Below are 72,089 nucleotides of genomic sequence, written 5' to 3'. Positions count from 1 at the left end.
CAAGAGCTCAGATGGGAACCCAGTTCTAAGCAAAGAAGGGAAAGCAGAAATGTGGAAGAGGGTCTATACATGGGCGATACACTTGAGGGCAATGTTATAGAAATGAGGATGTAGATGAAGATGAAACGGAAGATATGATACTGTGTAAGTAGCGTGAATAAAAGGACGCTATGTGCCAGAAGCATGAAGCGCCCTTTGAATGTATCCTGATAGCTAAAAGAGCCACGCGCACTTTGAATAAGAAAATGCTACTTGACACTGAAATCAATATAAAAGATAGGGTCGCCACCAACTCTAGCCACACGACAAAGAAGAAGTAGCACTGAGTCGGAAAATTACTTAATTTATTAATAAGAGAAACTCACAAAAGAACATTCATTGTAAAGTCATTGATAAAGAATGGGATGTAGTTATTAGTATGATCCAGGCATTCTTCCCGTGAATCAAATATTGAGTAAAGTAAATAGGACGTGAACACCATGCGTAAGTGCAGCCTGCAGCAAGATTCGTGAAAACACGATCTCTTCCAGAGCGTTTGTTTCAGATAAAAAAAAGGACACTAATCACTACACCTGTGCACATGGAAACGCTATAGGTGGGCCAACAAGGAAAACTACGAGGTAAATGGCGAAGGTAACGGCGACGTAACATCGGTACACAAGATAAGATTGAAGGCAAAATTATTTATTCTTTAAAACATTGATGTAGTGCATCTATAGACTGCTGTTGCATTCTAACTATGTACAATTGCTTGTGAAATACTACACGTTTCATAACAGACTCGCGCGCCCACTCGGTCCGCGGAGACAATTTCTATGGACCGTGGCCAAATTTTAATCACATGAAACAAAGAAAATTCACAAATACACAAAAATTACCAAGATCCGGAAAAGATTAGAAGCATACACACACAATTGTAGGCACATAAACATTCACACTGAACCGAGGGCAATTCAACATATGCAACTCCTTTGTGCTGCGTTCCTCTCACGGATCAAAGTCAAGACTGCATTGGGAATCAAACTGAAAGTCTACAAAAGCCTTGCATTCCCTGCTGCAACCCAGCAAGTAAATCTTTATAAGACGAAATTCGAGACCAAAAGCTAAAAGCTCCCCTCTCTATGTGACAACGCGCCACGCGGTCAGTCCAACTCACCCTTCTTCGTCTGGAGCACAGCTGTGTACGCTTCCCGTACCGGCGGCAGACTGCCTCCCGCTTCTCCAGCCTCTTCCACGCTCCGCGTGGACCGGAAAACCCCAGGATGCCATTTCCGCCACCAACCTAACGCAGGTGGATTTCTTACAAGTAGCGGAAACCTCTTTGCCGACTTGACCACTACGAGAGTTGGCAATGAAAGGTGGCTACAGGACCCTTTCATCACCCCAAACGTCCCGGAGAAGACTGTGCCGCGAATTTTCTCGCCATGCTAGGAGATTCGCCAACAGTCTTCGAAACAAACATACCCTAACGAGTAACAATTGCAACAGTAAACAGCAGCACAAAAGAGTTGATTAATCTCTTATATCCAAGTGAGCTTTATCTGACCTTAGTCAATAATTGTGACCTCATGCGGTCCGCAAAGCAAACAGAACAAATTAAATTAAGCGTGATATCCTACGCTGACATCATGTCATCTGACCTACTACGACCACAACCATGAGATATTATTTTAAAATTGCCTTAACCAACTATCAAAAGTTAACATAGAGACATAGGTGAACAGGTACATAATATATATAAATATATAAACAAATACAATGATGCAAAATCATTGTCACGAACCGAAGCAGTATCATCTGGTGCTGACATATATAAAAACATGCAAGTGAAAGTGCAAAATACAATATTCACAACAAATACAGTGATACAAAATCATTAATGAACCCAATGGTATGACAGCTGGTAAATAATCACCTATGGAAAATAAGACATGAGTACAAAAACACATCCAGAAATCAACTCGTTGACACGCTGTGATTTTTCAGTTTCGCCACATGGTTGTTTCACTGGGTATTCTCTTTAGGTGCTGGGGTGGGCGTCTCTTCTAAAGGCGACTTGGAGGATAAGCTACTAGGGGACCACAACACTGAACTGGGGAGTTCGCAGCGGCGTTGATTGTAACATCCGTTGTAACCCAGGTTGATCATCCTAGACAGCACCCCGCGACGTTGCCTCGTGCCCGTTTCCACCCTCTGCGTCCATACTGTGGGATGGTTCGGCGTTGCAGATTTGCAGGACATCGCCACTTGTGGGCCCTGCCTCATCATCGAGAAGGCGGCTTGGCGGTTGTCGTCCGTGTGTTGTGGAGGAATGTGTTTTACCGACACACGCGCCCGTCTCCTGTCGTGTCAATGGGGAGACACGCGCTCTTCTGCGTCGCATCGAGGTCGACGTAAACTCGTGCGGGTGTCGGGCTTGAGACCCGCTTATCACCTCTTTGCACCGTCTCAGCTGATGCGTCAGTGGTGGGACCCGTGTCCCTCCGGGCAGTGGGCGTTACCTCACCGCAGCAGCCGTCTGGACTAGCGGCGCTCAGGAATCGGCGGCCTCGCCTGGTGTGCGTCATACTTTCCCTTTCGCTTGTCAGATGACTAGCGCATGGGGTGGAACGCCGGCCATCAGCTGGCGCTGCCGTGGTGACACGCCTGCGGGCTCCGGTGTGAGCCTGCGCCTGGGGGAAGACCAGCATCCCCTCGCCTCTGACGGGGAAACAGCTGTGACCGCTCGCCGCACCACTGCTTCGCCGTTGATACCAGGGTTCGGCAACGCCTGCCGGTGGACCAAGCCCTGTGCTTTCTGAGGCGGAGGCTCCCTAGGCGGCCTTGCACCCACTTAAGAACTGCGCTCACAGGGATCGTTACAAAATATCATGTGTACAGATTACCACAAAATCTTCGGAGTTTATCACTCCTGATCAATACATGGAATAGTGCCCAAAATTAACTTGACAAAAAGGGCCTTCTTAACATTACTAATAAGAAGAACAACGAAGAAAATTAAATAACCAATATTCAAACAAACAAAAAATCCTTTTTATAAAATATAGTTCCAGCATTACATCTGCTGTCAATCATTCAGGGTAGATCTTGTACAAGGTTTGGTCAGGATTTGGATAGGATTTGGCGCCGCTGCTAGCTACAGACACAAAACTCTACCTACTCCTAACTACGCTCTCACGCACAATCTACACAGCTCGTACTAGTCACCATCACCATATAGCCCGACTACAATTCCCACATATAAACAAAATATTCCTTTCAACACCAATACCCATATCGTTGTTCATTGACTGCTCCTCCAAGGTTTGCAGAACATGTTTGCTGATCTGTGAAAAATTTCCGAGACTTCTTTTCTATGGACATTGCATAATAAAAGTTATGATTAATGAGACACAGAAGGTTCATTCAAGTCACATCTGGAATGGTAAATGTTTCAACATCTATTCATCAGCCTAATGCAAAAGGTCAGTGGGCATAAAAATGGAAATAAAAATCATCCTATCCTATTAGCAAACACATAAACACTTCGTCCTATAAGTACATAAAAAAATACTGTCAAAAGAAATCCATTGTCCAGGGCCATGAGTACTCAACTTACTGCTACCATAAGATACTCATAATGATTACACACTTACTCACCACATGACCCCAGGGGTCCTCACCTACCGTCATGTTATTTTAGCTTGGAGGTAGTCGCATTGATTCTCTATTAAATATCAAGCTGCTTGAGGTTATAAGCTGTTTCCATATACATCTTCTGGGGTTTCACACCCTGGTGTCCTCAACCGTACCTAGTAGTATGTGGCGGCAAGTTACACTTTCCAAATATCTTATAAGGTGGCAACTCTGAAAATCAAACACTATTAGTCTCCCTTCATACACAAGTCCTTCACCTACAAGTCACCAAGTTGCTTCATTAACATCGCAGTACATTTGAAAAATCTCACTGAATCATGCTCACCTAAGGGGAATAAGAACACTAAAACTGTAATTTACCATCAAGAATTACCTTACGTCCAATGACTCGCCACGTCAATACGCCCGATACCTTTTTAGTCATCAAAAAACAAAAGCCATCTTACTGTAATAGGAAACGTTTCATCTGAGCCTCATAATAATTCACATTCATATGTTATGAAGCTGCACAACACTACTCTTTTCTGCTCAGAAGAAGAAATAACTAGGCATATATTGGGGGACCCTTTACAATTCACAGAAAATATACACTTTAATTTTAAACACACCAGAGTGAATCAGAACATTGGAAAATATACACTGTAAATGTACTAAACAGACACGACTGGGTTTACCGCAGGCACACCAATACTGTGGCCCTCCCTCAACAAATCTTCCATAATAACGTCTTCCTTTATCAAATGCACGTCAGAATCATCAATAGCACCGGTCCTCATTAAGTTGACGCCAACCGAGTCAGCCAATAGTCATTGATTCCTTTGATTAGAGGTACTTGGCTGATTGTGCAGCGGGTTTGCGGAACGAATTTCAACACCCACTGGCGGACCACCCGTACTGTTTAGAGCACCCCTGTTGTCGCTTGTTCGATGATTATTTTGTGGTCGGTTGCGGCTACCGTTCCTAGGTCCGCTATAATTACTCCAATATCTCTGCTCATTACCGTATCTTCTAAACTCCCAGGGGTGTCTTTGATTTCCTCTCGGCGAATGATGACGATTGGCATCGTTCGTTCTGCCCGCGTTCCGTGAGGAGTCGCGACGCTGCCAATGCTCGCGCATTCTGTAACTCTCAGACGACCCATTACGTCTGTATTGCCACCTGTCTCTACGGCTGCGGCTTCGCTTGCGTGGCCGCTGCTCGTAGGCGCTCTGACCGTAATTCTGCGTGGTGCCATTCGCATCACACTGAAGCTCTAAAAGAAGATTGCGAAAACTCTCTACGTCATCCTTACATCGTCCTGCAAGGATAACGTGCCGCAACTGCACTGGAAACTTTCCCAGGCAAACACGAATAATTTCCGCAGGTCCATAAGGGTCGTCAAGATGTTCATTCGCCTGCAGCATGTGCTCGAACATCTGCACAGGGCTGGAGAATTTCGACCTGTTTAACTCTGGTAGCTTAATGAGTCCGTGTTTTACACGACTCTGCGCTGCCACTGACCAATAGATCGACAGGAAGTGTAGACGAAACTCCCCGACAGTGTAGCAATTGCGTGCAATTGACCTCATCCGCGCCGCTGGCTCACCTTCGAGGTAGCCGCACATATACTCTATTTTGTGCGCACTGGGCCATGTAGGAGGGAGGGAGAACTCGAACTGCTGTAACCAGGCCCGCGGGTGAATCCCCGTAGCCGAGTTACGGAAGACTTCAAACTTCCTCACGGTCAGAAAATGTTTAAAGTCAAATTCGTGAGTTTCCCTTGGCGAACGTTCCTGAGGGGATCCGCGCCGTTCCCACCTGGTACGAGATCCGAGATCATGACGATGATCAAATTCGCCATCGTTCCCGGAATCATCGTCGGAATAATGGCCCTTTCGTTCATTTCTGTCAACTTCATGGGCCTTTAACCCTTTTAGATGAAGTTCTAAACGGGCCATGCGCTCACATATTCCCTCGGTAACCCCTCTTTGTTGTATTTTTATTTCACACTGTCCACGCGGACATTTCGTTATCGACCGTATTTCGTCTGCATCCGCTGATGATGAGGTAATCGTTTCCCTGTTATTGTCAGACTTACGCGCCACTGCGTCTGAGATCCTGGCTATTTCTTCTCGCATCTCTCGGTGGGCCGTGTCTTGTTGTGTTTGCTTAATCCCTTGCTCTCGCTCGAGAGCTATTATCGCCTGGCTGAGGGTTTCTACCTGCGCGCTAATATGGACCGGGCACTTAGCCGCAGTGTCCTCTATTCGGCACACAAGAGCCGCGTGGTCACTCTGGCATTGTTCTGCTAACGCGCGGAGATCCCTGGAGGAATTTTGTCCTACTCGGGACTCAAGAGCCGCTCGATCACTCTGGCATTGTTCTGCTAGTATACGTATATTCCCAGCGAACCTTTCTTCTTGCTCCATCACCTGCTTGCTAATGACTTGCTGCCCCTCTTCTAAGGCGGAGATGCGTTGGTCAATGATCGCCAGTTTCTCCCCAACACCCTGTACTATTTCACTAGTCAATCTTTTATTTGCTTCCTCGATATGCCTCCTATTTTCTTCTGCTTGTTTTTTATTCACTTCCTCGCTATGTCTCCTATTTTCATCTGCTTGTTTTTTATTCACTTCCTCGATATGTCTCCTATTACTGTCTAGTAATTGTCGTAGCATAGCCTGTAATGTATTTGCATCTATCGAATGATTCGAAATCACTACAGCGGGCTCAGGATGGACAACACTTGTACTTGCGTTTTCCGCGTTTCGTTCCTGGTCGGACTCGACGTTTTGACCTCGTCCTTGTTCAGGGTTATTTTCTGGCAGGTTTTTCCGATCGCGGCTCCCTGAACAGCTACGCGTCTCCATCATAAGGATAGTTACTCCGTGCTCCAAAATACAACAAGAATAACGCCAAAGTCTCCTAATGGACTCACAGTCCCCAAAAAACACCCAAGATTTACTATATGACACTGGTACACGCCACAGGACAAGAATCAACCCAAGCTTGTAACACAATTGAATACTAAATCACAATATTTATACAGTAATACATATACAAGATAAAACATGTAAGAAAATGCACACCTATATCATAAATTCACGTAAATTCAGTATCGCAGAAAGACAATATACCAATTAGCACATCCAACCGAAAATAACTAATCCTCACTGCGCATCAGAAGATCTCTGGTTTACCGAAATCCGTGAGCAGGGTAAGCCATGTGTAAGTAGCGTGAATAAAAGGACGCTATGTGCCAGAAGCATGAAGCGCCCTTTGAATGTATCCTGATAGCTAAAAGAGCCACGCGCACTTTGAATAAGAAAATGCTACTTGACACTGAAATCAATATAAAAGATAGGGTCGCCACCAACTCTAGCCACACGACAAAGAAGAAGTAGCACTGAGTCGGAAAATTACTTAATTTATTAATAAGAGAAACTCACAAAAGAACATTCATTGTAAAGTCATTGATAAAGAATGGGATGTAGTTATTAATATGATCCAGGCATTCTTCCCGTGAATCAAATATTGAGTAAAGTAAATAGGACGTGAACACCATGCGTAAGTGCAGCCTGCAGCAAGATTCGTGAAAACACGATCTCTTCCAGAGCGTTTGTTTCAGATAAAAAAAAGGACACTAATCACTACACCTGTGCACATGGAAACGCTATAGGTGGGCCAACAAGGAAAACTACGAGGTAAATGGCGAAGGTAACGGCGACGTAACATCGGTACACAAGATAAGATTGAAGGCAAAATTATTTATTCTTTAAAACATTGATGTAGTGCATCTATAGACTGCTGTTGCATTCTAACTATGTAAAATTGCTTGTGAAATACTACACGTTTCATAACAGACTCGCGCGCCCACTCGGTCCGCGGAGACAATTTCTATGGACCGTGGCCAAATTTTAATCACATGAAACAAAGAAAATTCACAAATACACAAAAATTACCAAGATCCGGAAAAGATTAGAAGCATACACACACAATTGTAGGCACATAAACATTCACACTGAACCGAGGGCAATTCAACATATGCAACCCCTTTGTGCTGCGTTCCTCTCACGGATCAAAGTCAAGACTGCATTGGGAATCAAACTGAAAGTCTACAAAAGCCTTGCATTCCCTGCTGCAACCCAGCAAGTAAATCTTTATAAGACGAAATTCGAGACCAAAAGCTAAAAGCTCCCCTCTCTATGTGACAACGCGCCACGCGGTCAGTCCAACTCACCCTTCTTCGTCTGGAGCACAGCTGTGTACGCTTCCCGTACCGGCGGCAGACTGCCTCCCGCTTCTCCAGCCTCTTCCACGCTCCGCGTGGACCGGAAAACCCCAGGATGCCATTTCCGCCACCAACCTAACGCAGGTGGATTTCTTACAAGTAGCGGAAACCTCTTTGCCGACTTGACCACTACGAGAGTTGGCAATGAAAGGTGGCTACAGGACCCTTTCAACTGCGTGAAGAGTTAGATAGAGCATTGAAAGACCTAAGTCGAAACAAGGCTCCGGGAGTAGACAACATTCCAGTAGAACTACTGACATCCTTAGGAGAGCTAGTCCTGACAAAACTCTACCACCTGGTGAGCAAAATGTATGAGACAGGCGAAATACTCTCAGACTTCAAGAAGAATATAATAATTCCAATCCCAAAGAAAGCAGGCGTCGACAGATCTGAAAATTACCGAAGTATCAGTTTAATAAGTCACGGCTGCAAAATACTAACACGAATTCATTACAGATGAATGGAAAAACTGGTCTAAGCCGACCTCGGGGAAGATCAATTTGGATTCCGTAGAAATATGGGAACACGTGAGGCAATACTGACCCTAAGACTTATTTTAGAAGCTAGATTAAGAAAAGGCAAAACTACGTTTATAGCATTTGTAGACTTAGAGAAAGTTTTTGACAATGTTGACTGGAATACTCTCTTTCAAATTCTGAAGGTGGCAAGGGTAAAATACAGGGAGCGAAAGGCTATTTACAATTTGTACAGAAACCAGATGGCAGTTACAAGAGTCGAAGGGCATGAAAGGGTAGCAGTGTTGGGTAAGGGAGTGAGACAGGGTTGTAGCCTCTCCCCGATGTTATTCAATTTGTATATTGAGCAAGCCGTAAAAGAAACAAAAGAAAAATTCGGAGTAGGTATTAAATCCATAGAGAAGAAATAAAAACTTTGAGGTTCGCCGATGACATTGTAATTTTATCAGATACAGCAAAGGACTTGGAAGAGCAGTTAAACGGAATGGACAGTGTCTTGAAAGGAGGGTATAAGATGAACATCAACAAATTCAAAATTATGCTAATGGAATGTAGTTGAATTAAATCAGGCAATGCTGAGGGAATTAGGTTAGGAAATGAGACACTTGAAGTAGTAAAAGAGTTTTGCTATTTGGGGAGCAAAATAACTGATGATGGTCGAAGTAGAGAGGATATAAAATGTAGACTGGCAATGGCAAGGAAACCGTTTCTGAAGAAGAGGAATTTGTTAACATCGAGTATAGATTTAAGTGCCAGGAAGTCGTTTCTGAAAGTATTTGTATGGAGTGTAGCCATGTATGGAAGTGAAACAGGGACGATAAATAAGTGAGACAAGAAGAGAATAGAAGCTTTCGAAATGTGGTGCTACAGAAGATTGCTGAAAATGGGCAGATCACATAACTAATGAGGAGGTACTGAATACTATTGGAGATAAGAGGAGTTTGTGGCACAACTTGACTAGAAGAAGGGATCGGTTGGTAGGACATGTTCTGAGACATCAAGGGATTCCCAATTTCGTACTGGAGGGCAGCGTGGAGGGTAAAAATCGTAGAGGGAGACCAAGAGATGAATACACTAAGCAGATTCAGAAGGATGTAGGCTGCAGTACGTACTGGGAGATGAAGAAGCTTGCACAGGATGGGGTAGCATGCAGAACTGCATCAAACCAGTCTCAGGACTGAAGAGCACAACAACAGTGTAAGATTGGGATATTTAAAGCCCACAGCCAGAGAACGTACATGGCGCGGTAGAGTAGTGTACAGTATTAGCGATATAGACAATTATAGATGACTTAAAAATACGTCTTAATTTGTGAAACATTTTCTGGCAAGGTATTGAGCACATACCTACTGTGCTAATGTAGACATTTTTCTCTGGGCCCATGCACTGTAGGACACTTGGCGTGAATGTGGAGAGGTAATGGTGGCATATGTTTGAGCATGAATTCCTTGCGCTGTCGCAAGCGGCAGCATGAGGCTCAAAGGAGCCGCCAAAATTTCCTAGCAAGAGACTTACTGTTACGAGGTATTATCATGCAACTCACACAAGCACATTGCCATTTCCATGTACGCTATTTTTTGTTTGTTTATTGTGCATACTTAAATGAAATAAGCTGGGGAGGGTCCATGTTTTAGTGTATTATTGTGGGAGGTGTTCAACGGAATGACGCTAGCATTCATGGCGAAAACAACATACGCAACAATATCTGATGAGATTTCCACTCCAGCACAAAAGAACACACCACAGCGTACACAGATGAACCACTAGTACCTCAGTGTCACAAAGAAGACATTTTATATTTGCAAAGTAGTACGTGAAACGTTGACTGAGGCTTTTTAGAGTTATTTTGCATGTTTAGAATTTAATGATGGGTTAAGATCACTAGCGTGTGCAAATTTAGGCGCAAACACGGATGTGGCTGGCTTTCTAGATTGTTCCATGGCTCTCACAGCTGACACTATTTAAGTTAATAAATAAGCTTGTTAGAAGTTTAGGGTTGGATACAATCATTTAAGTGTACAAAGTTAGGTATATCCATGATTTGTTTTTATATTGCTGACATTAGAGTTTGTTCACAAGGCTCACACAGCTGACAGTATTGAACTTAGTAAACAAAATTATTGGGCATGTTATAAGTTAAGGGCATTCAAAGTTAAGTGCAATCTCAATAGTTGTCTTTTGTTGACATTTGAGTCTGTTCATGTGGCTTGCTCAGCTGACACTATGCAAACTAGTAAGTAAAGAGGCCTCCCAAGGATCGGTGATGCATACATAACGATTCTATGTTTTGTGGTAAAGTTGTTTTGTGTGTGTTTTAAGGTAGGAGACAAACTCACTGAGAAGGAACGTAGTGCACTGTTGGTGAAAACGTTAATGTACTATCCATCCTATACTATCTGGCTTGGCCCATGGCAGTCCCACGATGTACATCATCGAAAGGTTTATTGTCTTACATGACCAAATGTTTGAACTGACACCCATTACCTATCCACTTGATAGAGCTCTTTGGTGAATGTTACTACTTTGTAATGATAACATTGTGTCACATGCTTTAATTCTAAGAGTCTTGTGTGTTCTCAATGTTGGCATTTCTGACAAATAACTCTTTCACAAACGTTATTGCTGTGTAAAGTCTCTCTCTCTCTCTCCCCCCCCCCCCCTCCCACACACACACACACAGTTATAACATGTGAAACAATGATGGATCTTGCAGTGCAATTATGTTTTCCAAAGCATTAAAAAATTATAGGTCACAAATTCCATTGTGCCATATATATATTTGTGTATGGTTCATATTTTATTCAACTGGGTTTGATACACCAGGGCACAACTGAAAATGTAATACCTCCACAAAATCCCAAATTAATGGTTGAAGTGTTTTTGTTACTATTTGTACGTGGAGGTTTTTGTCCTCTGGCCACTTTCGTCAACTCACAACGCTAGAAGCCCAGGACGAGGAGATAGCTGGATCCCATGCGGCAAGCGACCAAGACGTCGGTACTGTAGCTATTCTGCAATCACACAGGGTAGGCGGGCGGATGCTCTAGCCTCACTTAAGAATATTCATCTTGTGAAAAGCCTGATGGACAAAGGAGAGAGTGGTGAAAACCAATGGATCCGTGCAGCCACTGGGACAGAGTGTCAAGTATTTTTGTGTAAAAGTTACTGAAGTAAATACAGTCATTTCATGTTTTGTCCATCTAAACAATCTGTTCCATTCGCAAATCAGTTACTTAATCTTATAATATTTAGATTTTTGATTTCACTTTATCACTAATATCACTTAATTATTGGCTCCAAATGTGGGGTGACTTTATTGCTAATTTGTATGCCAAATGATAACACTAAGAATTATAGATTCACTGCAACAACTAGTGCATGCACGGGACGTGTTGTTTCGTAAGGGGAATGAATAGTCTAAAAGTTAGAGGAATCATAATCAGACCGAGACAGAAGTGGTTATCGAACAGCTATGTTTGAAGTCATAAGTATAAAAGTTTAAATAAGGATTAAAGTGAAATTATTGCAAAGGTTTTCTTTAAATGAATAAACTAGCTAGCTACTATGCTGTCATAGTAGGATGAGAGGTGATACTCCTACGTGGCACGTCGCAGGTGGCGGATTGGGTAGTCCTCACCGGTTTACTGGCGGACTTGAGTGAAATAAAATAGCTCTCGCGGACCAAACACACCCTCTGTGGTTAAACCCGTAGTTGTAAATCGGAGCTTGCTCCAACTAAGGTTGACAACCTTCGAAAGACAAAAATGGAAAGGTCTTTTAGGAAAAAAAATCCCCCGTCCTGCTTAAAAAGACAGGGAAAGGCTACATCGGATTCGGTGGGTAGTCAATTAGAAGACAGCAACGCATCGGAGCGTTTTCAACCATCAAAATGCACACTAAAACACAAAAAGAAGATGAAACATGAGCAGATAAATTATGTAGCAGCACACTACACAAACTCACTACTTCAGACCGGAAAACTCAAGGAGCTCACAGATGAACTAAATAAACAAAATATTTTAATAACAGGGATCCAAGAGAAACACCACAGAGGACCCATTCGAATCGCGAGGATACAGAATTTATAATGGGAAACCAGGACCGAGGGCAATGAAACAATGTCCCCATTTTGGAACAAGGTTTTTAGTAAACATAAAAATAATAGATTCAGTAACGGATTTCCAAGCAGTATCACCAAGAATTGTGACTCTAAGCTTTAAAACAATGAATAAGACCTATACAATTATAAATGCTCGTGCCCCAACAAATGAAAAAAGTTGTCTAACAGCCGGCCAGGGTGGCCGAGCGGTTCTAGGCGCTACTGTCTGGAACCGCGCGACCGCTACGGTCGCAGGTTCGAATCCTGCCTCAGGCGTGGATGTGTGTGACGTCCTTAGGTTTGTTAGGTTTAAGTAGTTCTAAGTTCTAGGGGACTGATGACCTCAGATGTTAAGTCCCATAGTGCTCAGAGCCATTTTTGAACCAATTGTCTAACAAAAACCAAAGAAGAGGCAGATAAATTTTGGGACCTTCTGGAACAAACTGTGAACAGAGTAAATACAAAGAATGTAAAAAATCTTATTGGGAGATTTCAATGCTCAGTTGGGAAAAGAGAGGAAATATAAATATGTAATTGGAAAATGGAGTCCACATAAATTTACGACTTGTAGAACTCTGCAGAGAACACAACCTTATGTGTAAATCAAGATACTTTAAGATGAAGCCAAGTAAACTTAAAACATGGAAACATCCAGACTGGAGGAAGGGGGAGTGGCAGCTAGACCATGTCTGCATGGACAAAAATTTTCATAAGGAGATCCACAATGTTAAAGTACTGAGCGGAGTAGACACAGGCTCAGACCATTATATAGTTAAAACTAAAATCAAATTCACTCCGTTAAAGAAGAGGACCGGAAAAACTAATAAAATAAAAAGGAGGTTTGACCCAAATCAGCTAATTAAAAATAATAAATACCAACAAATAACACAAACCATCAAATTAACAGATGATCTAGAACAACTAGTGCAAAATCTTTTTAAAAAAAGCAGAGAATCTAGCTCCCTTGACCCCACAAAGGAAACATGCATGGCAGATATCAGAATGTGACAAATTCCATGAAGGTAGACACCAAGCATGGTTAAAGTTTCAAACAAATAAAACTGAAGAAAATGCCATCAACCTAAAAAATTAAAGAAAAGAATTTACACAAAATATTAGAAGAATCGAGAGAGAATTCCATAATGATATTATAAACTCTGTAGAAGGTAATTATCATAAAACCAACTCCAGGAACTACTATAAATTCTTTGGGAAACACCTAGAACAATATGAGGCCCCTACACTTATACTGAAAGATGAAGATGGAAGAATGACACACAGTAACAAGGCAAATGCAGAAAACATGCAAAAGCATTTAACAAACTTCTGAATTGCGAGGAACCCAAAGAAGCCTTACAGATCAACATAAATACCCCAATAAAAACCAAACCTAACAAACTAGAACCTCCAACTTTGCAAGAAGTAGAAAAAATTCTTAAAAAACAAAAAAAAAATTTATAAGGCATTTAGAGAAGATCAGGTTTTTGTTGAAATGTGGAAATATGCAAGTGACACAGTCAAGACCCCCTTACACAAGGCTCTAACAAAAATTTTTGTAACATAACTATTCCCCGAACATTGGACCACAGCTATCATCCACCCACTACACAAAAAGGGAGATAAGAGCAACCCAGACAACTACAGAGAAATCTCCCTCCTAGATTGCACATACAAAATTCTATCCAAGATCCTATATGAAAGAATCAAGGAGCAATTGGAACAGGAGTTAGGGGAATATCATGGAGGTTTCAGACCATGGAGAATCTGTGCAGAGCAGATAATTAGTTTAAAATTGATTATGGCATACTACAAGAAACCGAACAAACCTCTGGCAATAACATTTGTAGATTTTAAGAAGGCATATGACTGTCTCCACAGACCTTCAGTATTAAAACTCCATCCAAAACTAATTAAAATAATACAACTCACTCTAAACAACACCAAAACAAAAGTGAAGTTTGGAGGAGAAATTTCGGAACCATTCCTCATAAAAACAGGCTTAAGACAAGGTGACTGCCTATCACCATTACTGTTCAACTGTGCACTGGAATACATAATGAGAGAATGGTAGAAGGACAATCTAACGATGATAAGAATTGGAAGTGCAAAAGATGATATTATCTTAAACTGCTTGGGATTCGCTGATGATCTTGCTCTCTTAGCCAACACCGTTCAAGAAGCCAGGCAACAAGTGAAATCACTATAAGAAATAGCAGAGAAAGTAGGCCTTAGAATATCATTTGAAAAAACGGAGATTATGCTAACTGATCCACCACTTGCAAACAAAATTACAATAGGAGAACAGGAAATCAAAATTGTTGACAAATTTAAAAATTTATGCGAAATAATGACATACAATCTAAATGAGAAGCCATCATGGCAGAATAGGAATAAAAAACTGAACTAAGCAAATTACATTACCAAAACTACATACAACAAAAAAAGCCTATTTATAGATGCAAAATTAAAACACTATAAAACAGTTACACAACCAGAAATAACGTATGCAACTGAAATTATCTTTAAAACAATTAATACAGCAGAAATTGACAGGATACTAAAAATAGAAAGAAGAAGAATTAGGACATGTATAAATAAACAGTATAAAATAAATGGACGTTGGAGAATAGTATCAAATGAAACAGAATAGAAAAAATAGAACCCATCATGAGTACGATCAGGAAGAAACATCTCATTCTTTGGACATCTGGTGAGAACTCCAGAAAACAGAATTAGTAAAAAAAAAAAATAATACAAAAATTGTGGAATGGCAGGAGCGACATTAAATGGATCACAGAAATTAAGGTTCAAAATGGTTCAAATGGCTCTGAGCACTATGGGACTCAACTGCTGTGGTTATCAGTCCCCTAGAACTTAGAACTACTTAAACCTAACTAACCTAAGGACATCACACACATCCATGCCCGAGGCAGGATTCGAACCTGCGACCGTAGCAGTCGCACGGTTCCGGACTGCGCGCCTAGAACCGCGAGACCACCGCGGCCGGCAGAAATTAAGGAAGATATAAAAGAACTCCAAATTACAGTAGATGACCTAAAAAACAAGAGAGAGAAAACCAGAAGACTGCAAGACCCGAAACCAGACTACAAATGAAAATCAATAAAAGGAGTGCAGGAAGAGTGTTCTCAGATGAAAAAAGAAAGAAAATGTCTGAAAAAATGAAGAAATATTGGGCAGACAGAAGAGCAAAACACCTTTCATATAAGAATAGACTCTAATAATTATATTACCTAAATATCATATTAAGTTATTGTTGAGCCAAATTGTATCCCTGTGTAACAACTTGTTTACAACTTTGTATATTTGACTAGAGTGGTCCAATGAAGGCCATAAAATAAATTGATGGCTGTAGAGTTAAGTGAATGGAAATTAAGCTAAGCAAAGGTTCTCTTGGTGAAGACTCACTTCCCCACTTCGTAGCCATCCTTTTATATTTTGGTAGGGAGGTCCACTAAATAAAAAAATTTTCTGGGTGATGTCACACTATGATCCTACTTAGTGCAAAAACCTTCCACAATTTTTACTCTAGCATCAGATGTGATGAAACATATCAGTCAAGTTGAGGACTGACACGTTCTGTAAATCCTTGCCTCTGATTTACTTGTCCAAATCCATGTCGCGTTTCTATCAGTTGATGAACATCTGATGCTGATAATATCGGTGAAATCAGTGATAGCGAAGGCTGAGCAGCTAACACGACACTCAATTTCTATCTAGCTCTGCAGTTAATTTCATTCCGTGTATGTTGTGCTGTACGGGTTTGATGGAGTCTTATGTGTGCTCCCATACAAGGAGGGGGCAGAGGCCCCTGTCAGCCAGTCCCTGGAGCGCCTTAGGAAGATTAGGCAGCTTCTTGGAACCAGGCTGCTGGGAGTACGTGCAGTGACCCGGACACTGGACGTAAGACAGAAAGAACACTGTACTCTTCGGACTGGCACTGCCATAATCCGAGCAGTCAAGATTACACCACACCCAGCCAAGCACTGTGGGATCTTTGAGTCACTTTAAAAAGAACCGATATAATCAACAGGGTCGCGTACACTCTCAGTGCACAATAAATTATGTTTACAAAACAGCCTGTCTGCTCAAAGAACGCCTTGGTAGTGTATTGTTTTTCGCCGGCAATGCCTTTCCTTGGAAAACGAATGGTCCCACGGCATATTCATCCCTGATTTCTATGGGATAATCTCGGCAGCCATTTATTGTTAACATTCTTTCTTCTTCCTTTGTGGGGGAGGAAGTGCGACGGCCGGACACGATCTATGTGCTGTAAAGTATTCTCTCTTGTAGGGCAGGAAGGAAGCCTATTGGCTATTCTGAAATTATATGTGTAAGTGGGAGTTGAAGTGGCTCCATTCATATAAACTTGTTAAGTTTCCTGTTATTATATATCATAACATCAAAAAAAAAAAAAAAAAGAAAGAAAGAAAAAGAAAGGATCAGTTTTAAAAGCAATAAAATAGGGTGTGGCAGACTTATTCGCATTTTCAATTGAAATCATTTTAAATACTGATTAACTTTTTAGTCTGAATAAAATCAAGTTCGTTAGCTTTTCTAGCTTAAATGAAAATTAAATTGAGGCCAAGATGGTCACTGTTGGTTAATGGCATACTCGATGACGAATAGTCATGTATTTAGTCAATTTTCATGCAAAAGAAATTGTTCTGCAGAAAGCTAGTCGGACTTGGAACTGCGATGCAGGATCAATTTTCAAAAAGTAAAATAACTAAGTATAGAGCACTTATGGCATTCGATTATTCCATCACCAGTAAAGTCGCTTAGAACGTAATTCAAACAGTCAGAAACTATTTGTACTATATAATTGAAAAAGGAACACTGGCGGTCGGAGCCTTTACAAAAGAAAACGAAGTTAAATATAATGGTCTATTTGTGGTGTCACCGCCAGACACCACACTTGCTAGGTGGTAGCCTTTAAATCGGCCGCGGTCCGCTAGTATACGTCGGACCCATGTGTCGCCACTGTGTGAGTGTAGACCGAGCGCCGCCACACGGCAGGTCTAGTCTAGAGAGACTCCCTAGTACTCGCCCCAGTTGTACAGCCGACTTTGCTAGCGATGGTTCACTGTCTACATACGCTCTCATCTGCTGAGACGACAGTTTAGCAAATCCTTCAGCTACGTCATTTGCTACGACCTAGCAAGGCGCCATATTCAGTAACTATGAATGTATTCTGAACAGATAATATTGTGAATCATGTACCGTCAAGAGCGAAGATCATCATTAATGGATTAAAGTTAAGTATCAAACTAATTACGTCCGCTTTCTGAATTCTCATTCCTTGTCATGTTCCAGACCTGACGTCAGTATAGTCCCTCCCTCCTCACGCCAGCCTGCGTGAGCTAAAACGCGTGCATTTCGGCCTCCTTCAGTAACACGGTGTTGGCTCTTCTGCCAACACAACACTATTTATTTTTGGCAAAATGTTACAATGTGTACACTTACTGCCGGGAGGACAGGACAAGAAAGGAAGAATCTAAAGCTTCATTTTTCATAGATATATTAATTACAATTTTCCTGAACAAAGATATAAATTTCTATTATTCTTGCAGAATCAAGTTAGCCAACATCTCTAGCAAGTCTTTTTATTACTAGGATCGGTTGCGTAGATCTACGTTGTCATGGTAGATCCAATGAAGACAGTGTAGGTCTATCGCAATCGGTCATAGTAATAAAAAGAATAGCTAGAGATCTTGGCTAAAGTGATTCTTCAAGAATAATATAATTTTCGTGCAGCCACAAAAACTGACACTATACCAAATATATAGAAGTTATAAAGGATTTAAGGATGTGAATTTTCCAAAAGACTTCACCATTATATACTACAGATAAAAGAAATAGTTACTACAATTTTTCAAATCTTTCAACTGAAAAAAGGTCAAAGATTTTTACATAGGACTCCATAATCAGAAATATTACTTTGCAGTTTTATAAACAAAATGTCATATCGTTCAGGTTGCCGTTTTCTAGAAATTTCAGACGTGGGGAAAAATCGTATCAGTCGACACAGAAAGATATATGAAAAGTATGAGTGTAGACCTCAGTTTTCTCAAAATTTAAGATGTCAGAAAGAAGCCCATTGGATAGGTTATAGAACATTTGCTGGGCAAAACGTTGTATTGCTGTTAAAAAATTGAAGAAATGTCATTCTCCTGTGTTCAACGAAGCCATGTCACTGCTGATGTATTCTTTTGTGCGTGTTTTGTGCTGAGCAGAGAGGAAAGACACAATATTTTGGATACTCTAGAGGAGAACGCAGGAGTGAATATTCTCCATGAAGAAGCAGAAAAGAAACACTTGAGGTTTCGAGAACGGAGAAAGTGGTTGTTGTGGCTTAGGAGGTGTGACGAAGGCAGCTCTTGTATTTCTTGCGCTCAGTCGATCACATATCTGCTAAACGATCAGCGGTTGGTTGGAGATTCCATTTTATGAAGGACTCCATGTTCTTACACAACAGCTATCGTAAGGCTATAAGAAGACCTCAGATGTAACGAATGACAAGGGACATTTTTATTGTTTCGAGGAATGATGCAGCAAAATTTCGATAAATCCCCATAAGTAATAAATGGCATGTACACTGAATGTGATTTATTATAAATCTAGATAAGCCTTTGTTTTCACATATATCTAATGTAGCGACATATTTTTAAAATGGCAAATTCTACCCACAATTCTACTCTTAAAACTTCGTCGTTATGTAACTAACGTAGTGTAGTTGCAGACCGATTACACTTATCAGTTACAACTGACTTACCATTCTGTCCTTCCTGGACGAGTTAGAGAAACATTGCTGTGAAATACCTCCAAAATACAAATTTAAAATATCGTTTTCCGAATAACAAGTTTTACAGTATAAGGAGCGTTTTGCGTATCATAGAAATTCAGCTGCCGGAAATATGAATATGCATTGCTTGTCTTCTTCACTTATACGCTCGAAACACTTTTTAGTGAATTCATATGGACGGCCAGTATGTTTTCATACAACAACGCCCCCTCCTTTTGCCACTGCGTGTTCTATACGCCTTTCCTTCATTTCCCGTTTTCTTTATTTGTTCCTGGATACCTCCGTGTTTTACTCTCTTCCGTCCTTTCTGTCGGCGCCGCTGATCATTTGCACCTACCGGATCTGCTCTCAGAACAGCAGGACGTGAAACATGTCCTGGACGATACATTTCTCTGATGTTTCTGTCAACATATATATATTTAGAGCTATTGTCTTAACATCCTCCACATATATGTCTCAACGTACATCAGCTGAGAGCTAGTATCTTAACATGTATATTAAAATCATCCACATATATCAGAAAAATTTCAGGCGCAAAAGTAAAAGGCATCCTAAAATATCTCCCCCCCTCGGCGGATTCTAGTACGTATTCTTTAAAACTCTCGTACATACGCCAGAGATATAGATGCCTCTCTTACTGTCTGGGTGACAAAGCACGCGGCTGCGTTCCCCGTACGCGGTTCTGTATAGGTTGGAGAAGCGGACCCATCCACTAATTGGAATCTGGTTATTTTTACTCTATGACATACCGTCTGTTACCGCTGTTTTATTTTGATGGACAACGAGTGTTGGGTAAAAATATTCCGAGTTTTTTACGCTCTAATGTTTTAGTCATATGTTCACCTGAAGATGTAGCCCTTAGTGATCGAATTATAGAGGACTAAATACAGCTGAAGCGGTTAATAATACTCAAAATACACAAGATTTCTTCGTATACTTTCCAAGATATGGATACAGCTATAGATAATGCTAAGAAACCAGTGCAAAAACTTTACTACAGCAAGTCAACAATATTAAGGATACCCCTTAACATGCATCGATCGACTTGTCACGAAAACGCACGTAAAGTATTGTAAGCCACGCGACAGAACATTGTTTACTTGGTTAACAAAATAGTCACAAATACCTAATTGGTAACACCTTTTGATGCACGTTTCCGTTCAGTAATAAATGCAGGATCTTTGTCGGTGACCTATGTATCGACAGCATCCTCCGATTCGGACATCTCGTTCCTGCAAACTATTTTCTTGTGGCAACCACAGCACACGTACGTCTTCATGGCACTTATTGCTGTTTACAAGCTCACATCTTGCCAATGTCGTCACTAGGTAAAATTTGCAAATCGAAAAATTAAAATTCAAATGGCTCCAAGCACCATGGGACTTAACATCTGAGATCGTCAGTCCCCTAGACTTAGAACTACTAAACGTAACTAATCTAAGGACAACATACACATCCATACCAGCGACCGTAGCAGCAGCGCGGTTTCGGACTGAACGGTCTAGAACAGCTCGGCCACAGCGGTCAGCTGCAAACCGTGATAGAGCTGTTATCTTCTGTATTACTGTGCAACTTTCAACTAATAAGACTACAAAACATCAAATGCAGTAGTGGAAATATGTGTGAAGACATGAATATCCTAGGAAAATTAACATTATGGCTTGGTAACGCTATGCACAGTGTGTATACAGCAGTACAAGATCCAGTATACAGTCAAATGGCGTATTTGATGTCAGTAGAACATTATACACTACTGGCCATTAAAATTGCTACACCAAGAAGAAATGCAGGTGATAAACGGGTATTCATTGGACAAATATATTATACTAGAACTGACATGTGATTACATTTTAACGCAATTTGGGTGCATGGATCCTGAGGAATCAGAACCCAAAACAACGACATCTGGCAGTAATAAAGGCCTTCATACGCCTGGCCATTGAGTCAAACAGAGCTTGGATGGCGTCTACAGGTACAGCTGCCCATGCAGCTTCGATACGATACCACAGTTCATCAAGAGTAGTGACTGGCGTATTGTGGCTAACCAGTTGCTCCGCCACCACTGACCAGACGTTTTCAATTGGAGAGAGATCTGGACAATGTGCTGGCCAGGGCAGCAGTCGAACATTTTCCGTATCCAGAAAGGCCCGTACAAGACCTGCAACATGCTGTCGTGCATTATCCTGCTGAAATTTAGGGTCTCGCAGGGATCGAATGAAGTGTAGAGGCACGGGTCGTAACACATCTGAAATGCTACGTCCACTGTTCAAAGTGCCGTCAACGCGAACAAGAGGTGACCGAGACGTGTAACCAATGGCACCCCATACCATCACGCCGGGTGATACGCCAGTATGGCGATGACGAATACACGCTTCCAATGTGCGTTCACCGCGATGTCACCAAACACGGATGCAACCATCATGATGCTGTAAACAGAACCTGGATTCATACGAAAAAATGACGTTTTGCCATTCGTGCACCCAGGTTCGTCGTTGAGTACATCATCGCAGACACTCCTGCCTGTGATGCAGCGTCGAGGGTAACCGCAGCCATGGTCTCCGAGCTGATAGTCCATGCTGCTGCGAACTTCGTCGAACTGTTCGAGGAGATGGTTGTTGTCTTGTGGTTGTTGTCTTGCAAACGTCCCCATCTGTTGACTCAGGGATCGAGACGTGGCTGCACGATCCGTTACAGCCATGCGGATAAGATGCCTGTCATCTCGACTGCTAGTGATACGAGGCCGTTGGGATCCAGCATGGCGTTCCGTATTACCCACCTGAAACCATAGATTCCATATTCTGCTAACAGTCATTGGATCTCGACCAACGCGAGCAGCAATGTCGCGATACGATAAACCGCAATCGCGATAGGCTACAATCCGACCTTTATCAAAGTCGGAAACGAGATGGCGCGCATATCTCCTCCTGACACTAGGCTTCACAACAACGTTTCACCAAGCGACACCGGTCAACTGCTGTTTGTGTATGAGAAATCGGTGAAAACTTTCGTCATGTCAGCACGTTGTAGGTGTCGCCACCGGCGCCAGCCTTGTGTGAATGCTCTGAAAAGGTAATCATTTGAATATCACAGCATCTTCTTCCTGTCGGTTAAATTTCACGTCTGTAGCACGTCATCTTCGTGGTGTAGCAATTTTAATGGCCAGTAGTGTATAACAAGACAACGATCCAGGTGATAGAGCGTGGAACTCAGTATAGAGCCCGCCTGTCAGGTGCAATGTTACTGCGTACGTACGCGCCTTTACTGCAGATAGGAAACAGACACCATTAGTAACAGTAAGTGTGATGTGCATAAATCTTTGTTGTGACAATGTCACATGGAAAACAGTTATAATGTGAGGAAAATACAAAAATCGGTTAATACAAGAAAATGGAACTTTCTGTTCGTCAAATCGCTAAGAAATTGAACCATTTAAGTACAGTGACTGATAATTTGGTTAGATTGAGCACTCGATATGGACTGAATGGGAAATATGAGCAAAGCAGAAAACTAGGTGAGGCATCGGAACAGTTACTTTTGCGCAAAGCAAGGGCCTAAAAGCGTTATTATCCTCTGCTTGTTGCTAATTTACTATTGCCAGTAACTGTCAGACGTGTACGACAAATTTTGTCTTGCATTCAAGAAGTGACTACGAAAACTTCCTTTCACATCAAAAAATGGACAGGCTGGATTGGAGTTTGCTGAAAAACATATGACATGGACTTAAGTGTGGGATGAACTGATCTTCAGTGATGAGAAGACGTAATGTAGATGGGTCTGACGGATTTCACTGTTATTGGAATGATGTGAGAACAGGGTAGTTCGTAAGATTGAGCAGACATTTTTGTGGTGGAGATGTTACGCTTTAGACAGCCTTCTGTGATAAAGGTATCATGCATGGCTTTGCTGAACGATACAATGAATTCTAACAAGTACACTGAGAGGCTAGAGACTAAACTGACTAAAATGAATGAGGACCTAGGTAACGAAAGTCTAATGTTTCAACAAGATAATGCATTTGTGCATGTTCTGCTACAACCAAAATAAGTATACGATGTCTTCCGCTGGCCTGAACGTAGCCCGGATTTGAACCCTTTGGAAAACTTTTGGGAAATACTTGTAAAGCGTTTTTATCGCAATGGAAGGCAATTTGAGGCCGTACGTGAGCTGAAAACAGTGATACGAGAAGAGTGGGCGATATTTAACCCCAATAATTACAGCTCGTGACAAAACCAGTGCTGAAAAGGATTTTTAAGGTAATGAGGAAGAACGGAGGTTGAAGAAAGTACTAACAATGCCTTCATACCAATTTCCATCCAGGAAATGCAGACGCCCTATTTTGTTACTCGTGCTAAAAAAGAAACTATGTAATCCCGTTCTCAATGTTTGTGTCTTATTTGTATGTACTACTTTTATAATAATTTCGATATCTTATGCTTCAAATTTTGTACTTTTAGTTCCTTAGGAATTCTGTCTTTATACGGGATTTTCACTATTCTACAGTATTTTGCTTTCAGTGAGTCAGTTTCCAATCGTGGTTTGCTATTGTTTACAACCTAGGTCTTCATATGGCAGGTAGATTAACTTGGAAGGAAAGCAGTTAGGCATTTTTTTTCTCGGTCCGTTGCATATGCATTATAGAACGAACGATCAGATGTTCGAGGGCTCATCCATGACAGAGGTAGCTATCTGTCTTTTGCTTGTGGATTTTATGTGAATTTCTGGCATGATCGGGTTAATCACTGCACACCCCGTGATTATGTATTCTCGAGAACAGGTGAGTCTGCAGTGTTCATCGTCTTAATATGTCACATAAAGACAATGAACACTCCAGACTAACCTGTTCCTCATAGCCTTTCCGAAACTAATCTACTTCCGGTTGAAATGCGTCCAGAAATGGTAGTTCCTCTCACCTTGTAATTTATTGCTGACGTCAATCAGCGGTTATCACTTTCTTGGCTACATATATGTGCTTACGAACAATGATTGTAATAAATTGAGTTTAAATTGGGAAAGGCATTTAGTTCAGTAATTAGCTGAAATATCTTTTTAGTTAATTAACTCTTAATACTTTTTGTAGCAACCAAAACCTGGGACTCATTAACGAGAGCCGTTCTATTCATATCGTTCAATGCACTGTCTGACAGTTGTTTACGTATGCGAGTTCGTGGGGAGCGATCTGTGTCTCTACTGGAGTCAAGCCGGAGCAGGATTACTGCCTCGATTGGCCTCTTACAACGTTCCTTATACATGTACTTGCTCACCGTCTCTCTTTTAGAGACGGCAGTATCGCGTCTACTGAACTGCCTGCTGTAGTGTCCAAATCACAGTTCTTACTCGCCAGAGAACTTCGAATTGACTTTATCCATGTTCAAAGGTTCAGTATCCCGTTTTCTCTACTTTTATATTTCCCGAGGATTCTCTTAAATTTGAGGCTATCGGTAAAATTTCTTAAGATTTAATTTGAGTCTGAAGCCATATTTGGCTACGCCTTAGAAACCAATACATACTGAAATTATTTCCTAAAATGTTTTAGTCACATTAAATACCTTTGAAAGAACAATCTCTACAAATCTGATCTGATAAAAGTAAACATGTTGATGTGGAGTGCCTATCATTATGCTCACAAGCTAGTCCCTAGTGCAAACGACGTGCCCCTCTAAAGTCAAGATTCCAAAAGATTTCACCATGCGAAACAGGAACAAAACTGCGTCTCTGTGATTTAATGTTGTAAACTCCACAAATATGCCACGAGTCTTGTAACATGGTGGTGGTCAAGGGAAGGCAGGATTCGATTACAATTGTGGATGAGGCCGTAATCAGTTACTATTAGTTGCCTTTTACAATTACACACAATTTATTTTAAACCAGTAATTCCAGACTCAAGAATAAATAAAAAATATCACTACTTATTAAGGAAGGATAAACAAAAGTGTAAATAGAGTTTTCAGTGAGTTACAATTTAGAAAATCACCATTAACTACAGATACAACAGATAATGGTTTTAAAGCAAGCCACTGTGGTCTGGGCAGAAGGCCTTACACGCCAGAAATGGCAATAAATTAAGAATTGTTTAAAACTCGCAGCAACTTACAGGTTACAGGTATTGAAATATAACTAAACGCAAGTCACCACAGACACTGCAGATGCCATCAAACGTTAGGAATGGTTAAGGCAAGCGACCACAATCATGGCTGAAGGCCTATACACCAAGAATGGTAATAAATTAAGAATTGTGGATTGCAATTTACAACTTACAGGTATTGAAATATTAAAGTAAGTCTCCACAAACACAGCAGAAGGCATCAGACGCTAGGAATGGCTGTAAATAAGGTTTTAAGGCATACTGCTAAAATACAAATACCGTATTAGAACTTTAAGGCAAATGACCACAATCACTGTTGAAGGCCTTAAACGTCAAGAACGGCAGTAATATAAAAAATAAATTTGAAACCTGCTGTAAAACAGCAAAGACAATAGCAAAAATTTATTAAAAAAACAAGGAACTGATCCAGACGGTGCTCCAGGAATCGACCTCTGAGAAGGTCCGGCAACAAACACATTCGCGAGCGATGAGATACGCAGCCACGAGTTTCATTCACTTCACAAGATGGTAACTCAGACTAGTGGCACTCTAACGAATGACTAATGATAGTCTTGCTGAAGGTATCTGATGTCCGATAAACCAAAGGCAACGATGGAAAAATACGCCAAAGCCGGAAGCAGTGCTCTCCACTACATCCCCAGACTACTGTGTTTAGAGCGCCCACAATGAGAAAGGAATCACTACCACCAGAGTAGAAGAATCACGAGCCGGCCACTGGTTGAACTTAGCAAATTGTAACAAGTTGAATGCGGTAAATAGTGATAAGAAGTCGAGGAGGGCTAATCTGACCCGCCTTCACCAAGCACTCCACTCTCTGCTCTTCGCCTTGGCGACACTTCGAGCAGCAACAGGCATCCAAGTCACTGGAAAATCGCGAGATATCACAATGGTGGAGATTTCTCTACGTGTATTGAAATGCACTCAACTTAGAGCTTACTGGATCCGGTTTACGACATACTCGTGCACCCTCCTGACTACAGCCCTTCCATCAGGCAGTCCATGTGTGTCGCCAGCGGTCCCAGCGTGTTACCGCACTGCGCGGACCTGGCTCCTCCTGAGTCCCCAACCGAACTGGCCTAATCACACGACCTGGAAAAACAGCGATTTCGCTCGAAAGATAGGGCAACAATATACACATCGATAACCGCCGCTGCTGGCGCTATTGGACAGGCAATACTTACGAAACCGAGTGGTGCCAATCAACACGAGAAAAGGACAACCAACCAACCATGCCAACTAAATGATTCTGGCCTCGAACAGAGGGCGGAAACATACAAACCGCACCAACGCGAGCCACAGCACGGCTCAAATCGTTCACAAAGAATACGTTAACACGAGTGAGACAGTTTTCTGTCTGATGCACTGCCTTTCATTACACACAAGGTATTTCAATGTCTTTGCGTCAAATGCATAGTGATGATAAATCATGTTACGGGGAACAACTTTTATTAGGGACAAAATATACGCTGATGCTCCCCGCAGCACTATGTGTCGTTTAGTGTTCACCGCCCCTGGTACGACGAGATTTCCGTGAACTATCGCGTTCAACGATGTGTGCACCATACTATCCATCCCAGTAAAATGATAAGTGTTTTTCAAGAAGAAAACCATAACTGTGGTTGTGTGTAAACGGATGTTGGAACCGAGCAACGAAATTTCATAGTCACCTGCCTACTGTTTTTTACGTATAGTAGATGGCGGGATGATGGGGAACACACATTGAATATGAACGCCGGATACTGCCAATGCCCTGCCGCCTCTCAGGTACATGATCAATCTTAAATAATAAACAAAGAAGGGTCGAACATTTTGTCTCTAACAGAAGTTGTTCCCTTGAAGTGATTCTATGACTCTTAGACATTTGCTGCGGAAAGTCTTAAAAGCCGCGTATCGAGGGCATGACTGTTGGAAGTCTGTTCGGAAGACTGTTCTTCTTACACAGATGGCATAATCCCAGTTTCTGGAAAAATATTCGCATTTTTTAAAGTGAATGTGGTTAATTTTTTCAATTTATGAAATTTCCCGATTATACTAAACAAGTATACTGACCGAAACCATAGGAAAGGAGGTTACACGATCAAGAGAGGACACACACTCTGTTGGCATGACGTAAGACGACGACGTACTATTTGAATTTTAAGAGAAAAAATGGTTCAAATGGCTCTGAGCACTATGGGACTAAACATCTAAGGTCATCAGTCCCCTAGAACTTAGAACTACTTAAACCTAACTAACCTAAGGACATCACACAACACCCAGTCATCACGAAGCAGAGAAAATCCCTGACCCCACCGGGAATCGAACCCGGGAACCCGGGCGTGGGAAGCGAGAACGCTACCGCACGACCACGAGCTGCGGACGAATTTTAAGAGAACTAACAGCAAATAAAAGTACAAGTTTGCGTGTATGAGGAGACACTGTTATTCAAGCAGTACTGAAGATATCCAGCCCAGTTGTGAATCGAGTGATTATTGCCACAACATATTTCGTGACAACATTATCTCATTTTCAAATTCTAAAAATAAGGTAACCATATAAAACAATCTTCCTGATACCGACAGGCATAGAAGGATTACAGACGTCCTCAGTTATAAACTCCCTTAAATTCTTTTTTAAAATCATTACGCCTCGTCACAACCTAAAAACAATATGCACACATGCATTGTCCATTCAAACCATAAAACATAACAAGTCGGTGCATCCGCCGTTCCAGAGATACAGTTGTAAACCGGAAGCCACTGCCATCACCTACCAACGATGACATTACTTAATCCTAACGCTAAGCACCGACGATACTGCCGTCTGTCATAAAATCGTTGAGAAAAGCCTATCTGACCCCAGCTCATTCTAATTTAAAACTACCACTACGCTGTAATGTGAACGGAAATTGCACGCGTAAATCCTATATCACTAAGTAAAATATGTTGGTGTCTGCTTCTTAAGGAGGATATCGCTAATGTGTGCCCATAAATGCCCTTCCTCTCTTTTAAAAGGCCGACGCACGCCTCTTTCAAGGCAAAATAAATCTCTACCTCCTCTAAATTTGATAGCCACCACCCTTTTTCTACAGCGTGTTATACACTCATGCTTTCCGTTATATCCCCGTTGTATGATGGTTTTCTATCAGTTATCGTAGACTATTATTTCTCTCTATGAGTGCAGTCATTGACTGGTCGTTAAAACTATACATTCTTCCTGTAGAAGCCGGAAATATTAGTATCTCTGACGTCTAGAAAAACTGAGAGGAGCATACTGCTTATTGAGATATACTAAATAGAGTGTAGCCGTCCACTGAAGAGAACCGAGTACTTATCTATCTATGTGCAGTAGAGAAATGTGTAAAGTGTTAACGGCAACCTGTTATTGTCCACATTTCCAGAATAGTGACCAAGTTTTATTTTCCGTGTTGAAAGTTGTCTAACGTTCTGTTGCGATTCCAGCGGATATATTTCTTACATACTGACCGTGTTTCATCTAGCTATTGACGTGACTTGTTATTCTAATATGCTGTCAGCTTCTGTGAGCTCTCTATTCGATGCTGGCTGCATGGTGTGTTCATGAAACTGTTCGGGAAAAAACTGTAGAATTTTGTGTGACGCATCGCCTGTTGTACTGATCAGACATATCGTCTAGCGGCGTCAACAAGGTGGCTGCGCCACGGGTTGTGGCTACGGTTGCAGAAGCCATACCGTGGGGGGGAGTCGTGATTAAGCGGCCGTGGAGTACAGGCGGAGACGAACGCTTCTAGTTACAAGATAGCGTGCGGGGCGAAATTTACAGTCACCGGGTAGCAAGAGGACTATTAGTAAACCACTGCCTCAAAGGACACACTTGAATACGTTAGAAAATTGCTACTTCCAAAAGTCAAGACGGTTTGTGAAGTCACACGGGCGGAAGTGCAGATACTAAAGAATTCGTAATTTCGTGATATTGTATCAGGTAATACAAACCAACATGACATCAGTAATAAATATCTTCAACATTTCGCGGCCCTGTCAGCAGCATCGTTTACCTAGAATTTACCTAGGTTTCAGTCGGGATAACCCAACCTTCTTCAAAATAACAGTAACTAGCGTTTGTCCATAGTGGACATCGTCAAGCTAAAACTACAAATCCATAAATCATTGTCAGACTATAAAACTTACCTGGAACTGCCTCGGCCCCAGTAGTGCAGCCACTAGTGCTGTACTGGAACAGCACTCGTGGCTGCCGCATCGCGGTCGCGAAGTGGGGTCGAGGCAGTTCCAGATAAGTTTCATAGTCTGACGATGATTTATGGATTTGTAGTTTTAGCTTGACGATGTCCACTATGGGCCAACGCTTGTTACTGTTATTTTGAAGAAGGTTGGGTTATCCCGACTGAAACCTAGGTAAATTCTAGGTAAACGGCGCAACTGAGGCTGCTAATTATCAAAATAAAAAATTAACATCAGTAATACTTTCGATGTACGAGGTGTGGCTAGAAAAAAACCGGACTAGTACTGGTGAAACAATAAAACGAATGCAATAAGGCTGAAAGTCACGTGGCCTGTCACGTGACTCTCGCTCCGCCTACTGTTCGAGTTTCATCTGCCTCCTGCACTCAGTCTGCCCGTGGCATCTGTTTTAAGTAGTTGACGTTTTGTCTGTGCGTCGGAAAATGTTGAGTGTACAGAAAGAACAGCGTGTTAACATCAAATTTTGTTTCAAACTAGGAAAATCTGCAAGTGAAACGTTTGTAATGTTACAACAAGTGTACGGCGATGAATGTTTATCGCGAACACAAGTGTTTAAGTGGTTTAAACGATTTAAAGATGGCCGCGAAGACACCAGTGATGACACTCGCACTGGCAGACCACTGTCAGCAAAAACTGATGCACACATTGAAAAAATCGGTAAACTTGTTCGACAAGATCGCCGTTTAACAATCAGAGCAGTGTCTGAGTTAACAGGAGTTGACAAGAAAAGTGTTAGGCAGATTCTTCATGAAAGTTTCAACATGAACAAAGTGTGTTCAAAAATGGTTCCAAAGTGTCTCACAATTGAACAGAAGGAACGCCGAAGAATGATTTGTTCTGACATCCTGGAAAACATTGAAAGTGATCCCACCTTCTTACAAAATGTTATTACTTGCGATGAATCGTGGTTTTTTACTTACGATCCCGAAACTAAACGCCAGTCGATGCATTGGAAAACTCCTGGTTCTCCACGACAAAAAAAAGCACGAATGTCAAAATCGAAATTCAAGGCAATGATGATTGTTTTTTTTTTTTTTTTTTTTTGACATCAAAGGGATTGTGCACATTGATTGGGTACCAGAGGGACAAACAGTGAATCAGCATTACTACATTAGCGTCCTGGCTACCCTACGTGAGCGAGTACGGAGAAAACGGAACGATCTGTGGAGAAAAAAGTCATGGATCCTTCACCAAGACAATGCCCCAGCTCACAGTGCGTTGTCAGTGAAGACGTTTTTGGCAAAACACAACATTCCCATCTTAGATCATCCACCCTACTCACCTGATTTGGCCCCCTGTGACTTTTTTCTTTTCCCTAAAGTCAAGTCAGCTTTGAAAGGAACTAGATTTGAGAGTGTTGAAGCAGTAAAAGAAAAAGCGACGGAAGTAATGTATGGACTTACCGAAAATGATCTGCAGCATGTCTATGAACAGTGGAAAATTCGTATGGAGCGGTGTAGAGACCGAGGAGGAGAGTACATTGAAGGAGATAACATGAAATTGTAAATAATTGTAAATAAATGTTTTTTCCAGCATCAGTCCGGTTTTTTTCTAGCCGCACCTCGTATGAGACGCGTCAACATAAAATTTCTGTTACCAGCTGTGACCTTTTAAGCTATGATCGTCATGCTGAACACGTGACTTGAACTGATACTTTACTATCATAAACAAGTAAAATAAATTAAAAGATTTTTAGGTAAAAATACTCCAGGATGGCCTGCAAGTTGTTAAAATTTTATATTTATTAATCTGGTGATAGATTTCAATCGTGGTACTTTCATATTCAGACCATTAACACCCTGTGAAAAGAGTACTACAAACTTTCAGAGGACAAGGGTTAGTTATAAACTAATTGAAGTAATGCAGCTAATTTAAAGTACGCTTCCGTATGTAACCATGATGGCTGGAGAGAGGTTGGCAGGGAGCTAGTCGCTACGTAGCGGAGTTTACCGTCGCTACTTAGTGACCTGCTCCCAGTCATATTTCATAGCGGCAAGCATGTCTGCTCCACTGGATCATCGGAACTTCCTATGACAGCAATGCCTGCAGTTGACGCGAGCATTTTTTTTTTTTTTATTAGCAGTGCCACCATTCTTAGTGACACATGACGCCTGGAGCTCGACGCCAAACTGTGTAGCACACGCTGCCAGAGATCGCGCCTCAAAAACAACCGTGGAACTGCCGTTAACATTCCCTTGCGGCAAGCGTTATTGCGAACCCTACCGTACTCGGTCGGCAATGGTGCAATATTAATAAGGGCTGCGTAGCCTAAATGCATGTGGAGACACACACACAGACACAGACTCAACACACACACAAACACTAACACGCAACGCAACCTCACGCTTCTGTAGATAAATAAAAAGCAAATGTGAATGCAGCATCACAGTAGAAGGTAAGATCTTTAATCAAAGTATAGTAAGACCGTTCGAAGAACGTAATAGTGAAATTTGTTAACAAGCCTGACAGCTATACATGTACTACGAGGACTATTCGGAAAGTAAGGTACGACAGGTCGCAAAATGTAAACCACAGTGAAAATCAAAACTGTTTTATTTGCAACAGTTAGCTATAACTGCCAGCTACTTATCTCGATAGGCGCCGATCTGACTTAGACGTTTGTCGGAGCGTTGTACCAACTTCTCCGAGCACGGGGTCCCGGGTTCGATTCCCGGCGGGGTCAGGGATTTTCTCTGCCTCGTGATGACTGGGTGTTGTGTGTTGTCCTTAGGTTGGTTAGGTTTAAGTAGTTCTAAGTTCTAGGGGACTGATGACCATAGCTGTTAAGTCCCATAGTGCTCAGAGCCATTTGAACCATTTTTTTGTACCAACTTCTCAATACCCCCGTTAATTAAGGCAGCCGCCAGTGGTTTACGCCAATTCTCTACCTCCGTTGTCTGTGCCAAAATGTTGTCTTCATAGCCAGCGGTTCATGTGAGCAGAGATGAAACTCAGAGGGAGACAATTACAGGCTGTATTGTGGGTAATCAAACATTTCCAATTGAAAACGATGCAGGAGCATCTTCGTTGCCCCTGCAAAATGCGGCTGAGAATTGTCTTGAAGAAGAAACCGCACAACAGTTATGTAATGTTGGCGGTATCGCTTCAGGCGAAATTTCTCACCAGGCCCTCGAACTTGACGAGAGACACTATTGTTCTAGGTATCTATGTGCCCCCTGTGTGCTCAGAACTAAAAAGAACGACGTAGCGCGATCGACGGGCATACTAGAGACACCTGTGCAAAACTTCATCGGAATTTCATTGTGGTTTCCATTCCGCGACCGATCGTTCCTTACTTTCCAAATACCCCTCGTAAAATGAAGTATGATCAACATGTCGAAAATAAAATTCTACAACTTTATCCATCTTTGTATTCTGAGAATTTGAAAAGAACGAGTGCAGAGACAGGACAGGCGTGCAAAAATGGGCCGCAATCGTTTTGGTAAGACAGATTAAATTTTTTTTCCGAAACCAAGCCCCTGATGCGTCTGAAACGGAATACTTATGCCCATAATTTGCCGTCTAGTGTAACTTATGGTACTGAAGAAAGGACTTTAAAAATTATTCATCTCTCACACTTACTGTGTGTGAGAGATGGAACACCGTTTACCACTGCCACTTCCCACTTTTCTGCTCCAGTCGCGAAAGGTTTGTGGGAAGAACTGTTAACGGAAACGCTTCGCGTGTGCTCGAACCTTTTACTTTACGATCATGGCATTTACGCAAGATATACGAGGTGTGGCTAGAAAAAAACCGGACTAGTACTGGTGAAACAATAAAACGAATGCAATAAAGCTGAAAGTCGCGTGGCCTGTCACGTGACTCTCGCTCCGCCTACTGCTCGAGTTTCATCTGCCTCCTGCACTCAGTCTGCCCGTGGCGTCTGTTTTAAGTAGTTGACGTTTTGTCTGTGCGTCGGAAAATGTTGAGTGTACAGAAAGAACAGCGTGTTAACATCAAATTTTGTTTCAAACTAGGAAAATCTGCAAGTGAAACGTTTGTAAGGTTACAACAAGTGTACGGCGATGATTGTTTATCGCGAACACAAGTGTTTGAGTGGTTTAAACGATTTAAAGATGGCCGCGAAGACACCAGTGATGACACTCGCACTGGCAGACCATTGTCAGCAAAAACTGATGCAAACATTGAAAAAATCGGTAAACTTGTTCGACAAGATCGCCGTTTAACAATCAGAGCAGTGTATGAGTTAACAGGAGTTGACAAGGAAAGTGTCGAACAAGTTTACCGATTTTTTCAATGTTTGCATCAGTTTTTGCTGACAATGGACTGCCAGTGCGAGTGTCAGCACTGGTGTCTTCGCGGCCATCTTTAAATCGTTTAAACCACTCAAACACTTGTGTTCGCGATAAACAATCATCGCCGTACACTTGTTGTAACATTACAAACGTTTCACTTGCAGATTTTCCTAGTTTGAAACAAAATTTGATGTTAACACGCTGTTCTTTCTGTACACTCAACATTTTCCGACGCACAGACAAAACGTCAACTACTTAAAACAGACGCCACGGGCAGACTGAGTGCAGGAGGCAGATGAAACTCGAGCAGTAGGCGGAGCGAGAGTCACGTGACAGGCCACGCGACTTTCAGCCTTATTGCATTCGTTTTATTGTTTCACCAGTACTAGTCCGGTTTTTTTCTAGCCACACCTCGTACAGGGTGGTCATAATTAAACTTTCGCTGCTTAAGGGGGGCCCCATAAGAAGAGAATGATTGTAGGAAACTGAAACATTGTGGAAACATTTATAAGGCCATCGGAAGAGAAATAACGAATAAATCATTGAAAGAGACACATTTAATTTTCACGTGAGAGGGTAAGAATTGTTAATTGGAGTACCACTTTTATGTTTCAGGCTGCAAATGTTGCTCAATCGGACACATATCTGCATCCAAGACAGGCTGGACCGTACTAGAGATACCATTCCACAACTGTTCGCAGCATTTTTCTAATCGTTAACCGTGAAATATTCAACTGCTTGCTGTAATGACACAGCTCGTGCTCTGCTTGAAGATCGCACACTGCGTCCAGCATTGTCAGCCATGAGAACCGTAGATTCTTTAACAATTTTTGGAGCAATTAGCTGTGGCCTCTCTCAGAAGCAAATTATAATTCTCAAGAACATTCGAACTTCCGAATCATGTTCTTCAACCCCGGTGCGGAAAGAGGATTTCTCCATACTCCTTTAACACTTCGATTCTCGCGAAGTGCAGCATCACTATTGCTGTTGCTTTCATAAGAAAGCCTTACGAGTAAAGTCGTGCTCACATTGTCCAGACTAATATTGACAGTCTGCAAGCGTAATGGACACTGACGCTTGAATTGGATTCATACGTCCGCGTAACAGCACCGATGCCTAACTGAAAGTCATGACACTTGACAGGAAAGGGGGGCTGGCCGAGACTGATGAAGGTAAATGGAATAACTTTGGAAGTAACGACCCTTTTAAAACCTTTAGAGCGGAAGAGCTCCGTGATACTTGAGTGGAAAGCCACTGGACGGTAGATTTAGAAAACATTTATTAACATCATTTAAAGAACATACATTGGTACTTACAGCTTTCAACCAGATTACTTGTACCGTGAATCTAAACCATGAACATTTTACTCAAACACAAATAAACAACAGTCAGCATTACTGATTAGTGGCACTAAGACCCTTAGAAGGTTCTTAACAAAACCAGCCAGATTTCTTTAATTACTTCGAGGCACTAGCCACACAGGTTCCAAAATAAGGTAATAATAACATAAAATGGTATCTTGACTGAAGCCAATGGATACAGCTTCAGATTTACAAAGTGGCCACCAGCTGTATTATCTTTGACGTAAGAAAGAAACCAACAGCCATTAGTGGATGCGATTAGATAATAAGTTTGCACTACAATGGTTGCACAACGCCAAACCGTAGCCCCTTTAAAATGTATTTTTTAACTGAGCAAAATCTGTGGACCACAAAACTTGCGTACTAGCCCCTTGCTCAGGGCAAAGGACGTTTAAAGACAGTTTGCTTATGACAAATAAAATGTTTAGCCCTAACCCGTATTAGTCCTTGGGAAGTAACGACCTAAAATTTAAATCCCAAATTTAGCAAGTTTTCCAAAATGACCTGGGATCCAGCCCTTTTAAAATTACAAGGTACATGACCGACTTCAACACACACTTTTAGGTACGTACTATAATTGAGTTACTATAGGTTAATAAGCAATTTTTCCTTAACTGCTATTACATAAGTAACAAGACCAAAGATAATTTCAGTTTGAAATTAACACCCACATTCAGCAATATGACAACTGTCGGTTCTCTTCAAATTTAACATTTACTGGTGCTTTGAGATTTGGCGTAACGAGAATCAACTTTTGGTTCTCTTTAAATTTTAACCACTTAGATTTCAGTTTCGCGTACTTCTCATCCAAGAGAATAACCTATAAGTATATTCTTGGAAATGATGAAACAAGAATACGTGAACACTTACGGTACCTTCAGCCGACAGTCACCGTTTCAGCACTCAGGAATCAAAATTGCATTACCATTTCCGTTGCTGACGGTTTATCAGCGCGTTCTGCTGTCAGCATACAAACCAGCCGTCGCTGCAGAGAAGCCATTAGCTGATAACATTAAGCAAGCACAGCACTCAGGACGTTTCGTTGCTTAGACATAAACCTTACTTCTTTTATAGCAGAAAAAAAATAACGTTAATCCGCGCTGGAGTGCCGCGCGGAGTGGCCGCGCGTTTAGAGGCATCAGTCACTCATTGCCCGGATTATCCCGCCGGAGGTTGGAGTCCTCCCTCGGGTGTGGGTGTGCGTGTTGTTCTTAGCATAAGTTAGCTTAAGCAGTGTGTCAGTCTAGGGACCGTGACCTCAGTAGTTTGGTCCCTTAGGAATTTACACACATTTGAACATTTGAACACACTGGAGCATCAAAGACGGCACTCACCACACTCCTCAAAGCACGAGCAACAAAATTTTCAACATGCAATTAATGTGGTGGATCGAAGTTGAACACAGTAAGAACTCAAATACTCGTTCTGCGCTCCCAGTGGAACCCAGTGGAACCTCACTGGCCCGCTGTAGCCGCTCTCCGGTACTTTAAAACACCTGCCGGATCCTGACTACCGAGGCGCGGACGCGTCCACCGCATGTGGTTCCGTCAAACCTCGTAACGGAGAACCTCTCCCGTTGACGGCCCACAGCGCATGAGCAGAGGGCTTTTCCTGTGATCGGAACGAGTACGACCATGACTTTATCCACATCGATACACTTGCACGGACGGCCGATTGACAGGTCCAGTCGATACGCACGTGTCAACATCGACATTACAAATAACGGAAATCCTGCAGCGCCCGGTCTGAATATCATACTTTTGAAGTTGGATACACATACGGTTAATAGTTTTCCGTCTACACTGGCTCAAGTCGCGAAAGTTTAACTACAACCGCCCTGCACGTAGAAGGCAGCAATGGATTGTCTGTTCTAGGAACGTACGCTCTCGGAACAGTAAACCATGCCGTGATCCTGATTGCTTCACTTGCAGCTTCTGCCACTGAAGGTGACTAACCATTTCCGTGATACTTTCACGCTCTTTGACTCTTCTCTACTTCTTTTATGAATCTTATCTGGTGTGGAAACCAGACGATCAAATACTCAAGGTGTCATCTACCGAGGCTTGTGTGGCCTTCCTCCTTTTCGGATGGACTACTCTTCTTGAGGATTCGTTCACGGAAGCTTCCTCTGGAATCTGTATCTGCGATTATTTTAATGTAGTCGTTCCATTTTAAAGCGATCCTTACGGGTACTAGATATTTTATGGATGTGACTGCGTCTAGTATTTGTTCTGCGATCGTGTAATCATGCAATAATTTATGCCTACATATGAGAAATACGCTTAATTTTTTATGCTCAGAGTCAATAGCAATCATCTGCACTTCTTAATGTTTTTCGATACAATTTCCTAGCTTTGCGGCGTCTGTGTATACTTTAGTTTCATCCACAAAAAACCCACATGAAACTTCCAACGTTGTCCAGTAGCTCATTTATATATTTTGTGAAAGGTAATGATTCTATAACACACTATTGGGGTACGGCTGACATTCCTTTCTGCTGAGAGTGACATTCTGAGCTCTGCTTGCGAGAAACTCTTCAATTCATTCACACTGTTGGTCTGATATTCCTTGCGTTCTTATTTGGTACATTAGGCGGCGTGAAGAACTGTATTGATCGCGTCACGGAAATCAAAGGAACACGGAGTCAGCAGCTAGCTGGGTCTCGTGGGCGGACAGAGTGAGGTGGGTGTAACACGATTGCTGTTTTGGGAACCCATGTTGATTCCTCGGGAGGAGATTTCCTGTCTCCAGAAATGTCATAATACCCGAGAATGAAACATATTCCAAAATTCTACATAAGTCCGACATTCGATGGCCAATTCTTGAAAACGGCAATAACCAGCATTTTTTTGCCTACTGTTATGAACGCTTCGCTCTTCCAGCGACATATGGTACACTGGCACTAGAAGACGAAGCAGCTATTTTGCATAATCTATGTAGCATTGTGTTGGTTCTTGAGGGTGTTTTTGTTCTGTCGTTGCAACTACAAAAATGCGTGATTTTTTCACCAGACGCGTTCCGATTGAGATTAAGCATAATCAGCAGCCTGTAATTAAGTTATTTACATTTTTATTTGCTTTTAGGTTGAAAAATAGTTCGTTAAGAATAGGTTGATTTGTACTTATGGTGTTTTTTCTGCTGATTTCTCGCTGTCGGGATGTGGTAGCAGACGGCATTTCCCGATGTAAGGGAGAAATCAGCAGAAAAATCACCGTAAGGACAAATCAACCTATTCTTAGTTAACTGTTTTTCGATCTAAAGGCTAATCAAAATGTAAATAACTTAATTACAGACCACTGATGATGGTTTACGTAAGTAAAGCGATACGCGTCTGGTGAAAAAATCACGCACTTTTGTAGTTGCAACGACAGAACAAAAATAACCTCAAGAATTATAAAGCTACTACGGACTCTATGGCCACACAAATGAAGAATTCATTATGTTGGTATCCCATAAGGTTCAGTAACCTACCCCCTGTTGACTGATTTAGTTGCTTTTCTATACCATAGTTACGTATTTTGATCTCTGTCATTTTGGCGTTCGTGCAGTGATTTAAAGGAGGAACCACAGGAAGATTTCCCCAGTGAAACAGTTTTCGAAAACGTATTTTTTATTTCAACCTTTTCTTGGACATCATCTGTTTGGATGCCATGATTTGTCACTGATTATACGATCTACAAAACGAAAAAACGTAGTATCCTATGAATATAGCAGTGATTCATTTTTGGAATAAATACCAGAGTGTAACACTTAGTAGGTACATTTTTGTATCCCGCCTGGAACGCGTCGCGTGGATCTACTCCTGAAAACTGAAAGGTTAGCCGAATGAAGGAAGCGAGTAGGAGGAGGTGAGGTAAAACACGTCGGTACTGCCGTATGAATTTAAATCACCTTTACTCTAGCGAGAGGAATACATAACTTTTCATGGAGGAGCACGTAGGTGCGAAACCGTATTCCCGTCGTAAGTAGTACCAAGTCTTAGTAGCAAGCCAACACCCTCTGAAGTTGAAGCGATGTTTCTAGGCCGTCTGTTCTTGATCCAAATGGGCTGAATCTGGAGCGGAGCTCGTAGAGCTGAACGGCGCCTACTAGAGGCGCTGTCGTCGGTGTCAGCCTAGTGCCAACCTATGAACTTGCACCTACGCCGTGGCTTCGTAGCTTTGGATACCACATACATGAAATGGATCGATCACGTGAGCTCAGTCGTGTGTAAGGAAGGTGGCAGTCCTATAGGTAGAATAAGAGGGAAATGCAATGTCTGCAAAAGACATTACTTGCAAATCACTCGTGTCAGCCATGCTATAAATAGTCCTCAAGTGTGTTAGTACCATTCCAGATAGGACTAGCAGGGAGAATTAAATGTATATAGAGAGAGGGACAGCACGAGTTGTCACAGGTTAGTTTGACTCGTGGAGACTATCACAGAGATGATGAAACGACTCAAGTGGCATATACTTCAAGGTAGATGGAAACTGTCAGGAGAAAGTCCACCAACTAAGTTTCAAGAACAGGCTCCAAATGATGACTTTAGGAATATACTACAATCTGCCATGTATCGCTCACGCAGGGTTCGTGTGGACACGATTAATTATAACATGCATAGAGGCATTTAAACATTCTTCCCGCGATCCATAAACGAATCGAACGGGAAGAAGTCCTGATAATTGGTAAAATGGGGTTTACCCTCTGCCATGCACTTCAAAGTGGTTTACAGAGTATAAATCTATATGTGGATAAAGGGTGTCTGGACAGATAGGTACAATACGGTTACTGATGTAACAGAAGACCAAGTCTGTAGATAGAATTTAACTTTCGAATTCGTTGAACGCTACTCGTACGGCTCGCCTTACACTAGGTTTTGTCCGTCTGTGACGCAATGGCTACGTTTAAATTTTCAGTGAAGCTCTCTTTGGTGTGGTAGCAGTTTCCTAATACCGCTTATCGAAACACACAGGGTCTTCCCCGTAACTTCGTTGTGCACATACATTTCTAAGGCGCAGTGTAGAATACTGTCGAAAATTGTCCGTTGATGCTCATCATTGTTTCAGCAAGATTATTTTTTCGCGTTGACTCCTCGAATAATCTGAAATCTTGATTTTGTTGATGTTGGTAAGCAGCAATATCTTCCTACCTTTCTTTATATTCCTGTTTATATGTGATGCTGTAACGGCCTTGCGATTACTGATCCTCTATTGTATGCTGAGACGAAAAGTTCGGACCGGTTGCTGGCCAAAACATTTAATATCTTGTCTTCAAGAGCCGGTTCTCTGATTAGCTGCTCAAGGTAATTTTCGGGTGTGGAATTTAGAAAACATTTCACTCGGCCGTGTCTCTAGTATCCTCCTTAATCACTTGAGTCTCCCGATCTGTAGCTGGTTAATTGAAATCTCCGCCTAATACAATAATATGACCTGAAAATTTACACGACATCATTTCCAAATTTCCTCCAAACGTTCAGCTACTATAACTACAGAGGCAGGGGTGTATGAGAGGCATCCGAAGTCCATGACGGTCCACCTTTAACACCTATCTTCACCCAAACTCCTTCACATTTGGAATCTGTACAAACCTCACTAAATATTATCGTATTTCTACAGCAATTAACAGACCTTCCAAAATCGTTAAAAACTGCGTAGTCGGTAGGTAAGATAGGAGAAGTATTACAGGAATGAGGGAAAAGACTGAAATGCATTATGTAATTACAGCTGTAATGATTTTGAAATGTAGGTGCACAGGTCATATAGCAAGGCAAATGGATGGTAGGTGAACTAAGGAAGTTCTTTGACGCGTGCTGGGATACTGGGAAGGATAAAGAAGACGAACTGAGGAAAAATGGAGGGAGAACATTACAAAACATGCTGGAGAAACTTAGATCAGTGCTACTGGAGACTGTAATGCACGGAGAAGTGAGAAGCCGGCCTTTATTCAGGAGAGTGTGATAGATGTCTGTAGATGATGATGGAACACTTTTGACATGTTCCTTTTCCCTTTTTGCCAACAGCACTATACTGTTCCTCTCTCAGCCCTCCGTTCCGCCGCAAGTTGGTGAAAAATAAAATACTGTAAAGGTAAAGGAATACCTCCCTGTGGAAAATTCCGAGCTGGCGCAGCTGGTATTGTATTTCAGCGAGGAGGCAGTGCGGAGCGATATATTACGCCTCATACGGGCGAGGATAACGACGTCTGAGGAGCGGGTGAGCTGAGGAATTTCCGATACGGCGGATCAGGTGAGGAAGCACGCATACTGCCGCCACGCTGCGGCGTTCCTGCCCGCATCTCGCGCGGCCGACAGCGTCAAGTTGTACAGGGCCCCTAGCGTGGACGCATTAACAAACGCTGCATGTCTCTCAGTTATATTTTTATATTTGATTGTTAAAAAAGCCTGAAGTTTTCTTCCCTAAACTAAGCAAGGAAAAATATGGTTCTGCATTATATCGTAAACGACCAGAAACGTTAACTGTAGTGCGATTAAAACTACTTTGTACTTGACAGCTAACCGAGTGCGTGACCGTGAGACAGTGCGGGCCAATCGCACGCTGACGTTCAGCACCCGTCCCGTGCATAGTTGCCACTGCTTATGGTCATGGTTCAGTACCTGCGAACACCTGGTCTTGTGCGCGTCGTGTTGTGTGAACTGCAGTATCTCAGTGACTACTTCTCCTTGTTTCCACCAGGAGTGTGTGATAAATAACTGAAGTGACTTCTGTGTGCAAAATGTCCGAAAATAAAAAGCGTGGTCGTCCTAGAGTTCGTAGTCCGAAATCATCTTCGAAGAAAGTTGGGCTAGGAATAGCGTTGAGAGGACAATCGCGCGAATACGTCTCCAACGTAAGACAATATTTTGAGATGGAAAGGGAGAAGGGAGGGCCTCTTCTTTCCGTTAATAAGGTAGTCGAGAGGACTGCGGCAGCATTAAGAATAAGCAGAATAATTGTTATAAACATAGGAAAAGAGCAAAATGAAAAACTGAATACACATTCCGGGCCATAAGATCTCAACTCCGAACCGCCAAGTATGGAAACTCCATGGAAAAAACAACCCGTCGAGAAACGTGTGACGAATGTTGATTCTTTCGAACAGGATGCGATTCGCAGACATTTGTATGCATATTATCACCGTAGAGAGCATCCAACGTTACGAAAACTGCATGAAACGCTTAAAGAAGCTGGTCTTTTTGTTGGCAGTAAGTCATCTCTTCGGCTGGTTTTATTAAACTTGGGATTTAATTACGAAAAATTCAGTGGTCTTACAGTTGGAGCGGCAAGATATTGCTGCTTGGCGATACCGATTTTTGCGGCAGGTAAAGGACATTGAATTCGATGATTTAGTGTTGCTAGATGAAACGTGGGTGAATTCTGGTCATACACTGAAGACAGGTTGGTCTGACGGATCACAAGAAGGAATGGCAATACCTGTTGGCAAAGGAAGCAGAATTATTGTTGTTCATGCAGGTACCACCCTTGGATTTGTTCCTGGCTCTTTACATGTTTTCAGGTCAAAGAAAACCTCAGATTTTCACGAGGAAATGAACCACGCCACCTTTTTACGATGGTTTGAAAATTCACTGTTACCGAATTTGGAGAAACCGTCGTACATCATTATTGACAATGCGCCATACCACACTGTTCTAAAGGGCAAAGCCCCAACGCTATCTTCTAGAAAAAACGAAATTATACAGTGGTTACAGCGAAATAATATACAATTCGATGACGGAATGAAGAAAGTGGAACTATTGGAACTTGTGTCACAACATAAGCCACGACACCCGACATACGTTGTAGATGAAGTTGCCAACAAACATGGACATCCTGTAATTAGATTACCTCCCTATCATTGTCACTTTAATGCTATAGAGTTAATATGGGCCCAAATCAAGGGGTTACATAGCACGTGAAAACAAGACATTCAAGCTTTCAGAAGTGGAAAGACTTTTACATGAAGCTGTTTCTAAAGTAACTGTGGAAACCTGGAGTAATGTTGTAGTACATACAAAAGCTGTCATTCAGGAGGCATGGAAGAACGAATCCTTATTGGAAGATAGTGTTTCCGAGTTAATTATTGCCGTCGGGGAGTCATCTGAAAGTTCTAGCGACACAGATATAAGCGGCGTTTTCCAGCTGTCGGACACAGAACACGTCGAGTGATGGTAAGTTGAAGAAAAAAGAAAAAGCACCTTTTGGTGGTGTTGGTCTCGTTGTCTTGGTATTTTGAGTTTTGTGATTTGTTGCGAATTTTATGCCACAAGACGAAAATGTAACAACGGCGGTATATGTGCTGCTTTCTCCCACCCCGCGTAAGTTATATGAGCACTTCAACGGTACGCTCAATACTATTCTCGTGTTGGAGAAACTGTAGCACCCACCCACTTCCAACAAGCTCTAAAAATAAATTCAAACCTTTCCGAAACTTTTTCTCGCTTTGCCCACCCACGAAAAATGTAAAGGGAAAATGTTTGTCGCTTAGTACATTTCTGATGTTTATTTGGAAAAAGTTCCGCGTTAGACGTGAGATTTTAATTTATTACTTCACTATTACTGGCTGTATTGCAGAGAAAGTTTGCAGACTTTATAGAAATATGCCACTGAAGACAATAGTAAAATTTTGTTGTTGTACGACACATGGTTTAGGAGATAGGGAATGATTAATATTGAGTAGCGTGAAAATTCAACTTTTCGTAAAAAGTTAAATATTTCTCTATTTCAGTAGCACAAAATTTTCACTGAGTTAAAAAAAGTATCAGAAGGTAGTCCTGGTATCACTGTACCATGTATAGTTGCCAAATTATAAAAAACACGACTTCCATTTTTTACAGTGGCAGCTGGCAACATTGCACGGCCGCTCAGCGAACTGTCAATTAAAAAGTAGTTTTAATCGCACTATAATCTACACACATTGTAGATTATCTTGGGTCCCCCCTTCTATCGCCCACGTTGTAGTCTCTGGTTTCATAGTAAGTAAATTACAATAGAAATTGTTACAGTCAACAGAAGATCTAACGGGAAATGGGCAACGTACGTTGGAAGCATTATAAAAACCGTATCATCGCCCAAAGATTGTGTCGAAACATCGTTCTCCACCGCAGAACATTGTGAGAAGGGCATAAGCATATACTCTGCAACTTAACGTAACAAGTCCTTTCACACATACTGGACTAGCAACGTACGACGTCAACGTCATCCAAAATAGACAGTAAACTGTGACATTTATTAGATGCAAATATAGTACGACATAACATGGATAGTAAGACCAAACTAGTCTTTCAGTTAACAGGAACAATGAATCAATTCAGTGGTGCTGTTTAAGTAAGAATAGTCTTTCATGTGGAGTACTTTGGCTTGCACAGAGCTGTGAACAGCGTTTCTTATGTCTCCAAACTGTCAACAAAACCGTGAAGTCACATGTGCTGGCGTGTTTAACGCTGCTGAGGCTGCTATATGTGTCTCACTTGCTCCGAGGAGTCTGTGGCTTCTACCCCGCTGAAGTGGAACCAATTAGCGCCTTTGTTACTTTTCGTTCTAAACTTACAATGAAGCTAGAGATCCGGTTGAAATGGTCTGCTGGAGATTATCTATGAATCACGTTCCTATTTCAAGTAGGCAGTACTTCTTTCGTGTACAGTACAGTTGAGATTCCTGTCGAAACTCAGACAACGATCATTTCCCTTCCCAGCTTCAGTTTCCCCAGATTATCTTCGCAGTGGGATATACTATCAAGACTTTTGATTAACTCAGCTCTAAATTCAGCAGGACCTTTCCGTTGTCTATCAATTTTGTGAACGCAGTTTCCTGGACCTATGTACCAAACAGCGAAACTTGGAACGAGCAGAGAACTAAAACATAACATTACCCAAAATATGCTTATAGATCACATTGAAAGCCTTCTATTGGAATCTTTCTTCATATAATGTATCTCTCCATGAGCTGAGAATACATTACATGACGAAAAGATGGCATTCTCCATGCTTTCGTCTGCTAGCACAGTCCCGTCTTTGGAGGTGCGCCATTACTGCAAACAATACGTTAAAGGTAGAGTCTTGTCTACCAGTTACCACATTAGTTGGTTAGATTCGAATTTACTTTGCCCTCGTGTATATGAATAAAGCACATTTAACACACTTTCATTCTTTCTCGCTACACATTTAGCAGGAGGCGCTGTTTACATCGAGCTGCACATCGGTGACTTATAAGAATTTCAGAGATTTTCTGAATGATCTGAGAGAGGCATTACTCAAATCTAGCTTCCAAGAATTTGCCTGGGAATGTCTCATTTGGATTGGTGTGATTACATTTTATATGGTTTATCAGTTGCAATTGGGTATCCAAATACTTACGGTAAGGCTTCTGTGTTCAGACTAAGGCTTAGTCCGACTGTGCTAGAATCAATGTCTCTCTTTCATTAAGTCACCCGTGGATATAGACTGAATTACACATTGCTTTCGCCGCTCGGGCTAGCCGTGTGGTCTTGGGCGCCTTGCCACGGTTCGAGCTGCTCCCCTCGTCGGAGGTTTCAGTCCTACCTCGGGCATGGGTGCGCGTGTTGTTCTTAGCATAAGTTAGTTTAAGTTAGCTTAAGTAGTGTGTGAGCCTAGGGACCGGTGACCTCAGTAGTTTGGTCCCATAGGAACTTACCACAAATTACCAAATTTCCAATTTTCACACTGCTTTCTCACTCATAGAACAGTATTATTGGGTTATGAAGGTGTATTGTGTACATTCATGCGTTTCTGACTGTGTGGTATTTGTACAACAAAGTGGTCCGACTGTGTAAATTTGTATATACGTTTCAAAAATTTCCTTTTTTTTTTACAGCAATGTAGAGTATCTTAAAATATCTATCGCATTATTTTGTCCTGATATCATTCTTTAAGTTTACGAAATGTTTGAGTCAGTGGCACAAGTGCTCGATGAGCTTTTGTTCTGAGTAGTAACAGGTGCCAGCATTTGTCGCTGCTCTGACATTTGTCGTAGCTTTGTATCAACTTCCGTACACCCTCTTAATAAAAGGCAGCCGCCTATGCTTTCCGCCACTTGTCTACGCTAGTCTACAGTTCATTGTCTGTACCAAAATCTTAACTCGTCACCAGCGCTTCATCTGAGCGAAGATTAACGTCAGAGCGAGCCAAGTCCGGGCTGTATGGTGGGTGATAAAACATTTACCATCGAAGACGGTGCAGGGGCGATCGCATTGCCCATGCAGAATGCGGCAGAGAATTTTTATGAAGAAGAAAATGAGTGACAGGTACTTAATGCGTGGTTCCATGAAATCGCAAGACCTCACAGTGGGCACCCATACTTCAGGGGAGACACTGTTGTTATAGGCATCTTTATGCGGTCACTGTGTGCTCAGAGTGTAAACAACGACGTGACGCAATCGACAGGCGTACTAGGGACACTGTACAACACATATGTGCAAAGTTTCATCGGATTTCCACTGTCGCTTCCATTTCGCGACCTACTGGACCTTACTACCCGCGTATTTCATTAGTGGTTGTCAGACCGCGTTGTTTTTTTATTCATAGGACAGAGGAGTATTTTGAAGTCATTAATACGATGGTCATAACTTATATCCACACTGACTTAAGTGAAGAGAGGTAGCAGGTAAAGGTTTCTACCTAACAGTTTATGTAGTCTGCAAAAACTATAATGAGCTGCACAGTTACTTACTTTGCCTTTCTGGTATGCCGGCAAGGTTTTATTTACATATTCGTTTCTATTGAAACCCAGTTAAAGTGGTACACGAATTTCTTCGATTTTGTTAATGTAGGAGAAGCTCGATGCTAAATATGGTTTTGGCAGCCTCAGAGTTGTATTTGATGGCGACACCCATTTACAGAGCTAATGAACAGAGTTTTGAACAGACTGTCAGCGGGATTGTGGAACTTTGTGTGACGGTAGTTGAGAAACGACGCTTCTATAAGGGGTGACAGGACAGCCGATGAACTGCTGAATTACCTGTGGCAATGAAAACAAGTTAGCTGCGCTAAAAGTTCTGGCAGTAAGCGTATTTGATCTTTATATACGGTGGACAAAGTAAAACTAGCCCAGAAAATATTTCACGCAGCTTTAAGCAACCAAACTTACATCGTCCGCACTAGAGGCAGAGGATATAAGTTGGATTTATTGGATTGCTGTCTTATGGTGCACGAAATATCTTCCTGGTCAGTTTAATTTGATCATCCTATATGCCACAAAGAGGAAATTTTGCCAGAGATAAGAAGGATGTTCGATGGTCACTTCTCGTGACTGTTTCATACAGACCGAGGATGTAGCTCGCTATGTGGCTGGCGAAGTCGACGAATGTCGTACACTCCATCCCTAAATGTTCATACAAGTTCTTGTGCCAATTAGCAGTGCAAACTCGCTGAGTTTTGCCACACAGATTCGCTCTGCAGGGTAAGGCTCATTTTGAATGAAGAACGGAGAAGTGAACAACTGTCTGAACATATGATGGGTAGCATACCAGACATAAAACAATCGATAAGTATGCCGGTACATCTGAGATAGTGTGCCTATTGACCAGTGTAAGTGGAGTACCCAAAAAATCGAAATGGTATTACGGTGGTCGGGGCTTCTGTAGACTTTGGCACTAGGAGCGTACAGAGCTGCCATTCTCGAGCCAGTAATTCAATCATCTTCGGTAAAGAAAGTTCCCTTCGGCTTGTGTGTTTTAATCAGTGGCAGCTGATTCGTGTTGTCGTCATTTTTTCAACGGATAACTGTCATGAATATTGTATGGCCTTGAAGTTTTGCTTCTTGCCTTGAAAAACTTCGACAGAGACTTCTCAAATATTAAAGGCAACCTACAGGAATGATGCAGTGGTGAAGGAAAATGTTTGAGTGGTTTTATCATTTCCAATTTCCATACAAATTTTTCGTTGGCTGTTCTTCCACGGCCCAGACTGATGAAAAGTGTTGAAAACTTCGCGAAATCATCCAGAAAGATCAACGATGGACCACTGAATAAGTTATGGAGCTGCCTGATGTGACTTGCAATTTAGTTCGGGCTCTTTGAACGGAAGTTTAGGGTATGACAGTGGTAGCTATCAAATTCTTGCCTCGATTGTTAACAGCTAAACGACTCTGGAAGCATATTTTTCTTTGAAATTAGAGTTCGGAAATGATCTACACTTTCTTCTAGGGTCATCACAGATGGCGAACCTTGATGGTACGGTTACGACCCTGAAACGAAGCAACAGTGCATTCATTGAAGGACTTCGAGTTCAAAATGGTTCAAATGGCTCTAAGCACTCTGGGACTTAACATCTGAAGTCATCGGTCAACTAGATTTAGAAATACTTAAGCGTAACTAACCTAAGGACAACATACACAACCATGCCCGAGGCAGGATTCGAACCTGCCACCGTAGCAGCAGCGCGGTTCGGCACTGAAGCGCCTAGAACCGCTCGGCCACAGCGGCCGACACTTCGAGTTCACCTCGCCTCAACAGAGCTCGTTAACCGTAGTCAGACACCAAAACAGTGTTGCTTACTTATTTCGATATGAGGAGATTGTCCATTAGACAACTAACCGGGCTTCCTACCTTCATGTTGTGCAATAGTTTGCCGGCAAGAAGCATGATCTGCTGTATTCAGGAAATAGGTTTATCCATATTGATGAGGCAATAGGACACAAAGCCGTGTCTCGGTGGTAATTTTTGACCAAAGGTGGAATGATCCCTGTGCACCATCCCTCGTGTTCATCAGGCCCTGTACCCTTGCAGCTTTGCTGTTTAGCTTCCCAAATGCAAAGCGACATCAAAAGAAAGCTTTTGTCCAATTTTATGAGGTGAAAAGAAAAAATTAAAGGAGGCGCTGTCAGACGTCACATTAGAATTTAAAAAATATATATGTATTTAGACTGGTAGAATAAAAGTTAGACAAGTATATTTCTGGTAAGAGGGGAGAGATTTTTATGTTCCAGAACTTAAAAAATGGATTAAAGACATTTATGATTCTTTACGGTACTCCTTCTTTTGCGATAAAGCTACCAACTTTGGTAGACTTGATCGGTTGCAATAATATGTGTATTAACAATTTTTTATATCTACTGAGGTCACGAAAGTCACGGGATACCTGCTAATATCGTGTCGGAGCTACTTTTGTTCGTCCTAGCCAGCAACTGTACGTAGTTTCGACTGAAAAAGTCGTTGGATGTCCCCTGTAGAAATACTGAACCTTGATGCTTCTATAGCCGTCCATAACTGCGAAAGTGTTGCTGGTGCAGGATTTTGTGCACGAACTGACCTCACGAGTATGTCCAATAAATTTTCGATGAGATTCACGTTGGGCCATCTGAGTGGCCAAATCATTCGCTCAAAGTATCCAAAATGTCCTTCAAACCAGTCGCGATCAACTGTGTCCTGGGGATATCGTGCTTTGTCATCCATGAAAATTCCATCTCTGTTTGGGAACATGAAGTCGATGAATGGCTGCAATTGGTCTCTCAGTAGCTGAACGTAACCATTCCATATAAACACAGGCCACCAATATGGAGTTAGCACCAGCTTGCATAGCGTCTTATTGACAACTTGCGTTCATGGCTTCGGGGGATCTGTGCGACACTCGAACCCTACCATCTGCTCTTACCAACAGAAATAAAGATTCTTGTACCAGACCACGGTTTTTCATTCTTCTAGGGTCCAACTGACATTGGCACGAGCCCAGGAGAGGTTCTGCAGGCGATGTTGTGCTATGAGCAAAGACACTCGCGCCTGTCGTCAGATGCCATAGCCCATTAACGCCAAATTTCGCCTCACTGTGGTAACGGATATGATCGTGGTACGTCTGACACTGATTTCTGCGGTTATTGCAGGCACTGCTGCTTGTATGTTAGTGCTGACGAGCCTGAACAAACCACGCTGCTCTAGATCGTTAAGCGAATCCGTCGGCCACTGCGTTTTCGGTGGTGAGATGTAATGGCGGAAATTTGGATCTCGGAGTATTGAATTCCCTAAGGAATTCCGGAATGGAATGTTGGATGTGTCTACCTAGAAAGTACCATTCCGCCTTAAAAGTCTGTTGATTCCTATAGTGCGACCATAACAACATCGGAAAACTTTTTACGTGAATCACCTGAATACACATTACAGCTCCGCCATTGCACCGCCCTTGCATACTTTGTGTACACGATACTTCTGCCATCTATGTACGCGCTTATCCCTATGTCAACTTAGTGTAAATATTAGGTATTTGGATGCCAACGATAACACATATTTTATAGTTTGTTCTGAGGAGCTTTCTGCGGATGAGATAAATGGAGTTGGACATATTATCCCCTAATGTGATTGTTTAATTTTAAATGTGTTGTTTGAAGTTATAGTAGGCCTCGGTGTGGTATTGATTTACAGATAGAACCGAAAATAACATGGACTTAGGCATTCATCACGCTTGATTTTCCTAAGCAGTTCAAAGCTGTTGGCTGTAGAACGAGCGAGGCGCCATCCAAATGTGCCTCACAGCCAGATTAAAGCGCCGCTTGTTGCGTATCTCAACTTGTCTCTGCCAAAGAGTTAATTCAGGGTTACCAGTTCCGATTGTTTCCATTGTGGTGTGCGTGAAATCCGGGAGTACTGAGACGTTTCTCCCGTCAGCAGTCGGCGGGCGGCTCTTAATTATCTCGCGCCACAGCACACGCCCCGCGCCTGAGTAATCTACAAGACAGGCGGCAGGCTCCCGCTGTTACCACAATGGCCACGGCGGCGCCCCAGCGCGACAAAAGGCGCACTGCTGAGTGCGTTCCCTCGCCGGGTGTTGGAGGCCGGGCTGGGCCGCCGTTCCCCCGCTTAAGAACCGCAAATTGGCGCAGGCTGTACGCGCGAAAGCTTTGTGGCGGAGCCAGGCCTCGCAACTTTACAATCCTGCAGCCGGATAAACTGTACCGGGGGCAAAGACCGCACACCTCAGAAATTAATTTGAGGCACCTGCCACGCTGCGCGAGTTTGAACAGTGGAACAAATCTGGGATTCTGGAGATGGAGTTACAACAGCAAATACATATATACTTATTTCCCGTTAGAATTCAGCACACCTGTGGTTGTAGAAATGTATATATGCGTTTAAGTTTCACATCTCATCCTAAACGACAGGACTGATTTCAAATAAAGCTGACACATGTATCACATACATGTATCACTGCGTAATGTAACACATTTCCTGTTAGTTTTTTGAAACCAGGTTGGTTTTACTCAGGATTCCAATACACCATAGTATTCCTCACTCTTTTGGTTACAAAATCCTATCTTTCAACATAATCTCCGCTCGCTGTAGTGGCTTTCGCTACCTTACTGGAAGGACCTGTATGCCAGCATTGCACCACTCTACTGGTCAACATTGGAGTTAACGTCTTGCTGCATGAATAACCTCCCCCTCATCCTCATACTGCTGCCCGTGCAGTGCACCTTTCATTCGGCCAAATAGGTGGATGTCAGAAGGTGTGAGATTCGGACTGTAGGGTGATCAGGAAGTTTTGTGAGATCCTTTAGGGTGCATGGATTTCGTTGAGGTCATGTATTGTCACGGAGAAGTTTGTTTACAGTTTAGTGGGGATTAACGAGCTGAATCGTTTCTTCGAGTTCCTAAGGTCAGCACATACTTACGTTGAGACGTTATTTGAACTTCGTCCTTGTGGCTGGGAGTTCGCGTTAGTCAGAGGACCGCCTTCTGGTGTCCTAGTGTTTGAAAGAGTTTTATGTTGTGGCTGAAGTTTTTCCATCGTCGCAGTCGTGTACGAGAACCATCACTCCGACGAACCGGACGCCGTACATGCGGTGATATTGCTAATTGCTTCGTCTTATTAGGGCCATAAAGCTAAACAGCTGTGATCTCGCTAGTTTATTTCCACTGAGGTTCCACACCACCGTAGATCATCTTCGAAAGTAGTGTCTTCTAGTGTTTGGTACGTAGATGTCAGTCATTTCGCGTTATTTATGTTAGATCGCATGGCCATAAAAAGGGGCAGGGTTCGACAATTGATCAGCAATTTTTAGTCAGGAAATATAGACAATTGCAATATAAAGGATTGTTTTTTAATCGACAATAATTGTATAATGAGAAACAACGTGTATCATTTAGTAGTATTAGTTGCCTTAGTCATACATTTATGTTGTGGTTGTAATTTATATGTTAAAGAGCATTAAGAGATCCTAAGATTTGCTGCAGGGGGTAGTCAAGACAGGGCCAAATCATCGTTGTAACGTTCATTATTTTACGCTGCACACATGCATTTTACACCCGCCTGGAGTAGCATCTCGGAAGGCTACGTATAGCGTCGCCACCGAGGGGAACCTCATGATACTGAAGCGCTGAATAAGAATTGTTACACGATATGCCACAACAGATTCAGCATTTCTCTAACCGAGATTGGTCGGGAAAAATTTGCATTGCGTTACTTATTGAATGTCTCTGGCACTATATGGACACAAACATTGTTATCAGGTTCAAATTTAGTAACATACACTTATTTCTGGATCAGCACCCAGCGTAACCTGTTACTTAGTTAATTTAAGAACCTCAATGAATTTAACACCACAGTGGACAAACACTTATATGGTCCTATGAAATATCTGGGTGTGAATTCACTGTTAGGTGTAATGGATCTGTTTCTATAACATACCTCTGCTGTTATGTAGCTTACTAAAGCGGGCGTTAAAATGAAGTCAAATGGGCTTTAATAAATAGTTGTTACTAAAGCTTTATTCGTAAAACAAGAGTAATTGGACATTTTTTATTATTTATTTACGCTTTTAAACAGCAATACGCACAAACTATTGCTAGTTCATTAAGAAACCACCACACAAGTCGGCAAATGGGTAGCAACTCCCTTTTGAATAGCACTTGTCTTAGCTACTTTAGTAGGGTTTCTTTATCTGTTGTATTTGCTGTTTTTCACGTATTAACCGACACTTTGAGAACAAACTCAGAAAACTCTATAATCTGAACCACATATGTATAGAGGGCTCCCTGCACACCACTATGACGTACACCAGGTTAACCTTGTAATAACAGTGGCCTCAGTGTAAGACGAAATACTGGCAAGGATAGTCTAGCGGTAATGATGATTATACTAACATATTACCGATATTTTACTTCATCATATACTCTTATACAAAGATTATACAGCTATAATTGACGGTATAGCGGTGGTGGTATTAACAGATATTTATCTTTTAGAGTGTGCAAAAGTATAAGTGTTTCCAGAGCTGCAGTCGGTGGCCGAGGGCGAGTGCTCATGCCGGCCGCTGGTGGCCGAGCGGTTCTAGGCTCTTCAGCCTGGAACCGCGCGACCGCTACGGTCGCAGGTTCCAATCCTGCCTCGGGCATGGATGTGTGTGATGTCCTTAGGTTGGTTAGGTTTAAGTAGTGATGACCTGAGATGTTAAGTCCCTTAGTGCTTAGAGCCATTTGAACCATTTGAACCATCGAGTGCTCATGCCTCGAAGAAGTGCTGACACTTCGTTAGCGAGTGATGACGTCACGGCTGCAGGTCAGTGCCACGGCTGCACGCAGCGAAGGCGACGGCAGTGGGGTGAAGAATTAATTCTCTGCCAGGCCAGATGCTCTGCGACACCCCAGCGCGGCTACCACCCCAGCGCTCTTGAAGTCAGCCCGTCGTGCGCTGAGGTGACGACTGCCCGCTGTGGTGCAGGATGCTGGCTGTGATGAAGTTGGCGTCATGGCCATCTTCTACGGTCGACCAAGACTGATGCAGGTGGTCACGGGTTGGCCAGGAGGTGGGGTGGGCGCACCTTACATGATCGATGTGAATACGGCAGCTGGCAGGTCATCTGTGATGACCCAGTATTGGAGGAGGGATGGTTGCACACCCGTATTCACGTCAGTGACGACCATACTGTCGGTAGCGGCAGAACACGGATGTGCTAAACGTCAGGTTGGCTGCCTTTTCGTGTTCGAGCCAGTGAGCTACTAAAGCCAGCAGCAAGCTGGGCGTGATCGATTAGCATACAGAGGTTTCATTGACGTTCAGTAGAGTGTCATTCTCTCTGATTCTAGCAACGTGGGCAGAATGGCAGCACACTGGGTTTTCTTCTGTTCGGAAAGCCTCTCTGTTCAATGGGTCGAGTCCGCACCTGTGACTCAGTGGCTCTGAGTGTATGAGCGCATTTTTCTTCATTTACCAGACCCTTCAGCACTCTTTGCCTTGCTCAATAATAATTGTGCGTCACCAGGCTCATTTATTTTCATTGTTTGATTATATAGTGCCACTCGTGCGATGGAGTTACATAGCGTTACCTCACAGTGGCTTGTTAAATAACACAGCAGTGCTTCCGTTGTATGTGCCTCATCTTGAAGTCTGTTGCAAAGGCAGTATGCCCTGTTGGCATCCTGAATAGCAGACCACCCTTTAAGAAATTTAAACATGTACAGCAAAATTATTCTGCTGCGCAACAGTTATGCACCAAGCAGACTGTATGCCCTTCATACCTGCATCTGTCATCTGCCAACGAGTAACAGACTCCCTGCAACAGTCTCTGTCATCCGACACTCTTAGTCGGAGACAGGTAGCAACTGAAGTGGAGAATTACCGTTAAATGAGTAAGATACAGTAAATAACACCACAAAAACGGTTGCATTTGGAGTTGTGCTGTGGCTGAGAAGCATATACAGCTGATGAATGGAATCACATTATGAACTGCGATGATTAGCGGTTTTGCGTTTTCCTGAATGGCCATCGTCAGCGTGTATGTTGGGTCGGCACCCTGGGAGGAGGTCCCATGTTTCCAGTGTTTTGGAGAAGCGCAGCGGAGTTACGCTTGGTGTCACGCTGTAGGAAGGACTTAAAGTCAAAGTTAATAGTAACTGAGCGAACTCCGAAAGCACAGTGGCGCGGTACGGACATCCTGCGTCCTCACATGTTACTTCTCGTGTGACACTATCGTGCTGCCATTATTCAACAGGGCAATGCTCGTCCACACGTGACACGAGTCTACAGTCTGACTGCGCCACGTTGGGGTGCTCGCATGGCCAGCAAGACACACACATGACAGAACTTGTATACACCACCTTAGATGTCAACTCTGACCCAGTGCCAACGTGCAGATCAAGGAAGAGTTACAACAGGCCTGTTCGCCCACAGCTCAGTAGAGGATGCAACGGTTTTCTGACATCATTCCCTACCAAATCAGTAGTGGTGTTCTGGCGAGTGGAAGTACAATGTCATACTCATACGTGGTTCAAAAATGGCTCTGAGCACTATGGGACTTAACTGCTGAGGTCATCAGCCCCCTAGAACTTAGAACTACTTAAACCTAACTAACCTAAGGACATTACAAACATCCATGCCAGAGGCAGGATTAGAAGCTGCGACCGTAGCGGTCACGTGATTCCAGACTGTAGCGCCTACAACCGCTCGGCCACTCCGGCTGGCCCCATATGTGGACTCATAGTTACAAATACTACGTAAATTTATAACGATCACTAAAGTAACATCATTTGCCTTCTCCACCCGTTTCGTATCTTTTAGTTTCCTGGCTGATGCGTAAGAGCACAAGGGTACATGAACACAGTAACTTTTGACATCTTGGGGATTTATTGGTCGTTTTCCTCGGAATGCGCATGCGCAACAGGCGTGACGTAGTTGCCTTAAGAGCCAAATACATCCGGATTTGATAAACAACGTGCACGGTTTATCGTCAACTACAAGTTTACGTCAGTGCCACTAGGATGTAGAAGACTGCAGCAGATGTTTCTCCCCATTCGCTTGGCGCAAACTCCGGCAGACGGTAGAAAAAAAAAATGTTCATATTGCTACTAGCACAATGGGACTTAACATCTGAGGTCAGAAGTCCCCTAGAACTTAGAAATACTTAAACATAACAACCTAAGCAGATCACACACATCCATGCCCGAAGCAGGATTCGAACCTGCGACCGTGGCGGTCACGTGATTCCAGACTGAAGCGCCTAGAACCACTCGGCCATATCGGCCGTATGTGTGTAAAAACACAAGAATGCCTGATTTTCAGCCCGGAAGTTAATTCGTTAACTAAACATTTGCAAGGGATCTGGTAAATTTACGCAAAAACGGAGACCAGCGAAAAGTCAAACATTAGTTCTTTCTTGTCCTAAACTGTACCTAATTATGTAAAAAACAACAAATTTCCACAAAAGCAGGTCTTTCTCTTTTCAGACCGATTATGCATGTTATAAGTGTTAATATTATTATCACTGTTATTATTATTATTGGTAGTGGCTGTAGTTGTATAAATATGTTGATTAGCTTAACTGTTATATCGCAGATGCTACTAATTTTACACTATCATATTTATATCAATGTAAAAATTTTCAACCGGAGACCTAGAAACGACGGAGAGGCTCCGTCCCCGCCGCAGTCGCAAAGGTCCACAACCCCACGACGACTACCGCAGTCCACTTCATCCCTCCGCCTGCCCCACACCGAACCACTCTTTCTGGGTTATTGTGCGGTTCGGCCCCCGGTGGACCCCCTCAGGTAACGTCTCACACCAGACGAGTGTAACCCCTGTGTTTGCGTGGTAGAGTAATGGTGGTGTACGCGTACATGGAGAACATGTTTGCGCAGCAATCGTCGACATAGTTTAGCTGAGGCGGAATAAGGAGAACCAGCTGCACTCGCCGAGGCATATGGAAAACCGCCTAAAAACCACCCACAGACTGGCCGGCTCACCAAAACTCGACACAAGTCCGCCTGGCGGATTCGTGCCGGGGACCAGGCGCTCCTTCGCACTCTGCAAAGCCGTGCGTTACACCACTTTCTTTTTTCTTTTTTGTCCGTTGTTGATCGTTGGGTTTGGTCGTTGCGGACATCCATTAAGGTTCGTTTGTTGATCCTTCCACTTAGTTTTTTATTACAGAAGCCAACCAGCTCTCTGACCAAACACGCTGAGCTACCGTGCCAGCTGCCGATCGACTAACCGGGCTCGCCCCAGGAGGCTTACTCACGAACCGCCACAGCAACTGCAGAGGCTGACAAAGTAGCAGGCTCGTAAAGAAGCAACAGCGGCTCAGGTCTTGCAGACAGCTTGTTCACAGCCAGGAGAGCAGCGTGCTGAGCACATGTCTCCTCACATTGGCGTCCGGTGACCTGTAGCAAAGGAAGGCGGCTGTGTTTTGGTATCGCGTGATCCAGGAAGTCGTACACAGGAGACACCATTAATATTCCGCAGGGCAGTGACATTCGCAGGGAAAACATATGCATTGACAGTGTAATGTGTATAAGATAAAAAGTGAACAGTGCTGGACATACGCAAATTTACCGCAAACAAAATACTTGCAAGAGTTCAGTGTTGATAACACTTCAAGTCACTTTGAGCCACTAAAAGAGTGTCATTAATGCCGCATGCAACTTGTTTTATTCTTCATTGTTGTTGGTGATTCAGACCTAAGGTTGGAACAACTTATGCGGGTCGTATGAGCTGCACAGTCTCTTAGACGCTGTGTATAGTCTGCCTGCTTAAGGAGTTTTGACCAGGCACACATTTAGTGGTTACCAGTGAACTATCAAGCGGACTATTTGGTTTGGTGGTTCGTTATGTGAGGTTTCCTCTGCAACATATTGATAAAACATAAATGAGAAACAAAAATTGGAAATGATAAAATACTACCGAAAACAACTTTTATAAAGAATGGAACAGCAAGGATTAGTAGAGTAGGAACAAGCCGCCCTTTGCAGCTTAGGAGTGCGGGACGCGGAAACATTTCCGGCCTTCCATCCCTGGGAGACAGTCAGGCATCGGTATGGCCGTTAGTGGCTCCTCGCGCTTCGCGGTGGCTACGGAACCATGCTTGTCTACTCTTTGGTTAAATGGCAGGCAGATAAGCTATTGCCTTTCCTGAGATAGTAAGTCTATGACTTTATCGGTTCTAGTTTACTTCTAAACTGTTCCAGCAATTCTGTATTCAATTTGGAATAACAGCCGAGATAGATTGTTTCTCATTTCTGATTACACTTTCAAGGTAGTCGTAAGCCTACAACACCTGGGCATGATATAATGTACGACTGCGTAATTGCGATTGTGTACTCCTGCGTGAGTGATACATCAGTGTTTCTTTTTCTCCTGTAGCTTTCTCAATACCGTAGAAATCTGTATTGATGAGATGTATTTCTATGTTGATGTATACTGGTCTATTATAATTGTTTCTTCGGGCGACAGTATTTTCCTATATGCAGTAAACAAAGTTTTGCTCTCTATATTTCTTCACTCACTCGAGTTTCAGTTATTTTCCTATATTTAGTTAAATACGTTTAGCCCTCTGTAAATCTTCACTAAATCAACTGTCACTTTCATTTGTTTCTGTGTAATTAGCACAGTTAGTGTCGTCACTGTCAGTGTATTCATGCTACGCAAGATACGTTTCTCTTTCAGTTTCCAGTACACTTTATACCCGGGAAATTCACCTGGTTACGTGGCCAAGGTGACAGCAACCTCATGTTTCCGCCCGAGCATCAGGGAAGGGAGGCAGTAACATCGTATGTGTGTATGTGTATTAAACTGGAGACCTAGAAATGACGGAGGGGTTCGTCCCGCTGCAGCCCTCAGTGGTTCACAGCCTCACAACAGGCCACAGCAGTCCACCCACCCCACCACCGCCCCACACCAAACCCAGGGTTATTGTGCGGTTCGGCCTCCAGTGGACCTCCCCAGGGAACGTCTCAAACGCGACGAGTGTCACCCCAAATGTTTATGTGGTAGAGTAATTATGGTGTACGCGTACATGGAGACTGTTTGCGCAGCCATCACCGTCGTAGTGTAACTGAGGTGAAATAAGGGGAAACAGCCCACATTCACCGAGATAGATGGAAAACCGCCTAAAAACCACCCTCAGGCTGGCCGGCACACCGGACCCCGACACTAATCTTCCGGGGACCGGCACGCCTTCCCCCTCGAGAAGCAGCGCGGCTACCAGGGCGGCCAGTAACATCGCACCTTCCTGTATTCTTACAAGAGTGCATCTCTGCCACATGCTACAAATGTAGATTAGCCACTAAACGAATTTCCTAGTAAGAAAGGAACAGAAACAAGGCGTACAATATGGCTCACGTTGGCTGTTCATGAGTATGGCTGACGATATCACTGAAACCACCTTCCCCGATGTTATGGATATCTTCCACAGCGTTCAAAACACCGGTGTGAGCCTCAAGTAGAACTACATCAATCGGGCCTGTGTGCGGTACATCGCTTCTATAAACTGAAGTACTGTATAAAAGCTAAGCAACGGCTCTATATAGCTCAGATAAGTTATAAGCGTGGGCCCAGCATTCAGTTCCAGGAACTGGTATACTCGTAGTAGCTTTCCGTTGACTAACTTCATGAAAGGAATTTACTAATTGTGAAATCAGAAGCTTGGTCCACGTAAATCCCAATATTTGTTACACATTCTTAGTGTGCACAGACTGATACAGGTATTACGTTCAATGGAGCGCACAACAAAAGCATCAAAAAGAGACATGAAATTAAGTAATAATATGCAGTGGTGAGGTTGGTGAAGATAATTTAACACTGAAACTGCATTGGCGCAAACCAACTTCCTGAAGTATAAATCCGTACAACATTGCCATGAAATGAAACCACTGATCGCATGGTCGTGTTGGAAAGAGAAAATTAGATTACATGCTTCTAATACTGTCCATCTCGTCATGAAACGCAATCTTGAATTTACTGAACCATTCATAAATATATTACTCTGTTCCACCACAACAAGCCGATGCCGCTTGATGTTCTGACTATTACGTGCGCGTGCGTGCTAAGACCTAGTATTGCAGATGGATGTTGCCGGAGCTCTTCCGCCAAATCAGCCTTCTCAACAGCAAAGAGGAATCTGATTATAAACTGCCTCTCTCCGTTTAAGTCTCGGCCCAGTCTGTTCTACAAGTGAACTCCGTCTGTTTCCTTCTGATGACCAAATGTCATCTGGTACCACATATATGACTTCCACTGGTGTGTTACCTGCTACGAGTGAGTATAGAGCACAAACCTCTTGTACTTGCACTGCTCACAGACTTCTTTCCAAACTCATCATCCACCAACGAGCTAAAAGTTCTGTGAGCGCTTGCCCTTCCTCCTCCCCTCCCCCCCCCCCTCCTCCACGCAAGTGGTCTGCCTTCCGTGTCTCATTGTTCTGAGAATTACAAGGAAGCCGGCCTACACCAGAGCCTCTTTAACTACGAAGCCGCAGTCTCCTCTCAAAGAAAAAATTTGAACGTGGTCAGTGACTTCGACTTCATAGCTTTTTCAGAACATGCTAATCACAGGTATCAAGTGCGTGGGATACAAATGTTATCCCTCATTCCATCTGCATTCCGCGGACTTGCTGCCCATTGCGCAATGCCCTCTTCTACAGAAAGCGCAATGCCAAAAGGGACGCGTTGTAATGGCTCTGAGCACTATGGGACTTAACATCTGTGGTCATCAGTCCCCTAGAACTTAGAACTACTTAAACCTAACTAACCTAAAGACATCACACACATCCATGCCCGAGGCAGGATTCGAACCTGCGACCGTAGCGGTCACGCGGTTCCAGACTGTAGCGCCTAGAACCGCACGGCCACACCGGCCGGCCGGACGCGTTGTAAAAGTCAGTTACTGCAGAAGGCGAGTGGTCACAGTCTACTTTTTTAACATATACGCTGCATCCTCATGCTGTACTCCATTTTCCAGATAGCTGGGAGGAAGATACCTGCGTCCAGCAAGGTGGCGCCAGCCGTTCCGGAGTAGCTGTCTTGGGCATCAGTCGCCGTCCGGCTTTGAAGTTGTCTCGAGGGTCTCATGGGAGCGGCACAGCAGTGTATGCCGACCACTACCCTCACTTTGTGTTAGGATTGGCTGTTCGTGGCCTTGGCTTGTGAACGAAAATACTACATTCATGCACCGCTGAGGCCGAGCGGTTCTAGGCGCTCCAGTCCGGAACCGCGCTGTTGCTACAGTCGCAGGTTCTAATCCCGCCTTGGGCATGGATGTGTGTGATGTCCTTAGGTTGGTTAGGTTTAAATGATTCTGAGTGTAGGGGACTGATGAGCTCAGACGTTAAGTCCCATAGTGCTTAGAGCGATTTGTACCATTTTGCACCGACTCCCAGTTACCACACAGAAAAAAGATTAATAAAGATTGCTTTACCTATACAATCACTGTCCTAATCCTCTTCATTTGAATAAAAAATAATGAGACGATCGGCCTAAATATGGCTTTCTTCAGTATCAGATGTCATTTGTTTATCAGAAAAATGGTGAGAGGCACCCACATGCCTTGCTCATACTGTGGCATCAAGCAGTCAGGCCTGCAAGATGAGTGGTCTGCCAAGCGAGTGGATTCATTCTTATTTATCGAGTAACATCAACTCTTGTACTCACAATTAAGTTACAATTTATCCTCCTGTTTTATTAATACGCAACGGAAACGCACATCTGAATATCATTAACTTACAGACCTCTGACTGTTCACAACGCACTGGCAATACCACGTTTTCTTTTTGTCTTTTATTTAACGGCTTTTATCAACACGTGGCCACCGCACTGAATATGAATGGCTCACACATTATAAATTCGGGACATCATGACAACATACAATTCGAAGGAAACGTCCACCAATCTTTTTCTTTTCACTATCTTATTTATTCCGATAAATTTTATAACCTAAACACACAAATTCTATAACCTACAACAATAACACATGAGAAATTAAGCCCAGTGGGCATGGCTTTACATTGGTGATTCTCTACCTTATGGTCTCGTAATTATTTAACGCTACAGTGCACTTTCTGGATAGGATGGTGGATCTTTTATTATTTCTCACACTTCGACTCTCACAATCATCATCACGAAACTTTCCTCCAGACCGAGCAGTACAAAAGGAACATGCATAACCCACTAATCTTTTGAAACTACCTTGCTACTCTCCCATGCAAACCACACATACCCAAATTACATGACATACACCGTACTACAACATGGAATACAATACAAAAATAGTCACAACACTATCACTTTCAGCTCTCCCACTTCAATTAGTATTTATCCCAGTTTCACACGACACTGCCCCACTTTGTAATTCTACTTTCCTACTATGAACTCTGGAGATATATGCACGTCTTCCCGTGCAATGCAAGCCAAGTGGCGTTGCTGGGTAGACGGCCGACTCACCTTGCTTCTCTCTCAGATTTTGAATCTTGCGTCACACGGAATCATATCACGCAAAGTAATATTAAGAACATATTCATCACACACGCGAGTCCTCAACTGATACCATGGACGAGTACTTCTCTTTATGCTTTGTCTCATACACAGATTGAGACTCACACGGTACTCACCACGTGGAAGTACTCATCTCTAATTTCAAGTCCTGCACACGCCATTTCTTAAATATTTCAACTTAAGGTACACACGCTATTTCTTAAATATTTCAACTTATTGTACACACGCTAGTAATTCAGCTTAACTTAAGCACACGGAAGTATTTCAACTTATTGCTACACGTGGTTTCATTGTAACCGTTGGTCACTTCCGAAGATTACTACAATCCCATTAATATTACCTGCCTGACATTTAATTCTCCCCACAAAAGTTCCTGAAATAGAGAAATTATTATTTCAAACTACTCTTAAATATTCCACATGCATACAATGTCTCCACTCTTTTGTCTTTATGGAGCACAACTAAAACAGGTCTTAACAGCACAAGATCCAGCGGCAGAGTGCCGAAACATGGCTGTTCTTCAGGTCCTCTCGCACCTCTGCTGAAGTGGGGGAGCACCTTGCTACCGTATTGGTCAGCCACATTTCAGGCGCTCAAAGCTCAGGTAAATTTCATCTCTTTGGTCCCACCAAAGGTGGCCAAAGGATCGTCTCAAAGATGATCGTATATTCACCTTCACTATCTGCGGTTAGCAGACAACCATACATTCATTCATTTCACAGATCTCACCAAACTGGATGTAGGGATGTACTTTGTGGGAGTGCACATGTGATCAATTAAATAAATAAATTGTCATTCTTTCCCACACTGGTATCCGGCTTCGCTGTATTAATTGAAATTGAGTTATTTTACAAAAAAAATGTGTTGTTCTGACAAAAATAATGAAGTATGTTGTACCTATTTTCAATGTCGGGTGGTACTGTACCCTTTCTCCACCGGCTACCCATGCAGAAAAAAATGGCATGGTACCATCCTTGCAATGCGAGGGTAGTTCCGAACATTTTTTTAAGAAAACTGTATTAGAACAAACGTAGCAAGTCATCAAAATAACCAGGAGGAGACCTTAGCCCCTGGTGACCTCAAATAGACAACCAAATGCTGTTACTTTACCACATTATTGACACAGTTGTTGCATTATTGTACTCTCCACAATCCGGAGTAACGTACACATACAAATTTACAACAATCCACATGACAAATAAAACATTACATCATACGAATGAAAAATAATGTTGAGATAAAAATTTGCTTATTTACTGGGATCTTCGTTATATTTATGAGTAATCCAAACTTCACTAATTCTATGACAAATAAAAAAAATACTAATTGTACTCATGAAATTTTAAATAGCTCACCGTCCAAACACAGGACAAGTAATCTGACATTCATAAATTGCATTGTAATAATCTTTACACGGCAATGTCTAAATACAAAACAAAATCAACAAAAGAAAAAATTTCGTACACAAGTTACACATAGAAGTCAGGCTCCATATCAGTACTCTAAAATATCCATCAAACCTATAGAGAAATAAAACTGAGAAGAAAAACAATGAAATATACCACAAGTTACATACTGGTTACGTAATATACTCAACCTAAGACATCATGTCATACCTCGTTAACTATCATCACTTAAGAAATTGCCACCACTACTCGACTGTGAGTTAAACCTTATCCTTGTCCACCAGGACAAATACCTGCTGCTGAGCCAGTCAGTCCATCAACTTTGATCAATAAACGCAGTAAATAGTTTAGCAATAAGTGCTTTAGCAATAAGTGCTTGAATCCACCAGTAGCTCTCGTATCTTAATCTACTGCTCATTTCTCTGTTGTTACACAGTTGGACGACAAGAACTTGCATTTCGACTAGCCTTCGTTACACATTAATGTGAAATATCACCACTGTGATACTGCAAATAAGTGGCCTCAGTCAACACACCAACAAGATCATTACTGTCCACGACATCAAAATCCATCAATTAATTTCGATATTTGTTGTGCAATGCAAACTCTTGTCCCCTGTGACAACCTTGCTGACCTATGCAACAAGAGCCGCTACGTTAGTATTACGCCACTGGCTAATAATTAAAGCATCATTGTACCAAATTTTCTAACAGACATGCTACGTGAACTGGTAGCCCAGATAAAACAAAAGAACACTAACTATTCTAAACACAAATGTTAATGAAATACAATTACACTTGCTGTCCGTTCAGGAATGAAACATATAAAAAAAAATTACACAATTACAAGTACAAATACATTTTCCCTATCTTGCGAGTCACACGGAATCATTTCATTCTGTGATTTTCTTGGGGTCAAAAAAGTTGCTGACAGGTTCCCCAGAAACACTGTCTCGGTGTCAAAGCTCTCCCATGGTTACCCGGATGAAAGTCTTTAAGTCACTCAAATCGGCATTTTTACACGCTCTGAACAGTAAACTGTATCTCACATTAAACACAAATGTCATAGTCACTCTCAGAGTACCATCCACACGAATCTGGTCGTCCAAAAATGGCCCTACAACCATTATTAACCACAGTTCTGTCCTTTCAGTTCATAGTGTAATTAAAAGTCGTAAGTTCCAACAAACAGCACTTATTCCCGCACCAATTAAAGAAATGTCTCCTACTACAAATGCAAATGTCAATGTCCCACTTCAGTTTCTTGCGTTCATACAATAATTAGTCACCAAACGACAACTGTCCTCTTCAAGTATACCAAGGGTCCCACATGCAATTCACAAAGCACACTTAACAAGTCAATGCCAAAAGTTTATGGATCCCACCATTCAGTGGTCAAGACAAAACAAAACGATCGTCCTGTCTGCTAAAGACAAAATCTTATCGACCACTCACAACGTAGAAACACCAGTCCGTCTCTTTCCACCTTATGGAGACATACGAGCAGTCATCTTGCTTCAAGGCTCCACAGTCCAGTACTAGTTAATAGTTGCTGGTAACAAATGCGCGCCGGACTCTCCCCCGCGTCGTTCATTCTGCCATGGCGCCGCCGCGCGAGCCCTTGAGGAGAAGAAACCACCCACTGTGGCCTCCGCGGGATACTTTCCTCAGTCATAAGGGTGGCGGAACTTATGAATGGCGCACACATTATAAATTCGGGACATCATGACAACATACAATTCGAAGGAACCGTCCACCAATCTTTTTCTTTTCACTATCTTATTTATTCCGATAAATTTTATAACCTAAACACACAAATTCTATAACCTACAACAATAACACATGAGAAATTCCGCCCAGTGGGCATGGCTTTACATTGGTGATTCTCTACCTTATGGTCTCGTAATTATTTAACGCTACAGTGCACTTTCTGGATAGGATGGTGGATCTTTTATTATTTCTCACACTTCGACTCTCACAATCATCATCACGAAACTTTCCTCCAGACCGAGCAGTACAAAAGGAACATGCATAACCCACTAATCTTTTGAAACTACCTTGCTACTCTCCCATGCAAACCACACATACCCAAATTACATGACATACACCGTACTACAACATGGAATACAATACAAAAATAGTCACAACACTATCACTTTCAGCTCTCCCACTTCAATTAGTATTTATCCCAGTTTCACACGACACTGCCCCACTTTGTAATTCTACTTTCCTACTATGAACTCTGGAGATATATGCACGTCTTCCCGTGCAATGCAAGCCAAGTGGCGTTGCTGGGTAGACGGCCGACTCACCTTGCTTCTCTCTCAGATTTTGAATCTTGCGTCACACGGAATCATATCACGCAAAGTAATATTAAGAACATATTCATCACACACGCGAGTCCTCAACTGATACCATGGATGAGTACTTCTCTTTATCCTTTGTCTCATACACAGATTGAGACTCACACAGTACTGACCACGTGGAAGTACTCGTCTCTAATTTCAAGTCCTGCACACCCCATTTCTTAAATATTTCAACTTATGGTACACACACTATTTCTTAAATATTTCAACTTATTGTACACAGACTAGTAATTAAGCTTAACTTAAGCACACGGAAGTATTTCAACTTATTGCTACACGTGGTTTCATTGTGACCGTTGGTCACTTCCGAAGATTACTACAATCCTATTAATATTACCTGCCTGACATTTAATTCTCCCCACAAAAGTTCCTGAAATAGAGAAATTATTATTTCAAACCACTCTTAAGTATTCCACATGCATACCATTTCTCCACTCTTTTGTCTTTACGGAGCACAACTAAAACAGGTCTTAACAGCACAAGATCCAGCAGCAGAGGGCCGAAACGTGGCCATTCTTCAGGTCCTCTCGCACCTCTGTTGAAGTGGGGGAGCACCTTGCTACCGTATTGGTCAGCCACATTTCAGGCGCTCAAAGCTCAGGTAAATTTCATCTCTTTGGTCCCACCAAAGGTGGCCAAAGGATCGTCTCAAAGATGATCATATATTCACATTCACTATCTGCAGTTAGCAGACGACCATACATTCATTCATTTCACAGATCTCACCAAACTGGATGTAGGGATTTACTTTGTTGGAGTGCACATGTGATCAATTAAATAAATAAATTGTCATTCTTTCCCACACTGGTATCCGGCTTCTCTGTATTAATTGAAACTGTGTTATTTTACAAAAAAAATGTGTTGTTCTGACAAAAATAATGAAGTATGTTGTACCTATTTTCAATGTCGGGTGGTACTGTACCCTTTCTCCACCGGCTACCCATGCAGAAAAAAATGGCATGGTACCATCCTTGCAATGCGAGGGTAGTTCCGAACATTTTTTTAAGAAAACTGTATTAGAACAAACGTAGCAAGTCATCAAAATAACCAGGAGGAGACCTTAGCCCCTGGTGACCTCAAATAGACAACCAAATGCTGTTACTTTACCACATTATTGACACAGTTGTTGCATTATTGTACTCTCCACAATCCGGAGTAACGTACACATACAAATTTACAACAATCCACATGACAAATAAAACATTACATCATACGAATGAAAAATAATGTTGAGATAAAAATTTGCTTATTTACTGGGATCTTCGTTATATTTATGAGTAATCCAAACTTCACTAATTCTATGACAAATAAAAAAAATACTAATTGTACTCATGAAATTTTAAATAGCTCACCGTCCAAACACAGGACAAGTAATCTGACATTCATAAATTGCATTGTAATAATCTTTACACGGCAATGTCTAAATACAAAACAAAATCAACAAAAGAAAAAATTTCGTACACAAGTTACACATAGAAGTCAGGCTCCATATCAGTACTCTAAAATATCCATCAAACCTATAGAGAAATAAAACTGAGAAGAAAAACAATGAAATATACCACAAGTTACATACTGGTTACGTAATATACTCAACCTAAGACATCATGTCATACCTCGTTAACTATCATCACTTAAGAAATTGCCACCACTACTCGACTGTGAGTTAAACCTTATCCTTGTCCACCAGGACAAATACCTGCTGCTGAGCCAGTCAGTCCATCAACTTTGAACAATAAACGCAGTAAATAGTTTAGCAATAAGTGCTTTAGCAATAAGTGCTTGAATCCACCAGTAGCTCTCGTATCTTAATCTACTGCTCATTTCTCTGTTGTTACACAGTTGGACGACAAGAACTTGCATTTCGACTAGCCTTCGTTACACATTAATGTGAAATATCACCACTGTGATACTGCAAATAAGTGGCCTCAGTCAACACACCAACAAGATCATTACTGTCCACGACATCAAAATCCATCAATTAATTTCGATATTTGTTGTGCAATGCAAACTCTTGTCCCCTGTGACAACCTTGCTGACCTATGCAACAAGAGCCGCTACGTTAGTATTACGCCACTGGCTAATAATTAAAGCATCATTGTACCAAATTTTCTAATAGACATGCTACGTGAACTGGTAGCCCAGAACAAACAAAAAGAACACTAACTATTCTAAACACAAATGTTAATGAAATACAGTTACACTTGCTGTCCCTTCAGGAATGAAACATATAAAAATAATTTACACAACTACAAGTACAAATACATTATTCCCTATCTTGCGAGTCACACGGAATCATTTCATTCTGTGATTTTCTTGGGGTCAAAAAAGTTGCTGACAGGTTCCCCAGAAACACTGTCTCGGTATCAAAGCTCTCCTATGGTTACCCGGACGACAGTCTTTAAGTCACTCAAATCGGCATTTTGAACACGCACTGAACAGTAAACTGTATCTCACATTAAACACAAATGTCATAGTCACTCTCAGAGTACCATCCACACGAATCTGTTCGTCCAAATACGGCCCTACAACTACTATTACCCACGCTTCTCTCCTTTCAGTTCATGGTGTAATTAAAAGTTGTAAGTTCCAACAAACAGCACTTATTCCCGCTCCAATTACATGACATACACCGTACTACAACATGGAATACAATACAAAAATAGTCACAACACTATCACTTTCAGCTCTCCCACTTCAATTAGTATTTATCCCAGTTTCACACGACACTGCCCCACTTTGTAATTCTACTTTCCTACTATGAACTCTGGAGATATATGCACGTCTTCCCGTGCAATGCAAGCCAAGTGGCGTTGCTGGGTAGACGGCCGACTCACCTTGCTTCTCTCTCAGATTTTGAATCTTGCGTCACACGGAATCATATCACGCAAAGTAATATTAAGAACATATTCATCACACACGCGAGTCCTCAACTGATTCCATGGACGAGTACTTCTCTTTATCCTTTGTCTCATACACAGATTGAGACTCACACAGTACTCACCATGTGGAAGTACTCGTCTCTAATTTTAAGTCCTACACACGCCATTTCTTAAATATTTCAACTTATGGTACACTCGCTAGTAACTCAGCTTAACTTAAGCACACGGAAGTATTTCAACTTATTGCTACACGGGGTTTCATTGTGACCATTGGTCACTTCCGAAGATTACTACAATCCCATTAATATTACCTGCCTGACATTTAATTCTCCCCACAAAAGTTCCTGAAATAGAGAAATTATTATTTCAAACTACTCTTAAATATTCCACATGCATATTATGTCTCCACTCTTTTGTCTTTACGGAGCACAACTAAAACAGGTCTTAACAGCACAAGATCCAGCGGCAGAGTGCCGAAACGTGGCCGTTCTTCAGGTCCTCCCGCACCTCTGCTGAAGTGGGGGAGCACCTTGCTCCGTATTGGTCAGCCACATTTCAGGCGCTCAAAGCTCAGGTGAATTTCATCTCTTTGGTCCCACCAAAGGTGGCCAAAGGATCGTCTCAAAGATGATCATATATTCACATTCACTATCTGCGGTTAGCAGACGACCATACATTCATTCATTTCACAGATCTCACCAAACCGGATGTAGGGATTTACCTTGTGGGAGTGAACATGTGATCAATTAAATAAATAAATTGTCATTCTTTCCCACACTGGTATCCGGCTTCTCTGTATTAATTGAAATTGAGTTATTTTACAAAAAAAATGTGTTGTTCTGACAAAAATAATGAAGTATGTTGTACCTATTTTCAATGTCGGGTGGTACTGTACCATTTCAATGGAAAGCGTGAGACTGGGAAAGGCTAGGCGCTTTTCAAACTGTGTCTGTTAATTGGTCGTCTGCTGTTTTAGTTGTAGACGACAGTGACAGATTGCTCGAAACGAACGGCAGATTTTATTATATTTTCAGTTTCTTCGCCCATCAAAGCATGTTTCATCTCTCCTCCAGTATAGTCAGTATACTTTTCTGGCATGATACACAATTTTTCCTGACTGCTATTGTCACAACACTAAAAGCTAATGTCACAAGAGTAAATACTAATGTCACTTCCACTAAAGCAAGTTGAACATGCTGTCTGGTGGTGAAGGTCAGAGGTTAACAGAATGCAAGATAAGTGCACTAATGTCTATTGGTCTGAGATTTGAAGGAACATTCAGAACAACCATATTATGTCAGATTTTAGGACAACATGGTATATAGACATTAGTGGAATGATTCCTGTGCGGACGAAGCTCTACATCTTGAGTATTGCCCGAATTGCGACAAGTACAGTAAAGACGATACCCCAATACACCGATTCACACATTATGACAATGCACTCTTAACCTGGGAATGGGCATAACTAAAACTTGCATAAATAGTGAGGACGGTAATGCAGTAACTGAAGCTATAAGACGTTGTAACGCCTGATCAAAAGTGGTAACTTGGCAGCTGGGCCATTACGAACATAATATCACAACTCCAGAAACATCGAATTCAACGGAATTTAAGTGTAGAGTAACGACATTACATCATGACTCGTAGGCAGAACCAAACTACCAAACCAGTTCTTCCAACTACACAAGACCATTGTATCTCTGGACTTGGATTTTCGAACAATGCTGTGCCCTCTATCTTTTATTTTGTATTAAGGATTAATACTTTTACCTGTCATGCTACTTCCATTTCAAATGCAGTTTACATGCTATACGTAGGATGAAAGTGGTAATAAGAAAAAAATTACAACGAACAATAAGAACTTTATTTATTTAATTCTGTTTCCTTAACAAGAAACAAGAACTTCCGTTTCTATAGATGGTCAAGTTATGAGATTTAGACAAAATTTCAGAATTTATAAAGAAGCATAAATTTCATTTTTAGACCAAACAAACACATAAAGGAATTCAGAAGAAACAGAAATTACCTCACATTCCAAGAGACATCAAGCAGCATTACTATGTTATTACTTCTATTTCAGATCCACGAAATGAAAAGAAATTTGCTCCTCATTTAAGTCACAGTTATGAAGAAATTTGTTTTACATAAACAACAAAAATTACGTCTCTTTAAAACAAAACAAGAAAAGCTAAGAAGGGAGAAAAGGTAGAGCGTTTGGCTTCAGAAAGGTAGTGTAAGAAATAAAAAATGGTTGGCAATTGAGGCTAATAATCCAAAGATCTCAGGTTGGATTCAAGGTAAAAAATTAAATTTTTGAGTATAATACCATCGAAACTGACGTGCATCTCGTCCAAGTAGCGTCATGTGGAAGGGCTAGATGACACACGACTCTCATTTATTAGCAGGTGAGGCATCAAGCAGTGTTACTTCGGATTAGAGAGCTAGATCTTTGAACTATTACGATTATTGACCTTATTCTTTGAAGGATTCAAGACCAATGTTAAAGGTTTTATGTCTGTATGGCATGGCAGTAGTAAGAGGGAAATACTTTATTGCAAAATTTTGTCAGTGGAATGAAGACGGGAAGAAGGGTGCTCTTTAATTAATGTCTAAACTTGGGCTTTTCCTGTGTGCAGGTATTTTTAATTTCTTCCTGATCATTTTTACGAGATAGTCGGAGGTTTTCCTGTAATAGTCATAAACTTGGCATTCACAATATAGAAACGTTCCCTGACCCTTTTGTTTGACAATTCTCTACGCACACTGTCACATTGCAACATTCATTCGCTAGTATTCGCCTAAATACGCCAGAGGCCGCAGAAATTCTGATGCTTCACTTTTTGGTAAAGAATGTAAAGCAATATGTTCTTTTTGCTGGTATCTCCTGTTGTCCACACGTAAAGACTGGTACTATTCGCTGCGTTTTAAATTGGCGAAGATTGTATGTCCTTCTACCATTCATAATGTCGCCAAAATCTGCTGTCTAAAAAGATGTTTGTCTATGTCGTAAATGAAATAT

This window comes from Schistocerca nitens, chromosome 2 (assembly GCF_023898315.1).
Source record: "Schistocerca nitens isolate TAMUIC-IGC-003100 chromosome 2, iqSchNite1.1, whole genome shotgun sequence".
Classification (NCBI taxonomy): Eukaryota; Metazoa; Arthropoda; class Insecta; order Orthoptera; family Acrididae; genus Schistocerca; species Schistocerca nitens.
This window is presented reverse-complemented; position numbering follows the sequence as displayed.